The 59,392-nt window shown below is 30.2% G+C and overlaps 6 protein-coding genes across 7 annotated transcripts; 1 reads left to right on the plus strand and 5 right to left on the minus strand.

Annotated features, from left to right (window-relative positions):
- Window positions 1-1,334: 1,334 nt before the first annotated feature.
- Window positions 1,335-4,932, minus strand: LOC112726484 (histone H3-like centromeric protein CENH3). Of its 2 annotated transcripts, none has more exons than XM_025775883.2 (7): window positions 4,647-4,932; window positions 4,498-4,544; window positions 3,575-3,635; window positions 3,317-3,429; window positions 2,546-2,620; window positions 2,232-2,307; window positions 1,335-1,705 (listed from the first exon to the last, which is right to left on the minus strand). In XM_025775883.2, the coding sequence occupies exons 1-7, from the start codon at window positions 4,684-4,686 to the stop codon at window positions 1,650-1,652; spliced, it is 468 nt and encodes a 155-aa protein (XP_025631668.1). In that variant the 5' UTR covers window positions 4,687-4,932; the 3' UTR covers window positions 1,335-1,649. The 2 variants fall into 2 exon arrangements, with proteins under 2 accessions (XP_025631668.1, XP_025631669.1); XM_025775884.2 differs by having other exon boundaries at window positions 3,317-3,426; window positions 4,647-4,884.
- A 1,163-nt stretch (window positions 4,933-6,095) lies between these two features.
- LOC112726485 (rhodanese-like domain-containing protein 4, chloroplastic) lies at window positions 6,096-10,187 on the minus strand. Its single transcript, XM_025775885.3, has 8 exons — window positions 9,143-10,187; window positions 8,424-8,526; window positions 8,259-8,339; window positions 8,006-8,080; window positions 7,854-7,928; window positions 7,269-7,349; window positions 6,931-7,125; window positions 6,096-6,455 (listed from the first exon to the last, which is right to left on the minus strand). The coding sequence occupies exons 1-8, from the start codon at window positions 9,781-9,783 to the stop codon at window positions 6,408-6,410; spliced, it is 1,299 nt and encodes a 432-aa protein (XP_025631670.1). The 5' UTR covers window positions 9,784-10,187; the 3' UTR covers window positions 6,096-6,407.
- A 284-nt stretch (window positions 10,188-10,471) lies between these two features.
- LOC112726486 (uncharacterized) lies at window positions 10,472-14,131 on the minus strand. Its single transcript, XM_025775886.3, has 5 exons — window positions 13,653-14,131; window positions 13,330-13,565; window positions 11,560-11,672; window positions 11,160-11,300; window positions 10,472-11,054 (listed from the first exon to the last, which is right to left on the minus strand). The coding sequence occupies exons 1-5, from the start codon at window positions 13,927-13,929 to the stop codon at window positions 10,805-10,807; spliced, it is 1,017 nt and encodes a 338-aa protein (XP_025631671.1). The 5' UTR covers window positions 13,930-14,131; the 3' UTR covers window positions 10,472-10,804.
- A 3,557-nt stretch (window positions 14,132-17,688) lies between these two features.
- On the minus strand, window positions 17,689-18,065 carry LOC112729110 (uncharacterized). The gene has a single exon (XM_025779472.2). The coding sequence runs from the start codon at window positions 17,934-17,936 to the stop codon at window positions 17,727-17,729; it is 210 nt and encodes a 69-aa protein (XP_025635257.1). The 5' UTR covers window positions 17,937-18,065; the 3' UTR covers window positions 17,689-17,726.
- A 4,221-nt stretch (window positions 18,066-22,286) lies between these two features.
- Window positions 22,287-25,708, plus strand: LOC112726487 (pentatricopeptide repeat-containing protein At4g01030, mitochondrial). Its single transcript, XM_025775887.3, has 2 exons — window positions 22,287-23,805; window positions 23,994-25,708. Exons 1-2 carry the CDS (start codon window positions 22,460-22,462, stop codon window positions 25,507-25,509), a joined length of 2,862 nt encoding a protein of 953 aa, XP_025631672.1. The 5' UTR covers window positions 22,287-22,459; the 3' UTR covers window positions 25,510-25,708.
- A 3,010-nt stretch (window positions 25,709-28,718) lies between these two features.
- LOC112726488 (abscisic acid receptor PYL9) lies at window positions 28,719-31,328 on the minus strand. The gene is made up of 3 exons (XM_025775888.3): window positions 30,811-31,328; window positions 30,005-30,220; window positions 28,719-29,404 (listed from the first exon to the last, which is right to left on the minus strand). The coding sequence occupies exons 1-3, from the start codon at window positions 30,949-30,951 to the stop codon at window positions 29,189-29,191; spliced, it is 573 nt and encodes a 190-aa protein (XP_025631673.1). The 5' UTR covers window positions 30,952-31,328; the 3' UTR covers window positions 28,719-29,188.
- Window positions 31,329-59,392: the final 28,064 nt, after the last annotated feature.

Below are 59,392 nucleotides of genomic sequence, written 5' to 3' on the forward strand. Positions count from 1 at the left end.
GTCATGGGGTGGTCAAATAAAAAATAGACGAAAGGTGGAGAAAAATTCAAAAAAAAAACAAACATATAGGAAATGGTTACAAAAGATCTATATATTATATAACATGATATATGATAAAATACAATAATATTATTTAATTTATATAGTTAATTTTATTTAATGGAATAAAATTTTGTTAGATAAAAAAAAATGTATTTGAATAACTTTTGTTATCTAAATATACTAATGAATTTGAAAAGTAAAAGAGACAAGTATTTTGAGTTAAGAAAGTGCGTTTTTTTTTTTTTTTTTTTGAAAAGTAAGAAAGTGTAATTAAGTAGAGTATTATGATGCGCATCGATTCAAATATTTATAATAAAATATAAGCATTAGATAACATTATATTCGTTTTGAGCATGAGTGTTCAATTAACACCGAAATAAGCAGAATTATAGAAGTGCTTTCATGTAATTTTTTTTTTTCGGTGAATACTTAATTCGACTTTGATTTTTTTTTTGGAGGACTACGAGACTTTAAAATAAATAAAATATTTTTTTCAACTTTTGATATTTAATTTTGTGGGATTGATTAGTTCTTTTATTAATGATCTTTCTTTAAAATATACTTACGTGACACGTTAATCACTAATATATCTTCTATTTAATTTTTATAAATAAAAATAATTTAAATATCACTAATTTTTTTAGTTTTATACAATAAATTTAGCCAATATATTTAAAAAAAAGTAATAGAAAAATAAAAATAAAAACTAAACAGCCTTGATAATTATTTTTAAAAGATAGAGACTCCCAACAAAAAATAATTTTTTAATCTTAGTTAGTTTTTAATGGATAAATCAACAGTTCATACTATGTAGGTTTATTCCGTTAATACCAATAGAAAATATTGACACAAGGGCTAATCAATCTCATAAAAGTAAAGATTAAGAACCGGAAAGGATATTTTTTTTTTTTGTTGAAAGCCTCGTTGTCTTTCGAGGTAATTGTTAGGAGGAGCCGTTTAAGGTTTTTTCTTTTTTTTTTTTATGGTATTTCCCAACCCAATAAGATAAGAATTAATCCGTCATAGAGCTAAACTTCATTTAAAGATTTATCGCTAACCAATGAATTGCTATATACATAAAGCAAGATTCGAATTCCAACACTTGTTTAAATATACTAATAAACTAATCATTAGAGCAACCTAATTTGGTTATTTTGCAAAAGTGCTTTAGTCTTATCAAATTCCTTCCAGTAATAAATGAGTATATTCATTGAATCCATACAAGACTATAAAATCAGTTCACATAGTGGATTTAGGGTCTTCTGCATTAATATTCCATGAGTTCCTTCAAATAAGTAATAAACATGAATGCCAATAATATTATAATAGTATTGAAATGTTCATGGTGACAGATATGTTAAAAAAAATATTTACCAAACATTCATCAATTTTTTTTTCCACCCAACGACTGGTTCTCATTTTACAACAGAATCTAAGTATTCATCTACGATAATACACGAGTTAGCCTAATTTTCCTACTAATACTTAATTGACAAATAATGAGTTCAATTTGAGTGGTTTAGAAGTAGCAAAAGCTTCTCTGAAACCCCTTTTGCTGGTGTCAAGATTTTACATAACACCAGAGCATGAAATGTGACCAATGCTCATCACCAAGGTCTTCCTATCACTCCGAGTCTCCGGGCCAACTCTATGTCCTTTTTCACTGAGGAACCAAAACAGAAAAACTCAGGTTACTGAAAGAAACCATCATGGAAGACATAAATTAATTGACAAATAGCATGAAAGGATTTATAAACTTTTTAAAAGAAAATATGGTGAAACACACAGCATGTGCAGTTTGAGTTTGGGGCATATTTGAACTATTCGAGTATGCTAATATGACACCCTAGAATCAGATCCTCTAAAGTGAGCAATGTTGTGAAAGTTACGAAATGAAAAATTAGTCACCCTTAGATTAATATTTTTCATTTTGTATTTGCTCTAATCAAAATTGTTCAAAGGTGATCAATTCTTTACTTTACACATAACTCAAATGTAATTTACATGATCTTCTTACTAATGTTCCTAAATTATATAAGGTAAAAAAATATTTTATTCATCAATAGCCAAGGGAGAAATCATTCATCACCAATAAAATCAGCAAAATATATGAAAATATAAATTCATGGCTGATATGATTGTTAATGAAAGGAAAATTAGAGGAATGCACAGAGCATTTGTCGACTTACTTAGAGTAACACGCTTTGCATGGATAGCACACAACATTCCATCTTCAAACAAACGAACCAGATGATCCTCAGCTGCCTGCAAGATTGTTAAATGAGAACCGATGGAATGAATATGTTATGTTGTAAACTTGTAATAGACTGAGCAATTTGATACTTTACAAGGGTATTATCCAAAATAATATTCCAAACACAGGGAAGCAAATTATTTCCTACTCCCTTTTCCCCCTCCATTTTATCCTATCCTTTTTCATTCCAAAGAAAATATGATTAAATTTGGCAGAAAACTTGGCTTGAGCATGGAAAAAGTTGCATACTTCTTGAAGTGCTACCATGGCTTCAGCTGTCCAGCGATTGACCTCCGTAGATAGTTGGTTTGTAATCTGTTTGACCTGCAGCAAAAGTGAAAACATTATGACAAAAATGAGAACAAGCTTCCCCAGAATTTAAATCAGCCAAACCTGTGACATATCTCGGAAATATAATTGAGATACTAATACTGTAAATAGCACAATCTTCAAGCACTTTCATGAGAAAAAAAGGTGAAACAAAGTAGATCAAGCAATCTAAGTCTTATTTTTAATGTGATTCCAAGTGTCAATCAAAACAAATTTTCTTCCAAACTTTGCTTCGGATAGAAAGTGATCATGATGAAAACACAGTTGAAGTAAAATAGTGTTAAGAGTATCCTCAGGAAAATCTATGTATTAGTGCAGTAAGTATATCTCTCTAATTTTCGCTTTAGCCCTCATTGGTGGTTTAAAAATTAGCACTTAAATCGTTCTTGCGGCCTCTAACTTTTATATGAATATAAAGGAGCGAATAGACACTCAAATTAGTTCTCACATTACTTAATCTTTAAATGTATATATTTAGACACAAATTTAGTGCTTAAACTGATCAGTTTACTGTATGGAAAACTAAATTGATAGCAAAAGAAAACATTACATGTTCCTGCGAATGGACAACTTTGATCATTTTACTTAATCTTCATTGTATTCACCAGATGATGAAGAAATGCAGATATACAGAGGCCACAAAATTTAAACTAAAAACCATGTGCTATTAAGGAAGAGTCAACAACTCACACATCTCATGAAGGGGGCAGCTGGGATGAGTAGGTTGAAACTCTTCTGAAATTTACGAATCTCACGAAGAGCTACTGTTCCTGGCTTATTACGCCTTTTCTTAGGTGCTGCTGCTGCAATTTTTCAATTTGTAAACACAGAAGACAAATGACAAAACATTCAAAAACCACAACTAAACATAAGTATGACCAAAAAAAGGAAAGCCAAAAGAAATGTGATATCAAACATGGAATTCCTTATGAAATAATGTGCACATACATCGTCGTCCTGCTTCTGGTTCCTGCTCCTCTTCTCCATCTTCCCTCCTTCTGCTACCAGACTTCCAAACATTCAAATGGAGAAAATAAATAAATAAAGAAACATGTGAAACAAATCGGTTCCATCAAAAGCAAGGTAACATAAAAGCATCAAAATCACCTGAAACTAAGAATTTAACATTTGACACAACCTCAATATAAAATCTAATCACAAATATATTCACCTAATTGAAGGCATTTAAGATTTTAACATAATTACCTTAGAAGTCATACGGAATTAACATTTCTATCCAAAACAAAAAGTAAAGTAAAATAAAATTCATTGATAATGGCAAATCATGCCAGTAGAGACATCATCGAAAGCTATAAATTTTGTCTGAATTTCTGACAAAAACATGTAACTATCAAAATCTGTTTCACCCAAGATATCCAACACCAACATCAGTGACTAATCCTTTTGGGATAGGAGCTTCCCTAACGAGGTAAACCTGACACGAGACACTCTTCAACACACATCGCCAAGGATCAAACCCCTCACAAAATTCTTAAGGAATTCAGCTAGTTACCTCATTAAAAATTAAAAATAAAAACCCTAAAAGTACGACTATGTATATACCTACGCAAACTATGTTGAAAATCATAAAAAAAGAACAAACTAAATCAGCATCTAGCTCACATAATATCAACACATCAAGCAAATCGGGTATTTTCAAGTAGAACTAAAAAACATGTAGATCTAATGAAAATTCATAAATTCGAAGCAACAATAGCATAAAATTAAAATCAAACTCACTTCAAAAACTAGTTCAAATAGAACCAAAACTTCAGTGACCAAACCCTAACTAAGCCTATACACCAGGAGAGTTAACATTCAAACTAACACACACAAAATGAAACGAACTCAGAGAGAGAGAGAGAGAGTACCGCTTGCGATGGCGATGGAGATTGTGATGGTCTTACTTTTTTCTTACCTGAAAATTTTCATATTACACAAACCAAATGAAAATGAAATTGAACACTGAAGCTGAAAATGAAATTGAAATGAAAAAATAGAAAAGGTTAGAATTTGGTACCTTTTTGACTAGGTGTTGGAATATGCTTCACTCTTGCCATTAGAAGGTTGTCAAGAGCGAACAGACTCCGCAACGGCCACCGGCACCGGTGACCAAACCAGAGAACGGCGACGACGAGGCAGCGCTGCAGAGTGAGAGAGGTCGACAGAGGGGTTTCAGTTTTTGGGGTTTTCTTTTTTTTTTTTTTAATTATCTTTTTTTGTTTTCCATAAATTTTGTAACACTGAATGGCGCGGTTTCTTTCTCTTAGTTTTCAATTTAATTTTCTTATTGTATTTTTTAACTTTCAAAATCAAAATAATATTTCTCTCCTCCATTTGACCGTTACTGAATTTCTCCTTTTTTTTCTCCAAAAGGGTTATATTGTAATTTACCTTTCTCTTAATTTGATATTGCAATTTTTGTTTTGTACATAGTTTTAACCTTTTTTTTTTGTTTTTTTTAGTTCTACGAGTCAAAAATTAATCTCTTATAAATTGAATTTACATTTTATTTAAGTGTCTAACTGGTTAGTTATTTATTGTATAAAGTAAAATTTAAACATTCAACAAATATTTAAATGAACATTCGATTAATTTAAGTTATTTTAGTTAGATAATAATTTAGGTGAAAACTTAGGTGAAGTCGATTTTACGTGAAGTTGATTTTACATGAAGTTGATAGTTCAGAACCGTTAGATGAAAATTTAATCAAGTCAAATCATCTAATGACTCTCAGGTATCAACTACTTCACGTAAAGTCGACTGCACCTGAATTTCCACCAATAATTTAATACACTTAACCCTTAATATTTGAGTTAAGAAAGCCTTGGAATTTAAGGTTTATGTATAAAATGTGTAACAAGCACAAGAAAAGCTAGGTTAATTAGACATTTTTTTTTTTCAGGATAATTAAAGATAGACTTTCTTAGGAAAGAAAATAGTATAAATAGTGATAGAGAAAAATTCAAAAAGACAAATATAATTTATTATTTTTGCCAGTACTTTTAATTATCGGTCTAATTATTTTAGTTTAACAATTTAACAATATATCTTTAAGCTTTTAGCCTATACTTTTAAATATTATTCATAGTGATATTAGTAGTTATAATATTTTTATTAGGTGAATTGAGATTGAAGTCTTCGTCTCTGATAATTTTCTCTTTAATTATTGATCCCTAATTCAATAATAATGAAATTTATTTCTCTATTGTTTAGTGTTGTTAGAAATAAACTATATTTGTGAATTCATTGTTAATTATAGTTCCATTAATTTTACATGTTACATTGAAAACGAGTAGATCAACTTCATAAATCTTTTCAAATGTGCAAATTAATCATATTAACAATTTTGTTGTCAACGATTAATAAAGTTTAAAAGAATATAGTATACTTGTTTTATATAAAATTAACACTTGAAAAAAAAAATTTAGGAATCAATTTGCATATTTTCAACAAGAAGCAGCTACCCTACTACCAAAAGTCTTGAATCAAATACATTGCAAAACTATTTGTACAACAAATCTTATTTGATTACACCAAAATTAAAAAGAGGTAGTATTATACAAAATCCCAACAAAAACTACTACATAAGTATACCAAGTATACCACAAATACAAGGATATTCATAAAAAGACCATCAAATCCCTTACAAACTTGTAGCATGGATCTTATCTTCAACTATTAAGAATTTCTTGGAACATCATTGGTTGTAGTTGTAGTATTGTATAGCTCTTGATACACTTGCTAGAATCTTGATTATTTCTGACAATTGATTTGTATACTATGGCTGTGAAGGGGTAGGAGATGTTGGAGGCTTGAAATCAGGATACTGCAAAAATAAAATTTACACAGTATTCAAGGACATTTCAATATACGCCAGTGAGTTTTTCGGGATATCAGGGTTTATGATTTAGGGTTTAGATACATTAGTTAGAAGAATATAGATCTAAACTCCATTTAAGGATCTGTTGTCGTTAATAGGTTGTTGCATACACAAGTCGGAATTCAAACTCTTGATGCTTGCAGACGAGTGAGCTGACTACTCACTCCATCTAAGTTGGTTATAATAATTCCCTAATTTGATCCAAGGTTAATGCACAGATGACAATATGTGTAGGTCATAATCATTGTGACACTAGCCAATGATAAAAACAATTATTTGTCACAATAATCTTGTAATAATATTCTAATTCATAGCTCATAATCATACTAGAACAAATTAAAATATATATGGCCATCAAAAACCACACAGAATCAGCATAGAAAATTAAAACTTCAAGAGTGCAAAGGAGCTAAGACATTACATGTGGATATGGAGATTGTGGTCTTGGCAACACTGGAGACGATTCATCCTTGCTTTCAGTTTCTGGCACCATGTCTATTTTCGACTCGGCAACGTTGTCAATAGTAGCTTCTGCTTTCTGTACAGTGCTACTTTCTGTTGGTTCCGGAAGAGCCTTGTCTTCAGTGGAGTCTGGTAGAAAAGCCTTTCCAATTTGCTGATATTTCAACGAGATTAACACGAAAATTTTCGAGAATTAGATATAATATATCAACTGACTTGTATGTATCAAAATAGATCTTATCAAAAAAAATAACTATGGCTCATTTCTCAACATAAATCAAGAAAAATCTTAAGTACCTTTACTTCATCAACAAGCTCTTTAGGAGCAACCTTGGTGTTCAAGAACTCATCTAGCTGCCGTAATGTTTGCTTCCGATCCTACAATTAAACAATCAATCAATGCTAGCTTGATTGCCTGAGGACTTAACAAGCATAAACAGAAATAAATCTTAACTTTGACAAAGCCTGATTCCACTAGGTAAGGTCGGTTACATGGACCAAAGACGTCTCTATGTCTTCATTCCATTGCGTCGTGGTAATGCATTGGGATGTGACAAAGTTTTACGTGGGCTATTGCAAGCCTAACACAACCCTAAATGGATCCAAAGACGTCATTGCATTTGGACCATGCATTGGGATGCAACAAAGTTTTATGTGGGTTGTCGCAAGCCTAACACAACCCTCCATGTTGTATTGCATTCTAAATTAAATAGTCCTTTCTTGAATACATAGCTACATGCATGAATATGTTTCTCCATTGCTTTATAAATTGACTTAATGTCTCAACAGACTCAAACTAGAGGAGGAATTATAAAATGAATGCATAGACAATGACATAAGCTGAAAAGCTCATGTATGGAGCAACCGAAAAAAACTACTTACCTCAGCAAATAGAAGCTTCTTGCTTGCAAACTGAACAAGTGCAGCTGATCCTAATACTTGGAGAATTGTTTCTATCTACAAACAGAGTAGAATCATCATCAATAAGTAATTCTATTTTAGTAGAATCACGCAAAAAAGCTCATCAGATCAACCTCAGTGAAAGCCAAGAGGCCGAGGCCGGTAGCTGCAGCAATTCCAAGAGTAACAGCCAAGCCATCAGAAGTATCCTGCAATACAGCACCCTTTAACACCTGATTTCTCTCCAAAATAATTTCAATTGAGCCTTAAATTTAACAGAAAGCATGTTCTTCCTATTAAGTAAGCCAAAAAGTTACTCTAGTATTTTTCATATGCATATGATCATCGAAAACTATAATCGAATTGAGGTAAATCCCAGATACATACTCCTATTGCATCAGAGATAGCTTCTGTCAGATTGCCAAAATCCAATGCTTTCCGTGGTTCTTTCCATGGAAGACCACTATTCTGCATATTGATTCCAATCATTGTCAGTGTATTTATCAGCAGAGAAAAAATTAAATAAATTACACGAGTGGCGACAAGAAATACCGTCCATCCTCTAGGTCCTTCTGCACCATCCTTAATGGCATAAGCAGCTTTGAATCCATTATCTGTGACCAATTGTGCAACCAGTTCAGAGTTCCCATCAAATCTGGCTTCCATCACAAACTTCACTCAATCAGCTTCAGAGTTCAGATACATTCTTTTGCAAAACGCAAGCAGAAAATTGTGTTCTGGTTTAATATAATTGAATCCTTATGTTCAAATGTTAAACATTCTCACTAGAGATGCAATGTAATCTATAACATAAATCATCACATCCAAGTATGACTATGCAACACATGATCCTACTAATCAGCAAAGATTCATCAACAGGTGTAATCAGCAACTCTAGCTTTGAGATCATCAAAACTACAACATTGAAATATAACTTCTAGTTCTATTTATTTTGGCTTTCTTTTTCCTTAGTTGTGGACCATATCACATGATATGCCACAACAAACTCAAATTCAAGTTACAATCACAAAAACAATTAGACACCACAAGGTCTTCATTAGTGACAGCAACCGCGATTTAGAACTGGTGGAAATTGGAATTTGGAAATACTTATGTCCATGCTTGGTCCAAGTTATGGCCTATTAAATGCATCATAAGAGCATAAAACAGCGTATGGATCTCAAAAGAGAATTCTTGAACTTTCTTTTTATGCATACTAAAGAAAACAAAACAAAACCAAACCAAACAAAGTTTTTTTCTTTTTTTCTTACTTGTCCAAAATGAACAATGTGGTATTCTCAGGTTCCTTGAACTTCAATGCAAGCTTCTTCAAGAACACTGGCTTATCATCATCACCACCCTTGTAAGTAATTGACACCAATTTCTTCCCCAAACCATTAACATCTGGTGTCCCAACTTCCCTAATCTCCACAGCTTCTCTTATATCAAGCAACTGAGCATTCAAATCAGCACCAAGTTTTTCATATGCATTCTTTGCTGACTCAACACCCCATGGTTTAGGCTTCTTGAGAACCTGAAATAAAACCAATGGTACTGCAAAAACAGCAACACCTCCAAAAACAACAAGAGGGTTCTCTGATGCAAAATTGAGAAGATTCTCCACAACCCCATTTGCATCAAAGTCCCCAGAATTACTGAAATTCAAAGATTGCCCCAAAGCTTCCTCATATGTTAGTGCAGTAGCAGAAAGTTGTGCAGTACTGAAAATTGATGCTGCTGACTGAAGGAATAGAATTTTTTTATGGTTTCTAGTTCTGGAGATTGAAAAGTTTGAGACTTTGCATGCAGAAATTTTTGGGTGTGTTGAGAGTTTGTAGGGTTGTTTTGTTCTGTGAGAAAGAACAGATGTTGTTGGTGTCAAGTTTGCAACAGTAGCACTGAAAGCCTCCATGGCATAATTGTTACTAATTCCTATGTCACAAAGACTCTTATGTGATTCAATCAAAGTGTGTCAGGGTATAACATATGGGAATTCTTTAAGGATCAAGAGGGTATTGTTGTTGTTTTGGAAAGTTTTGGAAAAATTGGAAAGTTTGAGTAGTTGACAAATTTTAAGGTTGTGTTTGGAGGTGGCTTGGTGCAATTAAGGTTGGGTGTCAGGTAGGTGATGACGTGTAGAGGGATAGAAAAACACAACCAATGGTTGTTTGACAAGTGGAGATTGCGGATGAGATGAAGCTGATGAGGATTGAGTTGAGGTTTCATGATTTCATCTTTGATAAAATTGTGTGCTTGGAAACGTGTGAAAAATGTGCAAAAACTTTGCAGTATTATCATAGTACCTTATCAAATAATAATAAAAATGATCTTCACTATAAAATAAAATAAAAAAGGATCAGATGTAATAGGCACTCTATTGGTAATAATAAAAAACAATAACAATAATATTAACTTTTCTATATAAAAAAAGAATAGTACTTCGTATCAACTTTGCTTAGCGGTTATTCACTTATTCTAGTACCATTTTAAATAATCAGTATTAGAGGCTTAGAGCATGTTTGGTATCCTAGGAGACGGAACAGTATGAATACTTCATGTGAAATTCTTTATTTCAATTCGTTTCCTTTTGAAATTTAAGATGCTTAACAAGAGTGCATTAGATGAATGAATGGCCATTCAGGCAGGGGTAAGATTATTAATACAAAAATTCTGAAAAAAATTATAAGCTGCAAATTGCTCTGGTATTTTGTGCTTTGAGCTTGTTACAACAGCACACCCCCAATAAATATAATTTCTTAGTACATTAGTATTGACTAACTTCTGCTAACAGTATAGGATTTTTCACTCTGAACTATAAACATTCATGGAATCTTACCATGGGAGGTTTAAGATTCTCCAAGGTAAAATTCTAAAAATTGTTAAAGTATTTGGTGAGCCGCATGCCTGTTTAGCAAATCCAACTAGATCATGAACTAAAGGGATGAAATCTTGGGAGCTAGAATCTCTAGCAGTCCCTTTGGGTTGTCAACATGAACCCAATGACCAGAATTTGGAAGAAGACTGAAAGAAACTTTTCCAAGAGACTCGGTTGCTTCCCTATTCGCCAGTTTTTGGATCCGCTCAACAGCATCTTCGTCCCACCTGTCACTTTTTTCGGCACGAACAATTATTATTTCTGTACCTTTGGGAGGGTTCTCTAATAGATTCCAATAGGACTTTTCCCTACAATCAATGTGTAAAATTCAGGATTGTTAAATGGAGGAATATCAAAGCAAAATTTTCAGAATATATGAATAACAAGACATTCAGTTAATCTGCTTGAGTTACCAATAAGAATCAAACATCTGCTGAGCATTTTGAAGATCAAATACCCAAGTCTCATGATCATCAACTTTCTTAAGATTTGTGCCTATCCAATCTGACAATGCCTTAGAGTAACCAAGTCCTAACAGATGATTAACAAGCCACCTGAAAGAGATGCAAACCACATTTAAGTAACTAGAATGATGATTGGGGCTGAGAAATATTTTCTCATTTTGTAAATTTGCGATAAAATGTTCAATTAAGATTGGGCAAAATCACAAGGTAAATTCGATTCACATTCAATAGGCCATCGATTCTTTTAGACACTAATTATGTATTTTAGAAAGCCAATACAAATGACGGCATCATCAAAAGAAATGAAGAATGAAAGTATGATGTCCTAAGTCCAGCGAAAGAGTCTTACTTCCGAGAAGGTATTCGTGATGGCAAACTTTGCAAGGTCCTTAAAACATCCCGAACTTCTTCATTACTATTTAGAGGGTTCACTTCTCCAGGGACAGAGTCCAATACCCAGAGCTGTTCTTCAGCAACAATAAAAATAGAAAATTCTTAAAAACAATATATTGAAACTGTAGTATCCAACAGTAAAATTCTAAGCACTAGATAAATAAATCAAGTTCACGTCAAAGTTTTTGTAGAACAGATAAATGATAATAGTTTAAACAAAAAAAGAATATTACATTATTTGGCCTAACTGCAAATTATTCAATTTAAAATCTTATGAGGAAAGACAGTTGAAATGTAGAGTCAGTGATTAACAATATATTTGCTACTACATAAGTCTCGAATTATTTCATTTCGACTCATGAGGATATGGATATTACATAATATATACTTCACATAGAATTATTCTTCTTCTTTTTCACTTTGGCCAAACATTAACACATTGAAGAAGATGAGTTTCTTGCACTGATCCAAAGTAAGCAAAAACCCTGCAAGTGCAGCCATTATTTCAAAGTGTTAGGCAGCCGCTTTATACCCATGTAACATGGACACATGCTGCCTTGGACTATATTTCCTTAATCAGTAATGGTACTTGCACAGGACAGAAGGCCCATGAAATTCAATTAGACACCCTGATAACAAAGGGCCAAAAGCCGACAAACGTTGAGCATTATCAAACAAATTCATAGGGATGAGGTACCACCGTTTTTTATTCTAAACTGCAGTGAGGTGCTTAAAGTGACAGCAGAGTCAATAAGGCAGCTGCGCAAAATTTTGTTCAACAATCAATTTAAGGACATATGGAAAGTTCAATGCGTGGTTTGTCTATGATAACAAGCTTAGGGATGCAATAATAGAATTGCAGGACAATATCTTAGTCCCAGCATATGGAATTTTCGCTAGGAGAAGTTTATCCTAAGAATGACACCAGAAATGCTTATATTGCTAATATCAGTTATTCAACATTGAAAATTTAAGGTCTACTCAAGGACTAGTTCCATATAAGGGATGAAAATGTAGACCAAAGAAAAAGGTGAAGGCTACTGACACTTTATTAGATTGCAATGCAAATTCCAATAAGAAGAATGATACAATGATTCGTACTCTTTCAAACTCACACTCCAACTCATAGACAAAACAAGGAGAAAATACAAGGTTTCACAGTATTTCAGTATATTTCTTAGCTTGGCTATACAATTTGTGTGCTTTTGCAACGAGTTGGTGTATGAGTTTGAAACAGTATGAGTCATTGTATTGTTTCTCTTTCTGAAGTTTACTAGGATTCATGAGATGCTTCCTAAAATGCAAGTGTTTGGAAGAATGTCTATAAAACAGACAATCGTTATTCAAATATTAACCCAAATGTCACTCTTTCGTTTGCCAAATCACATACTTCTTAACAATGAAGCAATATCACTCTACTTAATATTAGAATTCACCCTAAAGTACTTAACTAGAGGCTTTTTTTTCCCCAAAGTATCCTAAACCAGCAGCTCAAGAACTAATTTGTCACAAATCTGAACTCCATTTAAGGATTGCTGCGCTAACCAATGGGTTGCTCCATTCAAGACGAGATTCAAACTCCCGACATAAACCGGCGAGTGAGCTGACTAATCAACCAATCCAAGTTAGTTACTTAATTAGAGGCATTTAAAATGCTACCATTACAAAATTCTAAAATTTACTATCCATATTCCATCCTCCACCGTGATTGTTTAGAAAGACAAACCTGTTTAGGGCACAAAGCTGAATCTCCATATTCACCGCGGCTACAACTCTGAAGAAACTGCAAAGCAACCTTTCCACCCATGGAGTGACCAATCACAACCTCAGGCCAACGCCATCCCTCAGCCTTCACCAAATCGGCCAAATCCTTAGCCGCATTTTCCATATCGTGTGGCGGATCCAGTTTCCTCTCCGCCGATTTTCCGTGATTCCGCATATCCACCATCACTGTCCTCCAATCTGCATACAAAAATAAAAAAGGTTAAATCGATGGATTGACAAGCTTCGAGATCCGAAAAGTGAGAGAGAAAGAGAGATTGAGATTACTGGAGGAAAGAGAGGAATTGGAGAGAGAGGCGAGGAGGTTGCGAGAAAAGGATCTCCAGTTTCTTGAGGATCCGAGGAAGCCATGGATGAAGAAGGCGGTTGAAGTGTAAGGTTTTTCAGGATGAGCTCGCAGCTCTTCGTAGGCTATGGTTTCTAGCCACCTGGTGGTGGTGGTGGTGGTGGCGCCGCCGCGTTGACCGGCGAGAGTGGCTGAGTTGTGGAAGCGAGTTAGGAGGAGACGGCAGCTGCTGCGTCTGAGTGAGATGGCTGCGGCCATTTTTCGATTTTCTTTTTTTTTTTAATTATTTTTTATTTTTTTATTTTTTTTTAAATTAGTTCAATCTGTTGGGCCAATAGAACAAGAGAATGGAAAACGGTTATTCAGTTCAGTACTTCAGTTCAGATTAGGGAAGCACAAGTGGAGAAGTAGAAGTGTAGAACTAAGCATATTACTATATTTTATGATTTGCAATATCCACAAAAATGTTATTAAGCTTTGTAACTTTATATTAATCTTAGTGAAAATTCACTTATAGTTATTTTTATATGAAATTAATATTTTAAAATAATTAAATAATTTAAAAAATTTAAATAAATTATTATTTAATAATTTTTAACTATTAATTTTATATGTAAACAATTATATATAAGTCTTTATCATTACTTCTTATGGATTTTATATGATTTATTTTAACATCAAATGAAGATTGGGCAATTTGGTGTGGTAAGCAAGTGATCATGTTAAGAAACAAATAAATCTAAGTTTCATAATGTAAATAAGAATTTCTCTTTATTTAATACATTTAAATTTTGAAGTACGTGAGAGTTAAGCTATGATGATAATATTGGGCATGACAAGATTGATACTAACAATGGATATTTTTGTTTTCAGGATTAATTTTTTCTATCTAGTCTAACTACAAGTTTGAACTTTGAACTACTAAAACAAAATGAAGTAACCAAATATGAATAATATTAAACACAACAAATAATATATAATTATAAATATTATATATAAAGAATTATAGATGTTAAATTAAATAAAATAATTTTAAATTATTATCTTTTTAATATTATTGTTTATTTTTAATTGGTTTAATCTAAAAAATTTAATTAAGTGGCATTTCATTTAAGAATGAATATCTCATCCGATCCTTCACAATTATCTCGAAAGGACAACAAGACCCTCAAGAAAAAAAACACCCAACTCGATCCCTGATCTTTTTTTTTTGGACTGATTAGCCTCTGTGTCAAAAAAATAACATTGACTTTTTTTGGGACAGGAGCTGATCAATCCCATAAAAGTAAATCTCAGGAGCCGGATTGGTATTTTATTTTTGTCAAGGACTTCGTTGTCTTTTGAGATAATTGTCAGGAGCTATTTTAGGTTTTTTTCCTTCATTTTTAACTATTTAAATGAATTAAAGTAAATTTTTGCCATAATCTACATGTTAGATGGTATTAGTTGGAGACTTGGAGTCATTAATTCATTATGGTTTAGACAAGTTGATGGTTATCAGTGGCTAAGAGAATGGGGTTGAATTTTAGCTCCCTTTTTTGCTTGATAATACTTGCTGACCTTTTGTAACCAATTTTGGAAACTTCTTTTCTTTTTATCTCGTGACTAGCCACGAGACTTTTCTTTTTGTCTCGTCACTTGACATGAGATATTTTCGGTTTTTACTCCTGTGCAGTAGAAACAGAAATGGAGTAGAGAGGAGAGAAAATTACACCCAGATATATCCTGGTTCAGCTGCTAAGTGCAGTGCAGCCTACATCCAGTCTCCATCACAAACATGATGGAATTTCACTATAATCTTCCTGATTACAATCTGTAAAGTGCTAACCCAACTTACAAGGGGATTCCCACAGAATCATGAAACACAACATAGATGAACAAAGGAACTCTAAGGACATCTATGGCTTTTTTTCTTTTAATTTTGTACTCTCTGCCTTTTTCCGCTATATGGCTTTTTTATACAAACCTCACTGTTTGTCTTTTTCCATGAGACTCAAGACATGACAAAATTAAACAGAAAAATACAAAACAGAATACATTGAAGGAGAAGAGAAAACTGTTAGCTCAGGTAGCTCTGAGAACACTGTGCCTTGCACTCTCAAACTTTCTCCTTGAATCCAACCCTGACTGTTCACCCTTACTTATAGGAAAAACCCCAAGGTTGAAACCAACAAACCTAGCCAACTTCTTCTTCTCCAAGTAACAGAAACCGGTTCGGCCAGAGAGAGAGAAGAGATAATCCATGCAATAACCAACATGCAATTACCTCTAGTCCTTCCTTGGTCATCACTCTTCATCAATCCGAGCTCTCCATCCTTGGCTTGCTCTCCAATATGGATTTTTAGCCCTTGATGCTTCATGATGATGATGACTTCTTCTGCTCCACTTTTGCTTCCTTCCTCACGCAGCCACTCTAGCTAGCTTCTGTGATGAGTGAACTCAAAAGTGGTGACAAGTCATCTCCTCCAAGATCTTCTTTTCTGCTGGCCGAATCTCCTTCATCCATTTTTGGTATGGAGAGGCTATGATCTCATCACAAAATCTTACTACAAGTGATAAGAATCTCAGCCACTACATTTTTTATGTTTTCTTGCCATCATTGTGATGGTCTTTAGACGTGCCTTTCCTTCTTTTCGGTAGCTAAGTTTTGCTTCCATGGTTTCTTGGGTATTGTCCGAAAAAGAGGAGAGAGATGAGAGAATAGAAAATGTAGAGAGAGAAGCAATCAAGTGTTTTTTAACAAATAAACTAAAGTGAATTAATTTACTTTCCTTTCTTAGCTATTGGTAGCGTGCAATACTATGACAATCAATCAACTTAACTGCAACTTTCTCTCTCATATTTTCCATGCAATAAATGACAATTTAATGAAATTTGGAATCCATCACATGGTAAAATGCTTGGATCCGTTGGAAGCAATTTTTGCTTTCTTCTTCACTTGATTTCGGATCAAGCATGAGGAACATTCATCAAAATTAAAATTGGACTTAGTAGCAACAACATTTAATCTGGCCCAATAAAATTTTGATTCATCCAAACTAATTTGGCTTATGACAATGTTTGAGTTCTGGCCCAATTAATCACAAATTGCTTCAGCCACATATTATAGGAAACATACACCAAGACTGAATGTTGGTTTTGATTTGGGCTTGCAATATTTTTTTTATGTTTCGGCCCAAATAAAGCCTGCACAACAAAATTAATTAACATATATGAATTAAAATTAAATTAATAATTTTGCTGTTAATAATGTTTGATCATCACTTAATTAGAGATAGAATTTTCCAAACTCATCACAAGTCCATTTAACACAGATTTTTTATATAGAAAAAGACAATATACAAACATTTTGAGATTTTTTTTATCTAAATTAATTAAATATATTATTTACCAACCTTAATGCAAAAAAAGTTATTGATATACCTAATTTTATATATCTCGGATACTGTAAATGCACAATCAGGATTTAGGCTAATTTTTTTTATATTAAAAAAATATTAGTATTTTTGTTAAAAATATAATTATTTAGTATAATTTCAGGTGGTGAATTTTATAGGTGACAGCATGTAAAGTGTATGTTAAACACATGTCATTATTTTGATAATACATAGAATATGTGTTTAACACGTGTCATCATTCTAACAATACGCAAGATGCGTATTAAATATGCGTCTGCATTCTGACCAACAGATAAGATATGTATTGAATATATTTTCTACATATTCACAATTCTCTAATATATTTTAAATATTAATATTTAACTAAAATATTATCTTCATCTTTATATTAATTTTTTTTTTTGCAAAACTAAATAATCTAATTTAAAAAATTAATATTAAAACTTCATTTAAGGTTTTGTTATATGGAATAAGAGGAATTCAAATTCTAATACTTACTTACTCTAATTAGTGAACTAGATGACTAGTAACTTAATAAAATATATATAAATTATAAAATCATTCTTAATACCTAAAAAACCAGAATCTAGAAGCGAACCAATAATCTTGTACAAAAATATAAGAATAATAATGGGAGGTTGAACTTATGAATTATGATTAACCCAAGTACATGTGAATACCAATGGCTAACAAGAAGATACAAATGAGAGCAAAGTAGATGATAGAATGAACAACAATGGAGGCACCACTTGTCTGGAAGCTCCCAAACTCCACCATCTTGTTCCTCCCTGGAATCTGAATCAGCAACCCTGGTGTCAACAGAATAAACAGCACTACTGACACAAAAATTGGACCCCAATCTGCCATTACAATCTTCTCTTCTCTCCTATTATCTCTTCTTCACACTCTAATGAATCTCTATGACTCTATGTGTGGTTGCTCTCTTTTCAATGTGTATTGTAAAATGGTGCTGGGTTGGTGATTGCAATGAATGCACATGGGAGTGGGACTTGTTTAAAAAGGAAACAGTGCTAAAAGAAATTGGTATTTATATGTCAAAAAATAATTATTAAATCAATTAGTTGTATCAAATATAAAATAAATATAAAAAATAAATTAAATAATATATGTATTTCTATATAAATATAATTATAATTATTTTATTAGTCTTTATAATTTTATTAAATTTATAATTAAATTCTTGTTTTTCTTAATTGAATTTTTACATTATTTTTTATTTTGTAATTCAGTTTTTTTTTACATAAAAAATATTAAAATTAATAGAATATTTTTTTAAAAAAATATGTAGTCAAAGATCTAATTAGATTTTTAATTATGGATATATTTAATTTGAGAAGAAATATTTAGTTAACGCTAACAAATTTTATACTAAAAATATTTAATTATAAAACTAAAAATAGTGTGAAGATCTAATTAAAAAAAAAAATATAGAGATCTAATTAAAAATTTGGTGAAGTGAAACTATAAGAATTAAGAGAGTAATTAAAATCATAAATATATAATAATTAATTTGATGATAAATTTTTTGTATGTATATAATATTTTTAAAATCGATACATGTTTCTGTGTGACACATTTAATATGTGTTTTGAAAAAAAATATATATAATGTTTTTTTTCTGTATTGTATATATCTTATAAATATTATAAATAATAAACAATAATAAATAATTTGAAATATTGAAAAGTACATATTAAATTTACTTTAACTATTTTACTAGTTATAAAAGGTGAGGGTGGTGGAGTTTTTGGCACAAGGGACAAGAAATTGATGAGTAAGAAAGAGTCAAAGGTTGCAAAACAAAATCAAGTGATTCTGAATTTCTGATTTCAAATTTTGTTTTACAACTCATATCCACACGTATAGCACTAATCTGTGTTAGCTGGTTTAGCAACTAAAGTTTATAGATGTTATATTAAAAAAATAATAATAAACCACTAAAAATGTTTTCTGAATCACAAATTATTAACAAAGATACTATTTACATTGTTAGCGTTAAAAATATCTATAAAATATTTCAAAAGCAATACAAAATATTCAGCCATTAAATTTATACTTTTGCAAGCATAATTAAAAAAATATACATCTTTATTTTTAAAATAGAAAATGTAAAAGTCAAATTTTTGTTTCGCTTTTTTTAATCGTTACTTAAATATTCTCAAAATATTTTTGATAAAATACACAAACAATTTGTTAAATACAAAAATCATTTAACACTTATAAAAAAAATTATTTTTTTCATATTTTAAAATATTTTAAGAATAATTTGTGATTAGTAAATTTGAAAACTATTTTTGTCAACGATTTAATAATTCTAGAGACATTTTAATAGTTTATTCTTCAAATAAGGGATAGATAGTTGGTAAAATAAGTCTATAATTTACCTTAAGAAAATATACACTTGATGATGGAATTTCTCGAGTAAATGCCCATAGTCGTTTCTGAGATTCGCGCAAATACTCAATGTCATCCTCAAGATCCTCGATTTTTCCATTGTAGTCCTCCAAATAGAGCTCCGAACACTCAAAGTGATCCCTATGCATATTTCTGGTGATGAGTCATCACCGAAGCGCTGATGTGGCGACGTTTTACCACGCTAGAGGGCTCCAACGGCTAACTGAGCTGGCTAATTTTTAATTTGTACGTACCCACGTTGGTCTCTCCCATTATATTTAATCCTAAATCCCCAAATTTTCATAAAATTTATCTCTTCTTCTTGTTCATCGCTCTCTTCATCACATGCTCCAGCTTCTTGCTGATATCATAGTCTTGCAAGATGTCAATAATCCCAAAATATAGAACAACATCGCTAGTCTCTCCATTGTGATAAGTGGTCAAATGGCTGATTCTGACGGTAGTGTATTGATCCAAATCACTCCGCTGGGCCATGCGCTCTGCTCTTGCAGGCATATTGGCACCCAACCTAAAATGTTGGACCAGGCATTGGTGAAAGAGATCGAGGATTCTGACCCTGAAAATCCATTACCTCCCAATGGCTTCCTTTCCCTTCTTTATCTGCAGTTAACAGGAAAAGTCATTCCTCAACCAAGCCAGCCAATTTTCTTACCATTATAAAACAAGCCAATTTTCTTTATTTGCCTGAATGAAACACCTTCATCTCTTACAAACACTTAGCCGGGAGGTCCAAATGAGGCACAAGTGCTAAGCAATACTTGGAAACATCATCAGGCAGCCGAGGTAGAATCGAGCTATCATCATCCTCATCCGATAACTCAAGAGCGCATAGAATGCTTGCTCTTAGAAAGTGTTTGATTTTTCTTATTAGGTAAATTAGAAAAACACATATTCGATTCTGTGAACCACTTCTTACCAGCAATGCATTCAGGCATTTTTTAAATGATCATTAACACATTCAGATATAATATTACCAAGAACAGAAATTTTGTCCGCAACTGTGACTAATCAATCAAATAGTGTAAAAAATGTATAACTGAGTAGAGCACCAAACTATAGGAACTCAAAATACTCTTCACCCATGAGGATTCTACAAGACCAAGGCATACAAGATGTGGAAAAACGAACAATATGAGCAGTATAAGAAGATGATTTTCTGTACTTTATCCACTCTGACTCAAGTTTCAAAACAGAATTTGTGTTACTACAATAAGCCATCTTATTTGTATTATTCTATAAAGTGAAATCTTCCCTCACACATTGCCCAGATATCTACAAAAGCAGAAAGAACATACATGAAGAAATAACATCCTTCTCAGCCATCCTATTGAAAATGAGCTTTGCATCTTCCCTAACAATGCATTGTTAAGGATAAGATCTTGATCATACTTCAACACATAGACATGGGCCTGCATCCCTAACTTAGCCTGAGAATAAGCAGATATCAAAGTAGTTCATGAAACAACATTTCGTTCGGGCATTTCGTCGAACAGCTTGTGTGCCTCTTCCAAGAGGTGGAATTTGACGTACATATTGAGTAGTGTGCTGCTGACCAAGAAGGTCTCTGGAAGGTACCCATTTGAGAAGTACCAGCACAGGTGGGTCAAGAAACTGCAAAACCACAAGGCACAAGTAGTGATTATGCATAGGTGAGCATGGTTGCTTGAGCCTGAAGATCTAGGCATTTTTCTCGTCGAAATCGAACTTGTTCTTATTCTTGGGGCGCTTTCTGAGGTCGATGTAGGTTTGGAGAGCACAGAGGAAGAGAATTGGGAGCCTGAAGAATGCGATGAAAAATGCGAGAAAGAGGGAGAGTAAAGCATGCATGAGTGGAGCTTTGTACAATAACACCAACTGCGAGGGACCAATGTGGGTATAAATTGAAAATGAGCCAGCTCAGCTCCAGCCTGGCAAAACGACGCCACGTCAGCGCTCCGGTGATGACTCATTACTAGAAATATGCCCAGGGACCACTTTGAGTGCTCGGAACTCTAGCTGGAAGACTACAATAAAAAAATTGGGATCTTGAGAATTACATTGAGTATTTGCACGAATCTCAGGGACTACTATAGGTATTTACTCGGAATTTCTCTCATTGTTCTTGATTTGTTTTTTCCAGCTACGCCACCATTCTTACATGTGACAAAAATACATAAATAAAATGTACAAGGAAACAACATAAGATTTTTTTTCATTTATAAAATAAAAAAATTATTATTTTCTTTAACATGACTTTTGGACTTTAATTCTCCAAATACAATTTTTTTTATCATGTTAGGAGAAATAATAATTTTTTTTAATTTATAAATAAAAAAATTCCAAACAACATGGCCTATATTAGTCGTGGAATTTCATAATATTATAATATGATATTTGACAATATATATTGTAAGACATTTACTAATTTTTAGACTTTCTTTAATCAACGATTTAATTTTTTGTGCTATCTATAATATATAAAAAATGTTATTTGTATACAAAAATCAGCCACTAAATATTTGTATATAATATATGTGTGGTTTAATTTATTTTTAATATGTATTTATATTTTAATATGTATTTTATACTAATTGCTAACTTTAATGACTGATTTTAATATACATGTAATATAATCAATAATATAAACTATAACAAAAATGAAAGTAATTAACTTTTCCACTGTCTAAATAATAAATTTTACGCAATGTAGAAATTAAGCTCAATTATTTTGTTCAGAGTTTAAACTTTAAAGGGGGAAAAATGTTAATTAAGAATTTCTCCTCTTGAATCTAGCTTGGCCAATAGAGTTTCTTATGAAATGACACTTCACTTTTTTCTTAGGATAACCTTATCCACATAAACAACTCAAGTTCATGCACCCCAAGTGTTTGTAAAATGTTCCAAGAATCTAACTGATGAAAAAGTAACATAATTGCTATTTCAAGTTTATCATACATACACAGTTCCAAATTCCAATGGCATCTTCCATCATCTCACAGTACCATAGCCTTAAAGATAATCATAATCCATTATCTTTACATCATCTTGATCCTTATTATGTTCATAACAACACACAAATCCTTAGAAGCCATTCATCATCCACTTCAATTTCTGTTGGAGTGTTAGATAAGAAGCCTCATTTTTCTGATACCCTATTTGCCCCACCAAACCTTTCTCCATGCTTTCACTTTTTGGATGAATTGTGTGAGATAAGGGATTTGAATTCTGTGAGGGAACTACATGCACAGATGCTGAAAATGCCAAGAAACAAAGGTGGTAGTAGTACCTTGGCCACAATAGATGAAACCGTTATGAGATACTATTTGGAATTTGATGATTTTGTGTCTGCAATAAAGGTTTTCTTTGTTGGTTTATCGAGGAATTATCTTCTATGGAACTCTTTCTTGGAGAAATTTGGAAGTTTTGGAGGTGACCCTTATGAGATTCTTGCTGTATTTGGTGAACTGCATAAGAAAGGTGTTGAATTTGATAGCATAGCTTTCACTGTTGTTCTGAAAATTTGCTTGGTTTTGATGGATTTGAAGGTTGGATTAGAGATTCATGCTTGTTTGATAAAGAGAGGATTCCATTTTGATGTGCATTTGTGTTGTGCATTGATCAATTTGTATGAGAAGTGCTGGGGTGTAGATAGAGCATACCAAGTGTTTGATGAAGCGCCCCAGAAAGAAGATTTCTTGTGGAACACGATAATTATGGCGAGCCTGAGGAGTGAGAAGTGGTTTGATGGCTTAGAATTGTTTCGCGGCATGCAGTTATCTTCGGCTAAAGCCACCGGTGGCACCATTGTCAAGGTGCTGCAAGCATGTGGAAAATTGAGAGCTCTCAACGAAGGGAAACAAATTCATGGATATGTTTTAAGGCGGGGATTAGTGTCGAACATGTCCATTAGCAATTCCATAATTAGCATGTACTCTAAGAATCATAGTCTTAAAATGGCTAGAACATTTTTTGATTCAATGGAGGATTATAACTTGTCATCTTGGAACTCAATTATTTCATGTTATGCTGGTTATGGCAACTTGGAAGATGCCCTGGATATCTTCCAAGAAATGGAAGCTTCCGGCATTAAACCAGACATTATAACTTGGAATTCTCTTATGTCAGGTCTTCTTCTTCAGGGTTCATACAAAGCTGTTCTGGCCAATTTCCGGAGCCTGCAAGTCGAAGGCTTGAAGCCGGATTCGGGCTCGGTAACTAGTGCACTACAAGCAATTATTGAATTGGGTATCTTCAACTTAGGGAAAGAAATTCATGGTTACATATTGAGAAACAAGCTTGATCATGATGTTTATGTTTGCACTTCATTGAAGGGGAGCCTCGGAGCAGCGGATGAGTTGTCTCCACGTGACCTCAAGGTCACGGGTTCAAGCCGTGGAAACAGCCACTGATATAATTATCAGGTTAGGCTGCGTACATTACAACCTTGGTTGCGGCCCTTTCCCGGACCCTGCGTTAAACGCGGGACGCTTGTGCACCGGGTTGCCCTTTTTCATTGATGGATATGTATATCAAGAATGATGAGTTACATAAAGCTCAAAAAGTGTTCCATCGCACAAAGAACAAAAACATCTGTGCTTGGAATTCATTGATATCAGGGTACTCCTTCAAGGGACAGTTTAGTGATGCTGAAGAACTATTGAACCAGATGGAGAAAGAAAGTATAAAACCTGATATAGTTACATGGAACAGTTTGATTTCTGGTTATTCAATGCATGGCCGAAGCGAGGAAGCTATGGATGTGATTAATAGGATGAAGAGTTCAGGATTTTCACCTAATGTGGTTTCATGGACTGCAATGGTATCCGGCAGTTCTCGGAACAAAAATCATATGGATTCCATCCGGTTTTTCGGCCAAATGCAAGCACAAAATGTAAGGCCTAATTCTACTACTATTTGCAGCTTACTTCGAGCTTGCTCCGGCCAGTCGCTTCTAAAGAAAGGCGAAGAGATACACTGCCTCTGCATAAGACATGGATTTATAGAGGATATGTACATAGCCACAGCACTCATTGACATGTATAGCAAGGCAGGGAAGTTGAAAGTAGCATGCGAAATTTTCGGAAGAATAGAGGGGAAAACACTTCCTTGTTGGAACTGTATGATGATGGGATATGCTATTCACGGCCACGGTGAAGAAGTAATTTTTCTTTTTAACAAAATGCTCAAAACTGGTATCATCCCTGATTCTATTACCTTCACAGCTCTTCTATCCGGCTGCAAGAATTCAGGTCGAATCAATGATGGATGGAAGTACTTTGACAGTATGAGTACAGATTACAACATTGTTCCAACAATTGAGCACTATTCTTGCATGGTGGACCTTCTTGGAAAATCTGGTTTTCTTGACGAAGCTCTGCATTTCATCCAAACTATGCCAGTAAATCCGGATGCTAGTATCTGGGGAGCTCTTCTTGCATCCTGCCGAATTCACAAAAACATTATGCTAGCCGAGACTGCGTCGAGGAATCTGTTCAAGCTAGAGCCTTATAATTCTGCCAACTATGTTATAATGATGAATATATATTCGGCTTTAGGCAAATGGGACGACGCGCAGCGCCTTAGAGACACAATGGTTGCTGCAGGGTTGAAAAGCCCTGGTGTTTGGAGCTGGATACAGGTAAATCAAACTACTCATGTGTTCTCTACAGAAGGGAAATCACATCAAGAAGAAGGCGAAATATATTTCGAATTATATCAGTTAGTTTCTAAGGTGAAGAAGCTAGGATATGTGCCTGATATAAGTTGTGTGTATCAAAATATTGACAACAATGAAAAGGAGAAGGTTCTTCTCAGTCACACTGAGAAGCTAGCTATCACATATGGACTCATGAAAACAAAAGGTGGATCACCTATCAGGGTAGTTAAGAACACAAGAATTTGTCAGGATTGTCACACATTAGCCAAGTACATTTCTTCGGCCGAAAATCGCGAGATTTTGCTCCGAGATGGCGGCCGTTTTCACCATTTTGTGAATGGAAAATGCTCCTGTAATGGTTGTTGGTAACAATAAGCACAGGCAGATCATTCTTTTTCTTTGTTCATATTCTCTTAACACCATATTCTTTTGTATGCCATGTGTTCATGATGGAAAAAAAAAACCTAAACTAAGGGATGAGCATGTTTTTTGGTTTTTCACACTAAATATTGGTGTAAATAGTTTTTGTGTAATACTTTTACATACATATACGGTAATTGGTATCAAACCCTCTTTGATGTTGGATAATGTTACGATCTAATTAATATTGGTCTGCTTAATTAGTTGGTTAGCACATTAGAATTTGTTGGAAATATAAATAAGAGTATAACCAAGTTAGGTTAGTCTAGTAGTTAGTTCATTAGTCTGTGTAATTCACGATAAATCACGAATAGAGTTCTGACCCGCGACAGATTAGTATTGAGAGATACCCTGGAAAATCCATTAGCCAACAACAAATCTTTAAATAGAGTTCTAATCCATAACAGCTTAACGTAATATATTAGTGTTGAGGGATACCGTAGAAAACTAAAAAAAAAAAACAAGTATTGAATCTCGAATAGAGTTGCAATAAATAATGAATACATAAAAAATTCATTCTCTCAAATACAATCTTCACCTGAAATGGCTTACTTTTTGTTGGTTTTATTTGATTAACAGTTTGGGGAGTTTAATTAGCTACCAACCAGATTAATTATTAAAGCTTGTAATTAATAATGTATTATCTATGTTTACTCATCTACCACATATATGAGACAAAATAAACACACTTAACATTTTTTAATCATGCCCATGTAAGTAAGAATGAAGATACATGCATATAACTCATTTGGGAGTCACACTCAAGATATTGGATGGAGAGTGGTATATGTACGTGGCAGTTGAGAAATTTGAGTGGGGAGTGGAGTTCACGGATAATAACAGATTAAATTTTCCACCATAAAATCAATCATGCATTTAATCATATAATAATAGCCACTAAGTAGCGTGTAAATCTATCATGTACATGTATGTCCCATAAAGATCGCATCATGTAAGTAAAGTAAATAGTGTAGCAACTAAATTGGATGGTCGAAAACTTACTTAGAATCGTCGAGTAATGAGTTCATTCATTCATTTAAATAAGTGTTTAAGGTTTGAACTTTGATTTATATATATAATAATTCATTGATCAATCACAGACTCTTAAATATAGTTTAGATCCATAACAAATTAGTATTTAATTTGTTGGAATGAAAAATACCATAGATAAAAAATGATTAGCCAGAGTCAATTTACTAGTAAATTTAAATAAGTGTAAAAATTTTAAATTTTATTTTTTGTATGTAATAATTTATTGGTTAAAAACATATCTTTAAATAAAGTTTAAATAAGTACGAAATAATTTTTGGCCCGCCGAATTAACGGATATTTTGGAAAACAAAAAGAATAAATAGTGTAACTAAACATTTATTAAAAATAAGGTTTAATTATTCTGTCAGTTCTTATAGTTTTATCGAATTTTCAATTAAGTTTTTATATTTTTTTTTTTAATTGAGTTTCTACACTATATCAGATTTTGTAACTAAGTCCCTATCGTGACAAAAACGTTTGAATTAATGGAATATTCTATTTAACTATACAGAATATTCAGTCAAGTGTTATGCAAATTCGTTTTGTTTAACGGAATATTCCGTTAATTCTAACGTTTTTGTCACGGTAGGGACTTAATTACAAAATCTAATACGATATAGGGGCTCAATTGATAAGAAAAAAAAATACAAAGACCTAATTGAAAATTCAATAAAATTATAGAGACCGATAGAGTAATTAAACCTAAAAATAACAAATAAACTAGTACATTATTGGTTCAATTTTTTTCCTTTTTTGAAAGAAAATATATATAGCATGTTTGGAAATTTATTAAAAAAAATAGTAATCTGATTAAGAGGTTTAAATATTATAAATATTACTCTTTTTTTTTTAAATTTCAATCATTTATATAAAATATAATAAAATAGAAATTTAAGATTGGTCTAATTAACAATTAATAAAAGGTATTTAAAGATGAGTTGTATAAATACCCTCAATCTTAGATAATTTAACCTGGTATTTATTTATTTATTTATTTATTTGTGCATATGGGGCTAAATTTGCCACTACAAATGTAAGACAAAAAGATGGTATTCCTAAGAAAACACTCATTCCTACAATTGTGATTGGCATGAGAGTGAGACACTCCAACCCTTCCACTTAAGGAAATGAGTGAAGTCTTTTTCACTCTTTCTTCTATTGGAAATAAATCCTCTCTCAGAAATTTATATAACTTAATCATATGCTAATTTTTACCAAATTCTTTTACAAATCCTTTGTTTAAGCTTGCAACTTTTTCTATTAATATTAATGATAAAAATCTAAAACATGACCAAATTTGTATCAAATTATCACATACATCTTAGAATTATTCATCCTCTCATATGCATCATGTGGTAAACAACTAAACATTATAGGGTAAATGATCCATTTCTTATAGTATAGTGTATACCATATAATGTATCGACAGAAAATGCATGATGCTTAGCAAGAAAGAGACATTTAGTATGGTTGGAAATTTCATTTGGCACATCTTAGACCATTATTAAAAAATGCTAACTAATTAAGTTCCTCTGTATTCCACACATTTTTTGTCATTGGATAGATTATTGTTTTAGTCTTTAATGTTTGAATTTAATGTTTAAAATATTATAATTTTATTCCAAAAAATTCAAATGTACTAATTACTAAATACTATCACATTATTAAATATAGGTTAAATATTTAACATTGTTAGTACTTAGCACAAGAGCAAAAATATTATTGAAAAATTAAACTACTTTTTTCTCTTTAATATAAATGTAAATAGTTTAGTACTATAATTTTGGAGCTAAGGAAAAAACTAATAATAGGAACAATATTATGTCCAATTAAAACCTTTTTTTAAACAAAAATAAAATATTTTAAACATTATGAGCAAATAAACATTAAGGATTAAAATAAGGCTATTACTGAAGCTCAAACCATGGTTTCAACAAAATTGACAAAATTTACTACCCTGTAAATTTTTTCCTTTTTTTTAAAAAAAAAAAAAAGAGAAAAGATCTGCAAACTATAAATCAAGCATGCCCCTATGTGAATTTGATTGGCTATTCTAAACATAACCCTAAAGAAGGAAAAATTTTGCAAAAAGAGATGCTAACAAAAGGTACAAAACTCATACCAAATTAATAAAGCAATATCCATTAAAATATTGCTATAGTTGCTAATGAAACACAAAACATGAAAGGTGAAAAGACTAAAGAAAATGTCTTCCTTCTCCAACAAAAATATTTACAGAATTAAGTGTTGTAACACACCAAGATGATGATGATCATCATCCACTAAACCCAGGAAGAAGAACATAAGCAAAGAAAATGCAGCTTCCCCATTACCATCTCTAAGTACTCATCATTTGAAGCAAGGATCTCATCATACAAAAGGCGAAAAAAGAGAAACTCAGCTTCGGAAGAGGATTACAGAGCTAAGAACTTTTAGGAGAAATGGTAACAGGGGACTAGTATCCGTGATTATAGAAGAAAAAACATCCAAAACTTCTGCGGAACATGGAAAGTATTAGCTATACTCTTAACATGTCTCCACCACGGATCGTCTAAACCATTGAACCCCAACTTCTTTCGACCGAGGAGGTACTTAGTTACTGGTTGATTGGATCGGTTCGGCCCTGCACAGCCATCCTTTCTGAGACATCAGCCAAAGAGCTAAGGTTGCACCTGATCAAGGCCTCCACAAAGTAGCAAGTTTCGTCCTTGGTGTTGCCATCGGGCACATCCACGACAAACGATTCGATCACCATTGTACCAGGTCTTCCTTCAATGACCTCCGGATGAACTGTGATTATGGAAGAATAGTTCTGCATATTCGACAAAACACGATTAACATCGTAATAGAGATAAACACAAACATATATCAAAACATTGTAGTTTGTGAATCCAACTTTACTTCTATAGTAAGTCGAAAAAAGAAAGTCAACAAAGATTGCAAATACAATACAAAAACGAATCATAAACCCAAAAGATTCAATACCACTGACAAATAGGAGCTCCCGAAATCCAAATCCTTTCAACAAATTCCCTATATACATGATAGGAGAGCCAGGTCAATGACAAAATTTTCTTCCCGTTTCAGGAAAGAAAAGTCAATCATGATCATAGAAACAATGAAGTAAGATCCCAAAAATTCAATCAACCATTATCTTTTATTCATCACTATGAAAATTTAGTATACCCCTGAAAGTGATAGATAAAAAGGAAATAGAGTAAACAACAAAAGCAGGCAAATGATTTATTTGCCATCTCCAACGCTTATTCGCATATCGACACTCTTACTCGAACCAAGTTCTAGATTTCCAATATTGAACCTATATAAGAAGCTAACAATATATTGGTCATCATAATGAATCTAAGAAAGATGCATAAAACAAATGAGGAAGAACAAAGTTTCATAGTCATACCCTCAGCCTGTGATCACCTCCTACAATTCTTATGCCAAGAATGTGTTCTTCATCATCAAGTTGTTCTAACCTCTCAGTGCTGGTTGTAGCTGGAAGACCAGATTTAACATTCACTTCTCTAACACTACCAATGCCAAGGTCCCCTTGCATGATACACCTGCTAACAAATGGTTTATATTTCTGAGGTTGATCAAATCTTCTCACCAGAGACCACACCTAAACAGAGAAAAACAAAATAAACCAATCAGATCAATCAATAATCCATTGTGTTCTCTTTTTTGCTACAATAGTACAAAGTTCACACAATAATGAAACATGTCATCAAATAATCATAAATTCTTAATTTTGTTTACTGAAAAAACAACTCTGCAAAGAGCTACAAGTTAAAGATGTGAAACTCAAATAAGTAATACATATAAAGAAATCAAGCTTTACAGAAATTGATTTTTGATCTTGAGAAATTGGATATGACACCAAAGTTCCATTGAAATCCACATAAACCACCACAAACAAACCGAAAACTTCCATTCATGAGCTGAAAAAACCAACTTTTACAGCACCCCATCAATTGAAATGTCAGAACCTCATAACTAACATACCAAGATGGCTTAAATATCATTGAAAACCAAAACAAGTCACCCCAAAATAGCACATAGTTCAGATCTCTCTTCAAACAAAACCCAAGAAAAAAAAAATCATTTTTTTCCTTCTCTCACAGAACAAATCACAAACACCTAACAGACAAGACAAAACCCAATTCAGAACCAAAAGAAACTGATCCAAAAAGAAGAGTAACAACAACTCACAAGATGAACAGGAGCTCTTATGTGTTTGACAAGTGCAGAAGTGCACTGGTTGTCCCTAGGTTCATGCCTATGGTGCCTCCTTATGTACTGTGCTTCAATGGCACCATAAGGTTCACCACCACCACAACTACCGTTCATCATCACTCACTTTTCTTTCTTCTCCTTCTTCTTCTCTATCTATCTCTACCTATGTAGTTGTTGTGTGAGTGTGTGAAAAGAAAGTTGGTTACTTTCTTTCTTTTTTATGCTTATCTGAATTGTGTATATCTATCTATATATCTATGTATGTGTGTTTCTGAACTTTCCCTCTGATGGGTGTTATTGTTGTTTCTGTTTTTTCTGTTTTTTCTCTCTCTGTCTTTAACTCTTTTTGCCTATTAGATATGGCAGAGGCAACAAGTGGGGTGGGATAAGCTTTGGTTCCACAGAGAGAGAGAGAGAGAGAGTTTGGTGTAAAAAAGTGACAACCTTAGCTTAGCTTGGCAGTCTAACAAAAAATTCATGAATCCACCGACAATGTTCTTATTTTAATGTCTTTTAATATTTTCTAATTTTTTCTATGAATTAATTAATCTGTTATAATTTTTTTTTGTGTACAGTATCTCTCATCTTGGCGAGTTAAGAAGTAATTTGTCGTGAATCTGAATTTTATTTAAAAGTGAATACTCTACCTGATCTCTGATAATTATTTCGAAAAGATTACGAGACAAAAAAAAAAAACACCAACTCAATCATGATCTTTTTTTTTTATTGCTTAGTTTTTGTATAAAAAAATAATATTATTTTTTTTAGCACAGGAATTAATTAATCTCACAAAAGTAAAGTTTATGAGTTGAGTTAAATTTTTTTTGTTAAATATCTCGTTGTCTTTTAAATTTATTGTCAGGAGTCGTTTAGGATTTTTTTTTTCTTTTCTTAAAGACTTGTCATTAACTAATAAATTACATATATAAAATAAAATTCGAATTTTGACACTTATTTAAACGAACAAATAAATTGACTATTTGACCTATTTAGATTGATTATTAATCGGTTACAATTAAACATAGTTTTAGTTTGGTTTAGTAGATAGTCTTTTGTATGGGTTATTGTAATTCTTTTCTCTATGGATTAAATTAATGGTATTGGAGAAATATTTTTAGAAATTTGACTAATATGATTTAGGAGTATCAATTAAAGAACAATTATATATATTAAAAATCAATTGTCATATAAAAATATGTATTTAGTATTTTATAAAAAAAATATACTGTAAATAAGTTTAATTATTTATTTATTATAAATTTAATATTTTATTATAACAAATTTTATTTTTAGTAGTTAATTATTTAGTTAAAAAATATTTAAATTAATATATTAATATATATATAAATGTATATACAAATATATAATTGTGACTAATATTTAGTGTACATTAATTAATAATTAATTTTATATTGATTTCCTATTTTATTTGAATTCAAGGTCCTATATTTATGTCACTTCCTCTTTTTTTTTCTTCAAATATAATAGTATTTATTTTATTATCTTTGATAAACAAAAAATATGTATACTATAGAATAAAGGTTTTAATTAATCTAAATTTAAACGTAATTTTTATTATTGAAACCTAAGTGAGCGCCTTTGCTGACACATCGATCCGACTTCTGGTTTTGATACTATCTGTAATAGTTTAGACCATCTGCTAGCACAATATTGTCCATTTTGTCACACAAGACCTCACAGTTTTATCTTTAACGATAGGGATGATAGTCAAAACTCCTCACACTCACTCATCAAAATACATCATATTATGGAGAAATATCCATACTCTTATAAGGTATGTTTCGTGTCCCTCTCCAACCGAGGGACCTTATAGATATAGTTTTTCAAATATTATACAAAGAAAATAGTTCTTTCAATGTTAATTTTTCTATAGTTAATACTCAAATCTAATATATACTACTGATTAAACAAAATAAGCATATGTCACTCGATTTATTAAATAATATTGTTTTAATTTACATTTGTAATATTTAATATCATTTTGATAATAAAATTTTGTAACTATAAAACTAGAAAGATTTGATATCATATATATCAGCATAATACAAGTAATTTTCTAATTATATATAGTATATGCCAATTGCTTTTTTCTCTTGCCAAAATTGTTAAATATTCTTATGCTCTTAGATCACCTTCTCTATGGGCCATCATTATTGGCCCTTTAAATAATGAAAAGACAAAAGGGATCATCATCATTGACATTGTGTGCATTGTATTTTTATGAAATTAATTAATATTTAATAATAATGAAGCCATACATTGGAATAGATGATGATGGATTTTAGTGGTGATATAATATTTTAAGGTAAAGTATATTTTTTGTCTTTAAAATTGGATAAAAGTTTTAAAAATATTTTTAAATTTTACTTTGTTTCAATTTTGTTCCAAAAGTTTTTTATTTGTATTAAATATATTCCGGACGGCTAATTTTTAAAAAAATTTAAGACTAATTTAACAACAATTTTATAACAACAATCCTCAACACAAGCAAAGCAAGCATAATTTTCATGCATTATTGTTGAATTAGTCTTAATTTTTTTGAAAATTTAGCCGTTAAGGGTATATTTGATACAAATCGAAAATTTTTGGGACAAAATTAAAATAAAATAAAACTTAGAAGTATTTTTAAAATTTTACCAAACTTCAGAAATAAAAAATATACTTTACCCAATATTTTATTTTGTATGCTAGGGTTAGAACTTAAAAACAAAACAAACAGGAAAACTAAAATAATAACAATAATTGTGAAAGCAAATATAATTAGTTAAATGAAAATATTTAATAACAAAAGAATTCGTCAAAAATAATCAAAATTTATTTTATTTAATATTTATTAATTATTATATATTAGAACTAATAAATAATGAATAAAATATTTTTTTTTTTTTGCCTCTGTAAAATTAAAAGCCCTAGTAGTATTCACCAAAGTCTATTAGGTCAGTGAATTCTCAATGCAACGTTAATTTAGAAAAAGTAAGAAGCAGAGTTAATAAAGTGAAAGTTGGAGTATTATTTTAATGTCATATCATATAAACTTCACTCAAATGGTTCCCAGAATTTGGCAACAGTAATAATAAAAAAAAAAAGTAAAACAATGCCAGTTTTTAAAGATATTTTAAGTCAGATTAGTTTATGATAATGATGATTACGTGGAATAGTTCAAGTCATAAAAGTTGAAAATATATCAATTACATATAATAAAATATATAATAGAATACATACACAATCACACATACATACATACATACATATTTAATAAATAAACATTAGAAAATAAATGAATTTAGATGTGGAAATTAAATGATCATGATCATTATTATAAAATTTTCTCTATTCAATGAATTTCATTAATGTCTTTAACTGCAGCCTTATAAAGTACGTAAGAGTTAAATAAGACTGAGACAAGCACATAAAAGTTAAAACCTAGGGGAAAAAAAATAAGAGAGAGAGAAAAAGATAAGCACATTAAAAAGATAAGGTTTAATTACTCTGTTAATTCCTATAGTTTTGCGAAATTTTTAATTAAGTTTCTATATTTTTTTTCTTTTTAATTGGATCTCAGTATCAATTTTTTTTTCAATGAGGTCCCTACCGTAACAAAATTGTTTGATTTAATAGAATATTCCATTTCTAAATTGAATATTTCCTCAATTTTTTCTAAATTCATAAATTGTGTCTCTTTTTTTATTTTGAAAAAGACAAAATTAACTCTTTACTCTTCTTCCATCTTTTTCGTCTCCCTCCTCTGTTCCTGCCTCTCTCTCTCACCTTCATTCCTCCCACCTCCACCGCACCCCTCCTTCCACTCCAATTCCACCCCCAACCACCTTTCCTTCCACCTCCCAAACTCGATTCAATGACCAGAAACACAAGGGGTTGACGGGAAGAAGGAGTTGGAGAAACTACAGGAGAAAGAGAACATTCGATGGAAGTTCATCGTTTTGGAAAAATTTATAGATGTCGATGCGGCTGAATGGCGGTGATGCTGGCGATGAAGAAGGTCCAAACCCATGCGTTTTCCACTGAAGAAAAGCTCTCGGAACTATGCTGAGATTTTCACTGAATAAAAGCTCTCAGATCTGTTGCGTCGACCTTTGAGACGGCCTCCAACACCATCACATTCAGCTTCTCCACCTTTCCAGATCTGTTGCGTCGATCGAACAGGAGCATCGTCGAATCCTTGTTCCACCACCCTTCACGCCTCAAGAGAGAGAAAGACAATACGACAGAGAGACCACAAAAGAGATATCACATTGCGAGGAGCAAAAAAGGGGTTGAGGAAGAGTGAGGCGGCGAAGGGTGACACGGCTGCTGACATCGTTGTTGGAAGATGTTATCAACGAGCTGCTTTCTTCGTGTCCGTTGTCATTGTTTGCCGTCTCAGATTCGACCTCCGTTCTGCTTCATTTTGCTTTTACCTTTTCTTCTGCTTCATTTTACTTTTACTTCATTCTGCTTCAGCTTCATTTTATTTTTGCTTCATTATACTTCTGTTTTTGAATTGGTTTTACTTCTGCTCAATGATTATGTTAAACAAAATTGATTGTGTAAAAAAATTCTGATTATGTGTTTTGTTTGTAATTAAATGATTATGTCCTGACAAAAATTTTATTTTTGATCATACTAAAAATTAATTATGGCAAAAATTTTAGTTTTAAATTTGTGTTGTATGACCATTTCTGCCATGAAAGAAGGGAGCTTGTTGGTAGAAGAAGGGTGGAGTCAGAAAAAGAGGACGAGAAGATGATGGAGGTGAAGGTGAAAGAAAGAAGAGAAGGGGTAAGGATAAATTAGTAAATTTATATTTCATAAACTTTTTTTAACTTTTACCGTTAATAAGGACTTAATTAAAAATTTTAATATGGTATAAGGACTCAATTAAAAGGAAAAAAAGTATAGAGACCGAATTGAAAATTTCGCAAAACTATAAAAACCAACAGAGTAATTAAACCAATGAAACAGAATCTTTTAAATTGCATATAATATTTTTGGACTCAAAATGTGCATAGTTTATAATTTTAAACTTACAATGAAAATATTATATTTTTTAACTCTTAAGTTTATCTCTCTATACATATACTAACAAAAATATTGTAGAACTCTGATATCTCTTCAAACGTGTGATATATATTGCAATTTTTATTATAAAAAAAATAAATTAAAGCTGACACTATCTTTAATTATACATGTCCAGACCATCATTTTAATTTAATTACACGCCAAAACTTTAAAAACCTATTATCTAATTTACTAAAAATATATTATCTTGTCGTTTTGCTATTTATCTAGCCAGGTGTTTTTATTTGAAAACGAAAATAGCTTCCTATAATTAATTGCTGAAAGAAACTCCTCCTTCTAAAAGAAATTCAAATGATTGGCAATAGTAGTATTAGTGTGTTGGTTAATAATTAAGTATATCATGGATATTTATTAATGAAATATTTTTCTTTTTACAAAATTTAACATTTTTTTTTGTAAAATGAAAAAGGTTATTTTATACTTTCCTTGTTACAATATACGAGTAAACATTTTAAAAATAATCATTATTAAAAAATTTGTTGAAAATTTTCAAATAAATTGTGTTGTATATAATAATAAAAATATTAGAATTGAGGGGGTAGTCCACTATATTATCCACTTGTATTGTACGGGTGAGGTGCAATAAATACTTTATGTAAATATAAAAAAAGAGGCCTGCTACACATATAATTCTTTTTGGTTTACAAGTCTTACAAATTGGCACAAGCCTAATAAAAAATACGCATTACACTCTCAGATTCAAGAATAAATAAACGCACGTTATTCAACAACTTCCTGTTTTCAAAGCACACTACTCACCATACATTATAAATGACTCTTCTTCTTCTTCCTCCATGAAAACGAGTTTTTTTGCCAAATTTAAAGATAATGGAAATTCAGAAATACACTCAAACGATTACAGAAATACACCCAAACGATTACATAAATACACCCAAAGGATTACAGAAATACACCCAAACGGTTACAGGAATTCACCCAAACGATTATAGAAATACACCCAAAGGATTACAGAAATACACCCAAAGGATTACAAAACTACACCCAAAGGATTTAAGAAATACACCCAAAATTCGTTGAAGTACACCTTATGCATAATTCAGAACTCTTTCTCTTTCTCCTCCTCATCTTTTGCTGCTTCTTCTTCTTCAAAAATGATTTCAGAGCTTGATGTCAAAAAACAATGGAAATTGAGAATAACGAAGAAAGAAAACAGAGAGAAAAGCACGTAAATGAAGAAGGGGAAAGAGAAGGCAAGAAACAAAAGAAAAGAAGAAGAAGAAGAAGAGGAAGAGGAAGAAGAACGTGCAGCAAGAAAAAGAAGGTGCAGTGAAAACGTGCAGTAACGGTTGAAGAAAGAGAAAGAGAAGGCAATAAACAAAATAAAAGAAGAAGAAGAAAAAGAAGGTGCAGTGAAAACGTGCAGTAACGGTTGAAGAAGAAGAAAGAGAAGGCAAGCAACGAAAGAAAAGAGGAAGAAAAAGAGGAAGAGGAAGAAGAACGTGTAGTAAGAAGGTGCACAAGACTTGTATAAAAAAACGTTTGTACGTGGAGAATTTCTCAAAAAGAAATTGAAAACTAATTTTTAATTATTTTATTTTATTATAAAATAAATTTTTATTATTATTTTTGAAAACTTTAATATTTAGAATTAAAATTTAAAATTAAAAAAATTATTCGATATTAATCGAAAAAGTTAACTCCTTAATTAATCTCAATATAAAAGAATAAAAGATAGTAAGTTACTAATTTTAAAAATTCATATGTTCCTCCTTTTGAAGAAAGAGCTATCTAGAACACACAAAATCCATGATATTGCAATTTTTTTTTTTTGTCATCAATCAAAGGATAATATTAGATTGTAACGCATCTTTCTTGAAGGTATATCCGAAGCATCTTTCTTTTGAAATAAAACATGTACCCCAAAAAAAATGTGGGTGAGATGTAGCCTTCACTTAACTTATTTACCAATGTGGCCTTTAATTTCAATCCTCAAATTAAATACAAAACAAAAAAGTCTCACATGAATCAAACCTTGTTGTTTTGAAGAACAACTTTAGGGTTTATTTTATTGTCTGACGAATCTACTGGAAACTACACACAATATCACTTAATTGATTTATTAATAGATAATATATATATCTTTTGTTGCCAAATAATTACTACTAATTAATAATTAATAGGAACCATGTGTGTGAGTGTAATTAATTAGTAGGCCCTCTATTTTATTTTTAAAATTATTTAATGATGAGAAATTTAAACACCACAAGTAATTAATTAATAAGCTAAGAGGTGATGAATACGAAAATATTTGATAACTAAAAAATATTAGGCAAAAATAATCAAAACTTATTTTATTTAGTATTTATTAAATAAGGCAAGTTTCGACTATTTTTTTTTATATCTTATTGACATCACCGTGATAAATAATTCAAACTTCATTATCATAAAAGCAAGAAATAAAGCCATATAAAATAGAGTTAATTGAAAAAAAAATAGTCATATTGTCTCTTATTAATCATCCATTCAAATTTTATTTTAAAATTAAACCTTCAATTTGAACACCTAATATTTTTGTCCTATAACAAAAGTTTATTAATAATTGTATAAAAAATATTTTAATTTATTGTTTTAAGAAACAAAAAAGTTGCGATGATAAAAACTAATTTAAATTAGTCAAATAGTTAATTAACTCACTCATTCACTTAAACAAGTATCAGAAATTTTAATTTTATCTTGTATATATAGCAGACTATTAGTTAGTAGTAAATTTTTAAATAAAATTCAAATCTAAGATAGAATAATCATTGGTCTATCAGATTAGCATACTATAAAAAATAAATATAAAAAAAATGCAATAATAAGGATGATAGACGTTAGTCCCATTAATTTAGCCACACTAAAATAGAAAAGTAAGAATAATTTGGTGAGTGAGTAGACGAGTAGTGAATATAATATATTTAATTATTTTATTAGTTTTTTATAATTATATTAAAATTTTATTTATAAAAATATTATATATACACTAAAAATTAATTATTATATATATATTGATTCATATATTTTTTTAGCTAAATAATCATCCATCAAAATAAGTAAACTATAATTAAATTTATTTATTTTCAGTAATATAATAAAAAAACTATGAAATATCAAATATATTTTTATACGTGATAGACTGATATATAGATGAGAAAAAAGTATAAATTAAAAATTATTCTTTATTATAATTAGTTACCACAGTAGTATTAAAAATAGAGAGGGAAAATTATAAACCAAGACGGTTATATCTCTTCATAAAAAATAAAAGAGGGGGTGCTTGCTCCTTTCATGCAAGACCAAATTAATGTATAGTGTATGCTAAGCGATGACAAATATTATCCATAAAAATGTTATTAGGGCAAAGGATTCATTCCAATAGGACAATGTAAACCAGATAAGAGGAGAATCATCACGGTTGAAATAGTGAAAGTTTAAACGTTAAGCATGAAGAAAAATTTATATTTTTGACGGATTAATCCTTAAACAAATATTCATAAATTTTTTTATAATAAAAAATATAGATAAATTAATTTAAATTAAAATTAGGTTTAATTATTCTATTGGTCCTTATAGTTTTGCAAAATTTTTAATTAAGTCCCTATATTTTTTTTTCTTTTTAATTGAGTCCTTGCACCAATTTTTTTTAATTGGGTTTTTACACTTTTTTTCTTTTATTTGGTTCCTGCACCATTTTTTTTTAATTGTGTCCCTATAAAATTAAACTGATTACTGTTAAGAGGGACCTAATTGAAAAAAAAAATTGATGCAGGGACCTAATTAAAAGGGAAAAAAGTATAGGAACCTAATTGAAAATTTCGCGAAACTATATGGATCAACAGAGTAATTATAAAAGTAATATTTATATTTTAATTATAAAAGTTTATTTAGAGATAATGTATTTATATTTATTATCGTATAAAATTTTATTGATATTTTTTTAAAAGATTAATATATTCAAAGTGTAATTCTTAGAGACTTATTTTTTTCTTGCCTTTATTCCCTAACCCCTTCTAGCTATTTATATGCTCACATTAATAATAATAATAATAATAATAATAATAATAATATTATGATGCTATCATTCACCCTTTTTTATCATAAGAAAAAAAGAAATAATGAAAACGAAAAAGAAGTTGAATAAGATGAATGATATTGTGATAAAAGGGTGTCATATTATTTTGGTCCAAAAGGGGGCAGAAATGAAAGAAACCCCCTCCATCAAATAATGCTACGTTTCTTAAATTGAGAAGAAGATGGTGAACCACTACAAGCTAAGTATCTTGCATGTGGACCTTCATAGGACCACGTACCACACCCATATCAATCTTAATTATTTATCCACTTGCATCTTAATTAATTATTATATATATTAAATAAATATTTTATTTTATCTCATATATAAATGAAACTTGTCAAAGAACTATAATTTAAATGGCATAATCTCCTTGTACTCACTTAAAAAGTCGTAAATTCGAGTCTTATTTCTAACTTAAAAAAAAAATTAAAACTTGTAGATCCAAGCATCCACTTACAAAAAATTATGAAAATACAAAATTACAAATCACTATAAAAAAATTACTTTTAGTGATAATTTATCTTATTGTTAGTGATGGTAACAAAAATAATCATTAATATATTTATTGACAATTAGATATTAATTATTTTATGTTTTATTTTTACAAAATCTTATAATTTATTATTATAACATATAAAATTATTGGTAAATATATAATTGTAAAAAAATAAATTTAACAAATTAAAAAAAATAGTGGCTGCTTTCATTATTAAAAATCTGCCACTAAAAACTTTTTTTTCGTTACAATAACTTTTTTACTTGATAAATGCATAATATTTTTTTAAACGTGTGAAAGTGAATAGTAATTAACTCTAAGAAAAACATATTTTATTTTATTTTTGTTTTCTAATTAATTTGTTTGAACTTATAGAATCCGCCGACCAAAGAAACGAAAATAGTTTGTTTTATACTTCCAACCGATTTTGATAATAAAGTAAAAAATGAAATGAGCTTTTCTATTGTTGGGGGACAAACCCTGGTCCAACACCCACCATGCTATTGGAACAAGTGGATACAAGAAGACAAATTAACCAATAAATTTTATGAAATTGATAATCACTTTAATCTTATCGTACCTAATTGTACTCCTTAATTTTATAAGCCTTATTGGGTGTCAAAGTTATTGCTAAGCTTAGATCCGAATCAAAGTCGATCTTATCACATGCTACACAATTGAATTCCATCTAATTGGTGCATTATAATTATTGTCACTAAATATAAGATGGAACTAATAATATTTATTTATTTAAAAATATTATTTATATATATTAAAATTAGCTACTAAAATCGATCACTATATATTTATATATAAATATATATTATTTAATTAGTTTATTTTTAATATATATTTTATATTTTAATATATATTTTATATAAATAATTAATTTTAATATACACGTAACATAATTGTTATTTATTAATAATAAATTAAATAGTACCAATTTGACATAGTTTAATGAAAGTGTATGTGTTGAGTTTTGAGAGAATTTTATTTTTAAGATTAGATGTCCAAAACTCGACAGTTTTTTTTAAAAAATAAATCCTACCCCTTTGTACTAATAAATATTATGTGGAGATCTCTACATAATTTATTGTTATTACTATTACTACTATTTAAAATAAATAGTTCCATGTTTTGAAAAGAACTTTTATAATGATTAAATCTTATAGATAAAAGTTAATTTTAATATACTTTAAATCTTTATAGATAGACACAACCAATCATTTCTCAACTATGGGCCGAGTATAACTCCATACAAAAAATTTTTAATAAAAAATGAAAAATATTTTATTGTAAAAATCTCAAACCCATGAATTAAGAATGAGAAGTTTTTTATTACTCAGATTAAAATTAAAATAATAACCACTTAAAAGAATAAAATAAAATATGTTTTGTATACTGTAAATTCTAGCTAGTAATTTAATTAATTGATTATCAGATGGATTATCAATAGATACTCAATTTTCTTAATCAATAATATTGAGTTTAAATTTTAATATAAAAGATAATTACTTGTATTAAGAAAATTATACTACTCCGTATAAAATTGTCATGCTCAAATAGAATTATTTTTAATTGGAGTTTGGAGAATATCCGTGTCTTCAACGAAAATAAAAATAAAAATAAAAATTAAACTAATTACTTTTATTATTTCCAAGATGCTCTTCATTTAAGTACATACAGAAAAAATTCAAATGTTTTTAAAATTTTGATATTCTAAGAAATTTTAGTCATTAATCTCAATTATTAAAATTATATATAATATATATTAATTAAAATTAACTACTAAAATAATTAAAATACCGATATTTCAGACAAATTTAAAAAGTTTTCTATAAGTAATATATGCAAAGCATTAGATTTTTTAGGATAGAATTTAATAAGTCCAATTGATCAATGGTCACGTGAAGCTTCATCATATTCATATATATATTCTTCTAAGAACATAGGTTAAACTAACCCTATACTATAGTGGAATATTAAAGTGAAAATTCCACCATATATTATTCTTTTTTGTGCACCAGTTGCATTTCTTTTCAGCTTGGTTTAGGTCCAATAATGTGTGGTTACTAGCTGAGTAGTTTTTAGGGTTCCAAAGGCAAATAAGGGACCATATATATAGCTAGGGTTAAGATATTATTTGAGCCAAGTTCAATGTTCCAAATCCAATACCAATACCATTATATTTAGAGAGAAAGCAATTTTTTTTTTTCAGTTCCACGCACCTTGATAAAGTGTTGATAAAGTTTGTGGCATTTGAAGCAATATTTTAAGGTAGTCACTAGAGAGGTAGGTATAAATGGTGGGTCCAAAACCTATTATCATGAAATCATAAAAGGACGGCTAAGAATTTTGCACTGTTTCCTCCCAACAAGGATGGAGAATTTATTTATTTATTTGTTTATTTATTTATTTATTTATTTTCAAATTGAATTGACATCAAGAAAATTTGCTTATCCGATCCTTTGAAATTAAATATGATTTTTAATGTAATGTTTACTATATGTTTAATTTAGACCATATATATTTTGTAAATTTGAAGAAGAAATTGATTTTTAAGCTAAGATAAGTTTCTTCTTATTGATTTGAGTTTAATTTTTAAAATTCTATTTTGATTATTAATTAAATATTGAGAAAATTAATACTTAATAGCAATGGAATCCAACAAGTCACAAGAGCTTTATCTTATTATATACCACCTTCCGTTAAAGGTAGAAATTCAGGTGTAGTCGATTTTACGTGAAGTTGATAATTCAGAGTCATTAGATAATTTGACTAATTTAACAAAATTTTCATTTAATGGCTCTCAACTGTCAATTTCACATAAAATTGACTGCACCTGAGTTTTTACTTCAGTTAAAAAGTACTTTTTGTTCGACAAATTAACTAATAAACATAAATATGTTATTAACAATATTTCGTGATGATAAATATTGGTTAAGTAATATATAATAATGAATGAATAGATCAAATTAAAAATTCACAAGCAATGACAAGCCCGTATTGAAAGCCTAGCTAGTTGGAATTGTCTCTCAAGACCAATACATTAGAAATTTGCAAATATTGGGAAAAAATTACAACATATTTATACCGATTATTAGGATAAAAATGAAGTACAAAGGGTAGCATTGCGGCAAGACACATGACACAATCATAGGGAGCAAGAACAATCAACAAGAACCGCCACAACTGGCAGAAAAATGATATGTTGTAGGCTTTCAATTTTAAAAGATTTAATTATTTTCTGTTGGTTTCTATAATTTTATTAAATTTGTAATTAAATTTTTATATATATTTTTTAGTTTGATTCTTATACCGTTTTTAATTTTATAACGAAGTTATTTTTATATAAAAAATATTAAAATTAATGAAATATTCTTCTCAAAAAATATATAGTCAAAGATCTAACTAGGTTCTTAATTGTGAATATTTTTAATTTATGAAAAAATATTCAATTAACTCTAATATTTTTATATTAATAAAGACCTAATTACAAAAATAAAAATAATATAAAAACTTAATTAAAAAATATATATATAAAGTTATAATTATAAATTTGATAAAATTATAGGAATTAAGAGAGTAATTAGATTATTTGGAATATAACTTTTAATTTTCAGAATTGAAGGCAAAAAAAGAGGACACCTTTCACAAAGCAATTATCTTTTATTTCAGAAGTTTTATCTTTTTCCAAGTCATGCTTACATAGAAATATCATTTTTTCTCTTTGCTTAGAAAAAATTGTCTAAAGATGTCTAATTAAGATATATAGTCTTATTAGAGTGGTTTTGCTTCATTTTATTTCCCTCTTTCTGTAATTAAACAAAAAAAAGGCAAAAATACTTATAAAATAAGGAATCAAGAAAAAGTCATAAGTTAAAAAAGGTAAGAAAAATTGAATGGAAGAAGTCATTGATTTACTTCATTTACTTAAATCGGAGGAATGAACTTGATGTGAGTTTATTTATCCCATCCTTATTGAGCTAGGTTTGAGCTTGGTGGTTTATGTAAACTAAGATATATGATTGTGGTATTTTTTATTATTTTTTATTGTTTTAATTTTGAGTGTTAATTATGAGACAAAATTAAATTTTTTTTACATAATTTTATTTCAGTAGTAAAGAATAATAAGAAAATGACAAAAAAAAATTATTAAATTACCTTAATTCAACTTTTCTATTAAAATCTAACAAAACCATCAATACTTTATGGAGTTAGAAATTTAGTAACTAGAGATCAGGAATAGAGCTAGATAAAATATTAGAGAGAGGCAAAAAATATTTACATAATAAAATAAAATTAAAATAAAAAAGAGCTATTGTCTCCCTTTGTCACCATGGCTAAGTTTGTTTACAGAGATAGGATACTGAGACAGGGATACAGAAACTTAAAATTGTGTTTGACAGATGAGACATGGACAGAGATATTTTGTCCAAAGACATTAAATTAGTGTATTTTGTGTCCATCCTGACAGGAAGGACACGGAGACACTAACAAGAGACACAACTTATTTTTTATTTTTTTCATTATTCTTGTTAATTTTTTATAATTATATTTTTTTACTATTATATTTTTATTCTAAAATTTTTTAGATAAAAAAAATGAAAATAAATTAGATTTTTATAATTTGTTCTAATTTATCACCAAACAGAATACAAAAACACAAAATTTTGTGTCTCTGTGTCTTATTTTCAGTGTCTTGTCTTATCCTATTCTTAGAAACAAACGCAGGCTATGTGACTCCGCCCATACTAAAAACATAATAATTTATGTTATTTTTTATTAATTTAAATTTTTAAAAGAAATAATTTCGTGACAGGAACTATTTTTAGAAAATAAAGTTTGAAATTTTCACACCTTCAATGTAATAATAAGTCAAGAGCTTGAAAAATTGAACTTCCATCTCAATAATTAATTTCAATGAAATTAGAAATACTAAAAATGAAAAGCTTTTCAAACTTGAATAATTAATTTTAAGCAAACTATATGTTGGATCGAGTTAATAATAAACTTTACTTTTGGGAAAAATATACCAACTTACCGTTTTACCCTTCAAACAAAGTGTTTTTTGTTTTTTCCGGTTTCACATCCTTCTGAATAAAAAGACAAAATAAATGCAAGTTTCATGGTTTTAGAGATGAGATATATGTTATCCCTGTAAATTAAACCGCACGTTCACACCTCAAAAGAGAAGAATAGTGAGTAGAGTAGCTAGCAGACAAATTAATTGGGGAATGGGAAATATGAATATAAATATATGAACATTATGGATTTATGGTCCATGAACAACTACCCTTACCACACCATTCTAACTATCAACTACATAGATTAATTGATATGCCACCATTATTAATTATGTTTGGTTAATAATGTGTGGCCAAACATGTTCTAAACAAACCCATGGCTGTGAGAGTAGTACCCGTTTTTTCAAATATATATATATATAGTTAAACATATTATATTTTATGTGAAGAATTATAAATTAAATATTTTAAAAGATGGTGTCTATAATAAAAATTATTATAGTAGTTATTGTATTATATATGACTATACGTGCTTGTTTGAGCGTCATTAAATTGATAGAAAAATAATAAAAAAATATTTTTTTAATTTTTAATATATTTAATAAATTTTTAATAGTAAAAGTAAAAATATTAAAAAATTAAAAAATTAAAAAATTACAATTTACATCTTTTCTAAAAGATATTTTTTCCTAAACAAAAGATCCATAATAAATAAACAAAAAAAAGCTTTTATCTTGTTATATCAAAATATAATTGATAAATAAAAATATTTTTTTACATGAGATATCCAAACATAAAATTATTTTTATTTTTTTAAAAGATCTTTAAAAAAGAAATAACTCAAAAAAAATTTTTTAAAAAAAAATTCACCCAAAAAAGTTCTATATAATTTTGACAATATTTAAAAAGTTTTTTAAATTAAAGTTTAAAAATAAAAATATTTTTAAATAATAAAAACCTTATTATTTTTAATTTTAATAATGCTTTTTAAGTGTTATCGAATTTGTATAACCATCATAACTACTATAATAATAATCATTGTAGCATGTACTTATCTAAAATAGCCGCCGAAGTATGTGTCTCCTTCTATTTACAATAATAGTCATTGTAGCATGTACTTATCTAAAATAGCCTATGTATGTGTCTCCTTCTATTTACTTAAATTTTTGAAAGAATTGATTTTATGACATAATATCAAAACTCCTATAACCAAAAGATCTATAGTTAAGTTCGATCTATTTGAGCAAATAAAAAAAAGTATAAGGCATAATAAAAAAAAATCTATGTAAAAAAATTTAAACAAACTCAAAAGAAATTCTTATTTGAAAAACGTATTAGATATATAAATATTTATATGTCTTTTTCTGTTAATTTAAATTTCTAGAAGAAATGATTCATGACAATATTCTAGTAATATTTCATCATGTAATAAAAATTTCTAATAATTATAAAATATATATATTTTTTAAATATTTTACCTTAACTTTTTCTACTTTAATTTATAATTATGAAAAAGGAAAATAAATATCTATTTTCTATTTGCAAGAATTCATATATACAACCTTTAAGATTTATCTTTCTCTTTTTATTTTGATTTTGATTCACTACAAAAAAATCGCCGATTACCGTCAAATTTACTATCGGATATGGCTGTTAAATCCGCGGATAATGATGTTACTATCAGATAATATCTGACAGTATAAGTAGCGCCAGAAATCCTTTAATTACCGGTAGATTATTTCGTTTGTCAGTAACTTAGCATCAGACTTACCGTCGGTGTATTCCATGTAGCCATATAATTCGAGAGCCGTTAGATTAATCTGACGATTACTTTGGCGCCCTTTAATGTTTTTTAGCGCCATTTTACTGTCGAAATTTTTTGCCGATAAATCCGACAGTCATTTTTTTTAATTTATTTTGTTTTACTCAATGAAGCCACACCTAGTAGCAATGAACAACTTATTTTGTTATAACTCTGGTTAACAAGATTAATGTATCGAATTTCAAAATTAATTAATTACCAGAAATAAATAAATTATTTATTTAAAAGAAGCATTAATGAATATAGTAAAATGTCACAAAACTAAAAAAAAAAAAAAAAGAGAAAATCAGAATTCGAAAAAAAATAAACGACTCCTTACACCATACAAACTACCGGTCGTCGTCATCGTCCTCATCCCCCTGCTGGGGCAAGCGGAGTGGGTGTTGAAATCAGTTCCTTACCAACAGCGTGGCTGCCGGCCTCATCAGCGCCGCTACTTCCAGCTTGCATCTGAGCGGCGTACACCTCCATCTCCTCTCGCAATTGCTCTACCCGCTCTAGCCTCTGACCGAGTTCGAAGCTTATGGCAATGCGTGCAAGAAGGTCATTGTACCTCTGATCAGCCTGCTCCTGTGTCTGGTGAAGCTCCTGTGTGAGCTTTTGAACCTCCTCTCTCAAGTCCACAACTATCTAGGAATTGGAAGGGCTGGTGGCAGAGGCAGTGGCAGATGAAGCCGCCAATCCGGAGGAGCGAAGCCTATTGGCGAAGAACGACCCCAACCCAAAGCGGTGATTCTTGTGGCGTTCAGAGGCGGTCTGGCGCCAAACCGCATTTGGATCCACCGCTGAGGTCTCTGAGCCGGGTCCGCCGTCCTCAGTAGTCTGTTGAGATTGTTGTGTCGCAACCTCCAAAGCCTGCATGTATCGTCCCTGTGTCCCACACGTTGTGATTAAGATAACGCGTAATTGACTTTAAAGTAAAACAAATTAATTTCAAAACTTAGAATTAATTGAGACTCGCATAATGGGTCGCAGACCGCTAGTCAGCGAATCTCTCCTTGTTCGCCTTCAATGTATGTGTATACTTGAAAGTCTCCGCGAGAGTGGCCTCACAATCCAAGAACTTAGCTACACCAATTCAATCCAAGTAATAAGATTTAAGCCATCAAACAACTAATGAGCAAACATTATTTGTGCAAATTAATAACAACAGACGAGTATTATTAACTTAAACTGCTTACAAGTCGGATCTTCGTTTTCATGAAGGTCGCCGACCCACCGGTATACCTGGACGAGCTTGGTGAAGCCTTGTTGGTGACGTCTGTCAGACGGCGATGCTTGAATCCCTCGTCTGTAGCAAAATGGTTGTCTAGCTTCCTCTTGATGTCTGAATGGATCCAAGTCACTAGGTGCAGGGGCCCGTGACGAAGATCGCTCATCATCTGCTAAAGGCACTTGGCTGCCTGGTGGTCGAAAATCTTGCTGATCAAGATATATAGAGTGCTCCCGATCCCAAGTAAATTTCAACTACACATAGTGATTCAACATTACATAATCAAATTAAAATACAATTTACATATAGTTAATTAATTGACCAATTGAAAATCATACCGCCCACTTCTAGAACCAGCGGTTTCTAGGGTCTATGAGACCTGAGTGTAGCTCTGCCACATGTCGTCGTACATAGACCTGATGACCTCCGTGACCTTCTGCGTGCAGGCATTGTTGTCCGGAGTGAACCTATTAATTAAAAGGCTTAAATTAGCAATCACATACAACCTTAACAATTTCAAAATAGATTACAGATTAAAACGATTAAAATACATGAGTACTCACGCCTTGTAACCATTGGGTCAAATCCTCATCCGGTGCACGGGTGGTAGTGGCGGGGCATCGGATGAGGCATCCACCGTGGGATCTTTTGCTGATGTTCCTGTAAAGGGGCATAGCAGTAGGAGACACATAATTAGGGTTTGGGACCATCATGAACTGCTGGTCCGATGGTGCTGTCTGTGACGTTACAGGGGTCGACAGAGTTGTTGGGGTAGAGGGCAATAACTGGACAATCTTTGTGAATTCGGTGGAACCCCGCCCTCGGCCACGCCCACGTGACCCACTCGATCGACCTCTGCTACCTGTCGTCATGTCTGCAAAAAGAATATATTACTAACACTGACAAAAACACAATTAATTTCACCAACTCTACTAAACATACATATTTAAGTCTAATTTTTTAATTTCGCTTGAAAACTTATAAAAATTTCGACAGAATCTCTCCTAAAATTTGAATTTTTCCACCCTACAAGAATTTCATCCAACATATCCAACATTCGGATTTCAACAAATTTGCAACAAAATAAGTATTCTTTTTATATCAATTTCTACAAATTTAGTATATTCAACATAAAATCAGCAGCATTTCACATCAATTCAGTAATTTCATCAAGAAAGACACAAATTCATTTTCACATTAACTAGCTAATAAACATTCATCGTTCCAACCTTTGAATTGGTTTAATTGTAAAGTAATTAGGATTAACTTCAAAAAATTGGTTTCATTCCTTCCTACCCTTTTGTTTCCAGCAATTATCAAAGAATCCTTTGGAATATTATCTCTTTGAATGGAGAATATAAACTCAATCTTTAAAATATCATTGTTTGAAAGAGATATGTGAATTTCTAAATCCATTAATAAAGTGGGATTAATTAGCACATGATGTTATGTGTAGCATTACTATTTACCCATATGGGAACACAAATACCATGTGTTTCATGGATGAATTATTTTATATTTATTCAACTCAGCTTATAATAATTGTAAACAATAATATTTAAAAAAAAAAAAACCTTTGCCAAAACTATAAGAACATACATTTCTATAAGTAGTTTGTGCACATAATATTAATCCAATCACTAAAGTAATATCAATGTATAGTTGTATGTTGGTCTATAAAAAGGTGAAGTTAAATACTTAGTTGAAAAATAGTATAAAACTAATTGCTATACCAAAATGACAAGTTAAATAAATTCGGATTAAATAATTTCAAATTAATCTAGAAACTTACTATAGAGACTCAATAATAAGTTAATAACTAATTATGATATTATAAATTTTTGTATAAAAAAGCAGTCAAATTTGATATTCATGCACAATTGTTGACTAATTGTCTAATACTAATTCACAATTTCACAAATTATTATATAGATTTTGATGGAACACGTCAACTAGTAACCAATTATTTATATGGATTTTCATGAAACACATTCAATGAGTTCACAATTATCCAAACAATCAAAATATTTTCAACAATTAAACAGGTAAAAATTAAGGTAAGTTTTATGGTGCTTTTTATTATGATGTCTAAATTGTCTAATTTGTTTTTAAAAATAACAAATAAAATATTTAAAGCAAAAAGTAAAATATTTAAAATTTATTAAATATTATCTATTTGTCTTTTTTGGTAAGTTAAACACAATTTCAAAGGCACCATAGCATTCACAAAAAATTAAACATCATTTAGACAATTCCAGCATCACAATTCATCAAAATCGACAATAAAACATTGAATCTTCATACAATCAAACAAGTTTCAATCAATTTCAACAGTAATTTTCAATAATTCAATTCAATTTCTAACACTTTCAACAATATAATACAAACTAATTCATTTACTAACAGAAAATTAACATATAACTAACCTAACTCAATTAAAACCTAAAAAAATTAAAGGAAAATTAAACTAGAACCTGTACAAAGGACAGGGGAGGGAGATGCAGAACAAAGAAGCAGTGGCGGTGCTTGGCTGGCAACGGCAGCAGTGCGATGCGGTTGGAAGATGGCGGCAGCGCGGGAGGCGGACGCTTATCAGCGTCGCGGCTGGTACAACGCGGGGGGAGGACGTTGGGGATGGCACCGGGGGAGGGAGACGTGGCGGCGACTGACCGAGGCCAACAGCGGTGGGGCTGGTGGTGGAGGCTAGAGAAAGAAAGGGAGAAGAGAGTTTAGAGAGAGAAGGTGTTTTCGAATTAAACGGGAGAGGGTTTGGTCGTTCAATTTTATGGCACACTACCATCGGATATCGTGTATGTCACCAAAACGCAGCGTTTAACTAAACTGGATTACTGTCAGATTTATCTGACGGTAAAATTCACGCAAACTTTCGTGCCTATTCTACACTTTTTTCCTCTAATTATTACCTACAAATTTACCGTCAGAAAATTCAATTTGCCAGTAAAACTTTGATGCAACGAATTTTGCGTTACAACTGTTTATAAATCCGACGGTAATGTTCAACGCTAAATCCGTCGATAAATCTGATGGTATTTGACGAATTTTTTGTAGTGATTTATATATTACCATATCTATCTTATTTAATATTTTTTCATATTTATATCTTTAATTTGTCTTGAATTGTATCCATGTTTAGTTAAGAATAAATAATTACATGCTTAATAAATGAAATTATCATAAAGTTCATAGATAAGTTAATTTATATTTTTTTAAAGGGGAATTTATGTAACTAAAATATTTGGAGAAAAAGCTTACCAAATTACAACTTTTTGAAACACCAGTCGCAATTGTAATTTTTCTATTTATATGTAAACCGTGATACTCTGACGCGAATTAGCTTTGCACGTAAACCGCTACACCCTGTCGCGGTTTACGTTGAGTTGCTGCAAGCACATAAACCGCTGCGGTTTATGAAGGAATGTCGTCCATGAAGAAACCGCGATAATTTGTCTCTTACTCTAGCAAATATGCAAATAAATGATGGATGTGAGCTCTTAATAATAGAGTGATAACTCCATGATTATGAGAAATTGAGTTGTTGAGTTTGAATCCAATTATATCTACTATAAATTCTTCCTACAGTATTATTCATTGGGTCATGTTAATGTTTTTAGATTTATTCCGTTATGCCTCCAATTGTAAACTTTATTAAAAAAATTATAGAATATTTTTTTTTCAAGTATACCAGTACATTAACTTTCTTAAAATTTATAATGTCAAACAAAAAAAATATAAAAATAACTCCGATTGTACTCACAATTGGAGACATAATGGAATAAATTTGAAAACATTAACATTACTCAATGGATGATAATGTATAAAGAATTTATAGTACATATAATTGGATTCAAACTCAACAACTCAACTTCTCGAAATTATGGAGTTATTACTATATTATTAAGAGCTCACATCCATCATTCATTTGCATATTTACTAGAGTAAGAGATAAATTATGGTGTCGCGATTTTTTCATGGATGTCATTCCTTCGTAAACCGCTATAGAATATAGTGATTTATGTGCTTGCAGCAATTTAACGTAAACCGCGTCAGGATGCAGTGGTTTACGTGCAAAGCTAATCCGTGTCAGGATGTTGTGGTTTATATATAAATAAAAAAGTTGTAATTTTGTCTGGTGTTTCGAAAAGTTATAATATGTGATAAAAAAAATTTTAAAATATTTTAATTACGTAAATTACCTTTTTTTAATTTTTTTTACATAATCATTTAAATAAGAAATAAACATATATATTAAGAGGGTTCTTTAATGTTGTGATCATGTTGGGGGTGGCATGAAGTAGAAAGTTAACGAAATTGCTAGACATATTTATTTGGCCACCACTCAATTAATATATAAAGATCCATTTACCTCTTTACGTGAATCAATTAATGTTGTCACTTGCAACCTCTATGCTTGTGCCTCTCCGTTTTGGAAGAAAGCCAATTAAACACTTTCAAGTGTTCCAACAAAAAACCTTTAAAGATACAAACCCTATTATTGCTATGGAAGCCTTTAATATGGAAGAACATGAACATGTGCATAGGGTATTTCATTTCATGTGTAACATGTTACTTGGTTCAATGCAATTGGTTAATTCAAGTTCCTTTATTTGAGACAAAATAATGGTATAGGGGTATGTCCTTTAATTTATTACAACTTTATGTCACTTTCCTTAAACCTAAGTGGAAGGTCATATTTCAATTTTTAATAACCGATTTAAATTGATGAAGTAGTCAATTCATTCGTCTATTTAAATAAGTATTGAAAATTTAAATTCTGTCTTGTATATATAAATTTATTAGTTAAAAATAAATTTTTTAATTAAAAAATTTAAATTTATGATAAATTAATCTTTAATCTGTCAGACTAAAAAATACCGTAAGCGACGAAAAATTTCAATTTTCAACCAATCATCAATATTTCAAAACTAGCTAGGTTAAACTTTAAAATAGGTATAGGCACATAGTAATTAAATAGTATTAGTTTCTTTCTACACATATATCCAATAAGATGGTTAGTATGTTAATTCATGCACTTTTATTATATAAGCCAATGTGTCATTTTCCTTGGGTTTCTCTCGAGGCTTCGAGATATGCTCTTTTCTTTTTCATTGACAAAAAAGAAAACAACAAAGTGTGTATGGTTGGCATAAGTAAAATAAGATTTAAATTTGTCCATATAAATTATTTACTAGACTACTAGCTAGAGTCATCATCATATATATTTTTATTATTATTGAATTCAAAATGAAAATATATTTAATTTTTGTTTTTTGAAATAATTCACTTAGCTTTATTAATTCTTCCTTTTTTTTCTTCAAAAAGAAAAAAAAAATTAATGTACATGTGAGAGAGGGAATGACCTTTAATTTAAATTTAATATTTTGTCATCATTTTATATACTATCAGATATAAAAAAAATATATAATTACTCATATTTTATTAATATTATTTTTTATTATAAAAATCCGAATGATAATATCTATGATCTAATTATGTTTAAAATATTCTTACAAGAGGCCCTCTCATCAATTATTATGTTCTTGTTTATTATTTACCTATTCATTATTAGAGGGAGTTTACCCTCTAAATTCACCCTTGGGATTCTTTTAATAGTTTTACTTAGATTCATTATTTGTTTTATGTCTTATTATATATAAAAGAAAGAAAGGGATGGCAGTATATGCAGCCAAACTCATGCATGTGATGATGATAAGATGTAAGAAATTAAAATTCAAATCCATTATGTTTTGTCAAATTTCCAATCAACCTTTAGGATTAACATCAAAGTAGTTGCTTCATCCTAGGTAAATGCTGTCCAATTTTTAGTGTAGAATTTGTTTTTGTAATCATTTTCTTTTACATATTAAAATAATTCTTTAATTTTATTTCAATTGACTATGATATACTAAACATTAAAAAAATTAATTATTTTGTTAATTTTTATATTTTTATTAAATTTATAATTAAATTTTTATATTTTTAATTAAATTTTTATATTATTTTTTATTTTATAATTAAATTTTTATACTAAAAATATTAAAATTAACAAAATATTTTTTTTTAAAAATATGTGATCGAATATTTAATTAAATTTTTAATTATAGATACTTTTAATTTATAAAAAAATTATTTAATTTTAATATTTTTATACTAAAAAAACTTAATTATAAAATTAAAAATAATAAAAATTTAATTAAAAATTATAAAAATCTAATTATAAATTTAATAAAATTATAAAAATTAACAGAATAATTAAATTTAATTATAAAAAATTAAGTTACTTTGACAAATTAAAAATTAGGTACAAAATACAAATAACATAAAGTCATAACTGAATTTTAAAAAGAAAATTATCCTTTTAGCCTACACCAATTAGAGAAAAAAGATTAGAAGTGGAGCAGAACCAATAATTTAACCTAGTAACAAAAGTTTGAGTAGGGACCCATAATTTTAGGAGAAAAAAACAAAAGTTATGGTAATTAATCAGAAGTCAGAACTCAAAACCTTATCCTAACTGCAATGTTGGACCACATATATATGCTTTACTTTTATGCTTTACCTTCCCAAAATGAACCAAATAGGTTACAATGTTTTTCAAGGAATTATTGAACACGTAACCAAAAACAGGTGTCATATCAAAAATAACAAGCTTCAAAGGTGTTGTGTTATGATAGGCTCATTTTCAAAATCTGTCAGTCAATTATGTGGAAAATGATACCAAACAAAAATTTTTTGACTCTTCTTTTGAATTGAACCATGCATTTTGAGGGCATGCTTAATTAGTTATATCAAGGATAAATTCTTATTATAAAATATTTAATTAAATTGCATTTTATGTATTTTTAAATTCTAATTAAAGTTATACAAATTAATATTTTATGTAATAAGTTTTATTTTATGTATTTCTAATTAAAGTTATATAAATTAATATTTTTTTGTAATAAGATTTATATTTCACTAAAATAAAATTTTATTTTACCAATAAATAAAGTATAATTTACTCAAATATTTTATGAGTTTACAACAATTTTTTTTTTTAATTCTTATAACATTATTTATGTATGTATACTTTTGTTTTTATTCTCTGATTGCCAATTGAAATTTTCATACACTTCCAAAATGAAGAACCTAACTAGCTACCTTAAAAGGGTTCATCCTAAGTGGCTTTTTCCTCTTAGATATTTTATCCTAAGTAGGTTCCTGTATGAGAGAAATATTGTTTGTCTCTATCAAGGAAAAATAAGTCATTAATAGAAAAAAAATATTGAAAATTTTTTAAATATTCTTGGAGTATTAATATTTTAATAATTTTAATCATTAATTTTAATTAATATATTATATATTTTTTATAATTAAAATCAACATTTAAAATTTTTCCAAAAGTAATATCCAAGAATGTGACAGAAGATAATAACGTCTATAGCCACTAGAAAGCTCTTATATATTCTATAAAATTACAAAGGTTTTAAACTTTTAATAGTAACATTGGTTAAGGAGTCGAAAACCGAAAAATGTTGTTTCTATGTATTAATGATTTAATGTTCAAAAGCAGTTAGATATAGTTGGGCCTCTTTGGGGTCCTACATTGCCGTACCATTGACTGCATGGTTGAAAAGCACACGGATATTTTAGTTTGATGAGGATATTTATTAGTTATATAATTATATTATTTTACAAGTCCTTAATTTAATTTAATTCTTGAATTCTAGCTATATACTTATTATATAAACAATCAAATATATATATATATATATATATATATATATATATATATATATATATATATTATCTAACTTAATCCAATATTGAAGCCTTGAAGGGTCATCCGATTCCTCGATAAACGTTTATGTTCTAGATAATTAATTATTCCTGAACATAAAAAATATTTTTTTTTAAATTATTTTTAAAATTAAATTAATTTAATTTAATTTTAAGATAATATTATAATTTATTTGATTTAATATTATTAGACTGCAAATATTCGTACTTTATATGATCTTTTTTAGTATGAGGAGATCTCTCAACTCTCAAAAATATAATTTATTCTAAATATATGTTGAGTTAGAATTTTAAGAATTTTAAACTAAATTTATATGTATATCTTTTTAAGTATAATCACATTTCTCTATCCATGTCCAATCAAATTTACAACTTTAATATTGTCTACAAGTCATATATAGGATAGGTTGCATTGTGTGTATAAATATAGTTATGGATTTTGTTCGATTAAAGAAAAGAAGATATTTATTTTATAAAGTAAAATAATAATATTATAATATATATAATTTTTTTACTAAAGATAAGATCTTTTATTCCAACAGAGAATGGAATACAATTAGTTTAAAATTCAGGATAATAGCAAAAACAGTAGATGGAGGTATCTCAGAAAAATTATATAAGTGATAGTTTTTTTTTTTTTTTTTTTTCGTTCACGGTATCTTCCAATTCGATATGTTAAAGACTAATTTATTGTAGATCGGAGTTCTATTTAAGAGTCTGTCACTGGCCAATAAATTGCTGCATACACAAGGTAAGATTCGAATCTCCGATACTTGCTTAAACGGACGAGTAATCAGACAATAGTTGATTGATTCATAACCATTATAGTAGCGAGAACACTCTGGCTATGTGGGAGAAAACCTTGCATTGAGGTTAATCATCACTAGTAGGACTTCGTGGAACGTCTTCCAAAAAAAGAGGTAGATTTTAGGGGGGATTGCAAATTTCCAAAGGTGAGACCAGAGTTAGGAGTTTTTCATTACGTCTAGACAATAATCAACTGCAACATGGTAGAAATGATAAGAAATATTATATTCTGATGCTACATCATATTTGTTTGTCTTGTTGAGACACCATTATAATTCATCTTCTCTAACTGCAGAATTAATAGCCAGGATTCTATTTACAATTTCAGAGAAAAAAAAAGCTATAAATCAGGTTCTAGTGCCATGTTTGTGGACTAAGCATGAGGTCTTTCACCCAGAAGATTGAGTGATTATGATGATGGATAGATTGAGTCCAATTAATGCAAAAAGAAAAATTAGTGGCAGCCAAGGATCCCTAAACACTTTAATATCGCAATCAGCGCCTACTTTCCAGTTCAATCCCTTATCTACAACTTTGCGGTCTTCCAGAATACTATGCCATTTCTAAGAAGGTAAGTTTTCAACTTCTGCTGTTAGTGCATTTTCATACCTAAAATATTTGCCTTTTAACATTCTGCTTAGTAGAGAATTAGGTTGCATAGCTAGTCGCCAAAGTTGTTTTTCCAATAGAGCTAGGTTCTGAGCACGTAATTCCTTCAAACTAAGGCCGCCTTCTTTTTGTTCTGAGTCATCTTATCCTAACTAACCCAATCCAATACGTCTCTCTGTCCCCTTCTACTCCCACCAAAACTGAGTGAACATGCTATGAATTTCAGATAAGAGAGTATCTAAAAGTTTAAAATAGGACAGTGTATAGATAGGAATAGCTTCGCCAACTGCTATGATGGAAACATGTTTTCCTCCTTTAATTTAGATAGAACATTGCGTTCTATCCCATAAGATTCTTTTGTACCTTTTCTTTGATTAAAAGTAGCTTTGTTGGATTTATTGACGATAGAAGGGAGGCATAAGTACTTATCTTGCGTATCAATATGTGATATATTCAGCCGAACTGTCAGTAAAATCCTAACTGTGTTGAGAGTATTGTTGCTGAAAAAGATTGCTAATTTATCCATGTTGACCTTTTGCCCACTAAAATTTTCATAGTCAAACAACGGGCCGAGAATTCTGTCACATGACTCACCAAAGGATTTGCAAAAGAGAATAGAGTCGTCAGCAAAAAGAAGGTGATTGATAATAAGGTATCGTCTACTAAGTTGTAATCCTTGAATCTGTCTATTTTGTTCCGCCTTATGTAGCAAAAAGGAAAGACATTCTACACAGAAAAGGAAAAAATATGGAATAGAGGGTCTCCTTGTTAGATACCTTTAGTTGGTTTGAAAAAACCATATGATTGACCTTCCACAACAACGAAATAAGAAATAGTTGTGACCAGTTCTTAGATCTAGTTAATCCATCTAGCCCCAAAACTAAGCTTTTTCAAAATGAACCACAAAAAATTTCGCTCCACTCGGTTATAAGCTTTACTCATGTCTAATTTGATTGTCATTTCAGTCTGAAGACCTATCTTTTTGTTTTTCAAATAGTACATATATTCATGCGCAATCAAAATGTTATAAAAAATTAGCCTTCCCTTGAGAAAGGTGCTTTGATTAAGGCTAATTTGAATATTCATATAACTTTGCAGCCATTGCATTAGGATTTTATATATGATTTTATAAAAAACTGTAGACAAACTAATTGGTTTAATATGGGTCATGTTATTTACATCAGATATTTTGAGAATAAGGCAAATATTTGTATGGTTAAAACCTTTTAGGATGCAATCTCCACCAAAAAACTGTTAACCGCTTTGAACACATTACCTTCTACTAATTTCTACAAGAATTAATAAAACTTCACCATCATTTCATCCTCTCCTAGAGCACTTTTGGGGTGGATGCTAAAAGTCGCTCTTTTTACCTCTTTCATAGAGATTGGTCTTTAAAATCTCTAGTTCATGGAAGCTATAACCTTTGGCTCAAAATCAGCTAAGAAGGATTCCGGGTCTGCCTGGATGGAAGAAGAAAAAATCTCTCTATAGTAATCCTCAGCCACTATTGCTATGGCCGAATTAGTTGTTGCCATCCCTCCATTCCTTTCAACTAGCCTCCAAATCCTATTTCTTTAATTTCTTGTTTTAACTTTTTGATGAAAAA

The sequence above is a fragment of the Arachis hypogaea genome, chromosome 12 (assembly GCF_003086295.3).
Source record: "Arachis hypogaea cultivar Tifrunner chromosome 12, arahy.Tifrunner.gnm2.J5K5, whole genome shotgun sequence".
Lineage (NCBI taxonomy): Eukaryota > Viridiplantae > Streptophyta > Magnoliopsida > Fabales > Fabaceae > Arachis > Arachis hypogaea.

Coding starts and splice junctions, on each gene's coding strand:
- LOC112726484 (XM_025775883.2), bottom strand. CDS start 4,686: ATGGCAAGAGTGAAGCATATTCCAACACCTAGTCAAAAAG. Junction 4,545..4,646: donor TCCAACACCTAGTCAAAAAG/GTACCAAATTCT, acceptor GAAAATTTTCAG/GTAAGAAAAAAGTAAGACCA. Junction 3,430..3,574: donor ACCAGAAGCAGGACGACGAT/GTATGTGCACAT, acceptor GAAAAATTGCAG/CAGCAGCACCTAAGAAAAGG.
- LOC112726485 (XM_025775885.3), bottom strand. CDS start 9,783: ATGGAGGCTTTCAGTGCTACTGTTGCAAACTTGACACCAACAACATCT. Junction 8,340..8,423: donor AAGGACCTAGAGGATGGACG/GTATTTCTTGTC, acceptor ATCAATATGCAG/AATAGTGGTCTTCCATGGAA. Junction 6,456..6,930: donor CACAATCTCCATATCCACAT/GTAATGTCTTAG, acceptor TTATTTTTGCAG/TATCCTGATTTCAAGCCTCC.
- LOC112726486 (XM_025775886.3), bottom strand. CDS start 13,929: ATGGCCGCAGCCATCTCACTCAGACGCAGCAGCTGCCGTCTCCTCCTA. Junction 11,673..13,329: donor CAGCTTTGTGCCCTAAACAG/GTTTGTCTTTCT, acceptor GCTGAAGAACAG/CTCTGGGTATTGGACTCTGT. Junction 11,055..11,159: donor CAGATGTTTGATTCTTATTG/GTAACTCAAGCA, acceptor CATTGATTGTAG/GGAAAAGTCCTATTGGAATC.
- LOC112729110 (XM_025779472.2), bottom strand. CDS start 17,936: ATGGCAGATTGGGGTCCAATTTTTGTGTCAGTAGTGCTGTTTATTCTG.
- LOC112726487 (XM_025775887.3), top strand. CDS start 22,460: ATGGCATCTTCCATCATCTCACAGTACCATAGCCTTAAAGATAATCAT. Junction 23,806..23,993: donor CATGATGTTTATGTTTGCAC/TTCATTGAAGGG, acceptor GGGTTGCCCTTT/TTCATTGATGGATATGTATA.
- LOC112726488 (XM_025775888.3), bottom strand. CDS start 30,951: ATGATGAACGGTAGTTGTGGTGGTGGTGAACCTTATGGTGCCATTGAA. Junction 30,221..30,810: donor TAAGAGCTCCTGTTCATCTT/GTGAGTTGTTGT, acceptor TTCTCTGTTTAG/GTGTGGTCTCTGGTGAGAAG. Junction 29,405..30,004: donor GAGGTGATCACAGGCTGAGG/GTATGACTATGA, acceptor TCGAATATGCAG/AACTATTCTTCCATAATCAC.